A 72089-nucleotide genomic window follows, 5' to 3' on the forward strand; every position below is an offset into this window, starting at 1 on the left:
TTCTAAAATGGAAGTGGAATTTTAAGGTTTAGGACTACTCCTTGAAAATTCTTTGTTCCTATGTTTGACCCCAGAAATCAGTATCAATATAGCCAAAGTGGTCACAAATTCCTGTTAGTGAGGCATTTCCAAAAGGAGCTATTTATAGGGCAAAACAAGAATATATTCCCATGATCTACTAAAGGCTGAATATTTCCAGCTGACAGATGTAAGCTCTTCAAATAACTTCTACAGTAGGCAGGAAAAATTTGTTTGGGTGTGTAGAACTACTATCTGTGTGGAAATAGCTGATTCTAGCCTCCAAACAAAGGCCAAATTTATTGGCTTCTTGGTGTTCTGAATCCACTGGAAACAAAAAATCCCTTTACTGCAATCTTGCTTCCAACCAACTATGACAAAGCAGATAGCTGCAATTCCTTTCAGCAGACGTATCTCCTTGTGAAATGTGCAGGGAAGATGAGGAACTTTTAACAAGTATTTTGAACTATTATTTTTTCCTACTCACACAGGTGGAAAAGGAACATTTCAGGAATTCTTCCTGAAATTCCTTCCATTCCTTCAGGAGTACATAGCAGCATATTACATACATCAGCTACAATTAATTTCTTGTGGTCACTGATGAACATTCTGGTTTGCTTTTTCTCCTTTTCTGTCAAGAAACACCATATTTCAAGGAAAACTTTTCTTTGTAAAGATGTGTACAGATGGTACAGAAGGCTCATGAGTAAACTAGGCTCCTGGTCAGGATATGACTGTCTACATCTGCCTCTTCCACAAGTCTAACATTCTTCAAATCACTACTTACTATCTGAGCACCTGACATATCAGGTGACATTGCAGTCCTGTCAAATCACAAGATTACAAAATTATGGATGGAAAGTTGTAAGGCTGGAAGATTGTTTTGTAAGATGAGATACATTTGCAAATGAATTTTGTGCAGTTATCACTCTCCAACAGATCTGCAACAGCTGCACATCCACAGCATCTGAATCCCTGAACATTTGCCATGTGTGAACAACTGGTTATTTGAAAACTAAGCCCATTTGTTTCTTCCCTTCAAAAGCCACTCTGCAGGTGTTGCAGTAATGGGGAAGAGGGGATGGGACGAAAAGAGCAGCTTTAGTAGAATCTGTAAAAGAAACACATCACATTTCGTGGGCAGCACGGGACAGCATGAAGATAGAGGCAGGCACAGATTCCCAGGGAGAAGGTAAACTCATGAGCTCCTTGCTGCAACAGGCCAATACATGCCCTCATGGTGTGTTTACATCGTTTGAAGCCAAACCTCAAAGAAACCACCTCTGCCTTACCCCTGGCTGCTGCAGGTCTGGCTTCTTCTCCCTACCATGTTTTCCTATGCCAAAAAATGTGAAAGAAATACATGAGGATTTTATCTCAGGTCTTCTTGAACACAAAATTACAGAAACACAGAATGACAGAATATGCTGAGTTGGAAGAGACCCATCAGAATCATCAAGTCTGACTCTTTGTCCTGTGCAGGACCATCCCCAAGAGTCACACCATGTGCCTGAGAGCATTGTCCAAACGCTTCTTGAATTCCTCAGGCTTGGGGCTGTGACCACTTCCATGAGGAGCCCTTTCCAGTGCCCCACCACCCCCTTTGGCTGAAGAACCTTTTTCTAATATCCAGCCTAACCCTCCCTTGACACAACTTCAGGCCATTCCCTCAGTCCTGTCACTGGGCACCACAGAGATGAGATCAGTGTCTGCCCTTCCTCTTCCACTCACAAGGAAGTTGTAACTGCAGTGAGGTCTCCCCTCAGTCTCCCTTTCTCCAGTCTGAACAGACCAAGCTGTGTAGGTAATACCTGTTAAGAGTTATTGTTTAGATAGACTGGGAGCCAAAATACATAAATAAAAGATCCACTCATCTTCTTAGGGATCACACTAATGATTGCCATAGTTCATGGTAAAAGGAAAAAGCTCCAGATGTTATTCTTAGCACTGTGGACTATGACACACTTCAAGCTAGGACTTTTGTATTCCTCCACAGACCTGTCTGATGTTCTCAGAAAATCTCCTGTATGAGTTATTTTCAAATGTCTTAAATAGTAATCTTGATATCCACTGATCAAAGCAGACTGAAGTATAAAGAGGCTGAGTTACACAAAAGAAAAGCATTCATTAAACTAACAATCATCCTTTCCTAATATGTCCTTAGGCAAATACTTTAATGTCTGAATACTTCCCATCAATAAAACTAAGGATAGTTGAGTCCTTTCACCCTCCCTTAGTCTGTTCTATTTATTTAGCTTGCCAACCACTAACAGCAGTCCTTATATCTTAAACTAAATGCCTAAGATAATAGGTTACTCGTCTTTGTTTTAAATTAGACTTACTGCTTCCACACTGATTGTGAGTAAATTGTATTAAAAATAAAATAAAGATCATGTTATTAATAAATTGCATTCCTCTTATAGAGATTAAACTAACTTAAAACTGTTCTTCCAAACCGAAGCTTTTGGTGCAGCTATCCTGCTGCTCTGCAGGGTTTGGAGAAAGCTCAGCTAATTAGGACTGGTTTCCCTACAGTCTCCATAACAAGCAGAACTAAAGCTCCAGATCCAAAATCTTTCAACCCAGATCTTAGAACTGTTCATTTTGTCTATGTTTCCACCATGGAAACAGGATGAGGGTGTTAAGAGATGCTCCCCTGCTAGGTAAGGCAGCCAAAGATAATTTTTAGGCTACGGAGGCAATATAATACAGATAGGGTTAACATTTAGTATGCAGATTCATTCATTCTTATTAATATCCCAGAGGGGTAAGTGCCTAAAATAATGGCTACTTACATAATATTTATGTTTAAATATGTAATGAATTCATAAATATCAGTTCTGTTACTATCCTACATTTGAGATTCCTGTCAGGATCTCTGAGTTCAGCTTATTTTCATAAAAATATTTCATGCACTTTTTTTCTCATATATTTCTGCTGTAAGTCATGAGTTTACCGTAAATAATACAGTATTCAATAATGTAAAATGTTTCAAAACCATTGTTTGTGGAAGATGGGATGAGATTTGTTAGAATGGTTGAGGCTTATGCTCACCAGAAGGCCCAGTGTAAAGGCCCAGCTGCGGGTGGACGGGTGGAAGTCGGGTGAGGGGCGAGAGGCAGTCGCGAGCGAGGAGAGAGTCGGGTGAGTGACAGTCGGCAGTGAGACTGTGATTGGCTGGAGGATCGCCCAATCAGCATACGAGCAGGGAGCTGATTGGGCGACAGGACGCACGGACAGCAGCACCGCAGCTGTGCCAGCCAATGGGTGCCCTTCTGCTGTTAAATTCCGTTTGGTTCGGTTGTGTTCGGTTGAGATTAACGGTGTAAAGAGGGGGCGACTTTTGGCGATAAACTGATCTTCTTTGGACGTATAAGGAGGTTTGTTGTCTTTGTTCCCCGTTGCTACAATTGATGTCTTTCTTGGAGTATCTGTGATTAAGAATAGCTTTAAATCTTTTTACTTAGCTTTTTAAATACAGTCCAGTAAATTCCAAAACAAACATAAAAAACTCTCGAGCAGCTGCTTTAATGCAAAGGAAAAACTTTTTAGCAAAAAAACACCTAGACACCATAAAATTTAAAAGAAATTTAAAAAACCTTATGAGGTCCACAGATGTTGTGATCTCTGTGGAGGAGAGAGTATCTTGGCATTTTGGACCATTGAAAAAGCAAGTCAATACATCTAGGTGAGGGTTTTTCCTTTGATGCATCATGTTTATAAACATGAAGACTGTTTCTATTGCAAGCTGCAGATGGAGACAGAGGGATCAAAGCTCTTCAAAAACTGATTATTATTTTCAGGTATTTTTCCCTTTCTTGTTCTGTTTGATTAACTTGTTTGTTATTAGTGTTTCCTTTCTTAGTTTGTTGGTTTGTTATTCTGGGGCACAAGTTGTTTGCTACTAATGCAAATTTGTTTAGGTTTGTCATTTAAAAGTTTGTTTCTTTTAAAATTTTTTACTTTTCCTAGGCACGTTTGACTCTGAGACCGAAGATGAATATGGCTGAGTTACAAAGAGAATGGAAGGACTCGAGAACAACTGTAGACCTCATACCTATATTATAACTACAAAAGCAATGCCTCAGAGACAGAAAGAAACTGACACTAATCAGCTGAAAGAACATGATTCATAGAAAGATAAGAGAAGGAGGCAGGAAAAATTGAAGAGCAGAAGACGGAAATGAGGAAAAGGCAGGAGATTCCAAGAGGGGAAGCAACAAAGGAAAGAAACAGTCATTAATATCTCATTGGAAAAGAGAAACAGAACTGCAACTTAACATTTACTATGTTTTTTGTTTCCCGGCGAGTTAGTAAATGTTTTTCATTTTAAAACAGACAAAGTAACCTCCTTCATGTTTTTTTTTCTCCAATATACAAAGAAATTTTTCACTAACAAGCTGAAAAATAGGAAAAATGAATTCTGAGGGTTATATGTATTTATCATCTTGTTAATCTGGGGATTGCATTTCAGTCATCCACAGTGCCCAGGAACTGGCTCACATGCTGCTTAATTCTGGAGAGAGTCAACAGCAACAAGTGAAAGCTGGCCAGGGCTCCTTTGTCTCCTGGCAGCCTATGTCCAGCTTGTCGGTAGAGAAGCCTCTTGTGCTTCCCTGACATTACCCTTAGGTAGGCACTTCCAGACACTATACAGATGTCATAGTAATGGTCCATTTAGACACTGGGAAGATTTTAGGCTTAATTATCAAATAAGAAGTAGAGAAGACAGTAACATAGTAAGAATATTCAGCTGTTTGGGAACAGAAAAATTGCATTTATTTGGACAGGAGAAATGGATTACAGAAAGATCTGATTAAATTTTATTTAACAAGTATTTAAAGTATTTAATAACACACTAATTCATTCTGAAAATTTTCAATAGAAAATTCAAGATAGAAAAAGACTTGGAAAATTCTCTATGATTAACTGAATGTAACTATTATACTCAAATAGATTCCATCTGGAATGAGACATGTTTTGAGCTCCCTTGCCTCCAGTCTATTTTGTGCCTGTCACAAAACATCAAATGAAATTTACTCTTGGATGTAGATTTGCCACCTGACCCACAGAAACGTCACGGTTTCCAGGTATGGCCACGACAAAACATCCCTTTCATCAACCACTGGTAGCAAAGATCTCCATTGAAACCTTTTCCACTGAGGAAAAAAAGATGAGTGAGGCAGATGGGAATCATCAGTGCACTCCAAGTTTGGTCAATGTAAGGGAAAGAACAGTAGGGAAAAGCATATAAAGCAAGGTTTAGGAAGCAATGAAAAGACTGCTTTACTTTTCCATGTGAACAGCAGAATCCTATAACTCTTTCCCTTGTACAAAGTAATCAAGTGAATGTTGCAAAATGTATAGGCAAAAATTCCCACTGCCTGATTACGTCAGTTTCAGATCTTTATGAAAGTCCAGCTGATGGCAGTTCTGATTCAGTACAGTAGGTACACAAGTATAAAATTGCACATGCAAACCATTTTTATTATGCTCATTAGCTGAACACATGCCCTCCAAAGAGTATGGAAATGTACAGGGATAAAACCAGGGAGTTTCTATGGAAATTATACAGGAAATCTGTACATTCACTACTTTAATTCATAGAAATGTTGGTTGTAATCACCTCTATAGACTCTAACCTCCATAGCCCAACAGTGTGGGGGGCTAATCTGGTGAGATAATGCAAATTCCCCATGAGAAATAGCAATGCACCTTTTAATTTATTACTTTCTATACTTTCTCATTTATTTTCTTAAGAAGCAGTGCCAAACTTTTTGATTTCCTCATACAGAAGTATTTCCAGCCACTAATAATTTTCATCACCATTCCCTTAATTCCTGCAATTTCCCTTGCCAGATGGAATAAAACATGGACACAGCACACAGTGGCAGGATAAATCTGTTAATGGAGTGAGGACATAAACTATACCCAAATTCTTATCCATAGCTGTAACATCTAAGTAAACTAGAAAAATATTTCTGCTAATGAACCTCACAGTCCAAGCTGCAGATGAAAACACTTTGATAACCATTATTAACCGCAAAGATTGTATTACTTAAAGTTAACCTCTGCCAATTGTATAAACCAGCTACATAAAATGCCATTAATATGGATTGGAAAAGCGGGGATGAGCTAAACAGTCAGCATTTGTTGTTGTGAACAGGGGTAATGGAATTCAATTAATCTTTTAATGGAAGAAAATCATAATTACTAAAGTTGCAATATCCTGTCACGGTATTGACTGTTGTCTAAACCTTTGGGAATCTTGCTATCCTTTTGTAATCCTCTTGAGACCGTTCAGCAGCAGGTTTTTAACACTTCTTCTGTGAAAGATGGCATAATATAAGGTAAGAAAGAGCTGGAAGAAGCTGGAATCACCACCTATCCACAGTGCCCTTGGCTTGTCACTGTGTATATCCATTCTTACAATGAATATTCTATTACCAAAATTTAGTGCTATTGAAGTTCGCAAACCAGCAATGTTTAAATTTTTCTTTTTTATTGTTTTTAGGTACTGGTTCTTCTCTTTGTTAATATCACCAAGCAATACACTGTCCCCCCACCAGCCATTTGACAATGTGTTAATATATTGCATTCTGTGTAATTATGTACTTGTATCCAAATTCTGTGAAGTTTGTCTTTAAGCAAACACTGTTTTATCCAAGAGATTTTTTTTGTAAAAAAAATAGTGTGTTTTGCACTACATGGAGAAGGCTAGAAAATGCATGCCATGATTGGTACACGTAGGACTGTTAGTGACCTGATACAGAGAATGCATTTTGCAAACAGGAGTCATATAACATGGGCCACGTACATCTTTGGTTTGTACTTCTGCTAACTTTTTTGCATATCATTACCATGCACAGGATGCCACCGGCAAACTGCACAACCAATATAATTTGTATTCCCAGAGAAATTGCTCAAGCAGGCTCACAAACAGTGACAAACACTAAGAACAAATATCATTATTCAGCATTCTGGTCCCAAATGGAGCTCATAGATCTTGAAGTGGCAGGTTTTTACTGTACAAGTCAAGAATCCCATGACAAAGAAAGTCTAAACATCAGGATTATTAAAATAATTGCTGACACTATGCAGTCATAAACAAAACACAGCAATCAATATTCATACTTAAAATCCTTTTGGCTTGTACAGACAAGTTTTGCAGATTCTTTCTGCAATTATGTACAGTGACCTCATATATATTTACTGCATCTTAAAGGCACATATGAAGCAAGTATATGCTTCCAAATGTGAAATATATTGTTCATACTCTTAAACCTCACTGCCCCAGAGCAAGGATATTTATTTCACAAACTTTGAGATGGTTGATAGGAGTTAATGTACCCCTAAACTTTTGTCTCTGGTAGCAGATGTACTTTTCCAAAAAATTATTTAAAGAGATTACCTATGGGCTTCCTGCTTTACACCAGGAACAAAAGTAACTCTAATAGCTAAGCAGGGACCCTGGATCCAGGAATTTCTAATAAATGTCTAAAATCTCTTCTGATTAAGTCTAAAGAACCTTTGCTAAGATAACTGCCATATCTTCCTGGCAGCCAACTCACATAGGCCAGAGTGGGGCATTGGCAACCCTTGATTTGCATGACATCAGAGCTATTATCCATGCCTGCATGTTGACACTACTAGCTGTTAAATGTGCTCACATCTCCAAACCAAATATCAGCATCTGCATTTGGCCACACTGGAATTGTCTATAGACAAATAGTCAGCTCTTGCGGGACATAGTTTGCAAGTTAAGAAGTTTAATCAGATGTCAGGGAAATACAGATCTTGTTTAGAAGTCAGAGAAAAGTAACTGGAATATGTGGAAGAGGTATTCATGGCCTTTACCTGTTACTGATTGTCCTTACCCCACTTGGACTCAAAAGTAACTAAGCAGGTCCCAGCATTCAATTAACATGACTGACATCCCAGCCCCCCCTCAGACTACAGGCTGGATTAGAGCTTGAATATGTAACGTAAGAGTTCTAAAATACTATTATTTTTAAGCACACCATCATTTTCTAAGAACTCTAAACTTTTCAATTACACTTATATAAGCACAACGATGTCCAAGTTGTTCACTGAAGGGAGGCTACACATTCTGAAAAAAAAAATCTAAATTGCTATCTGTGTGCAACTGGGCCAAAAATGTAAATTTGCACATTTCTCACATACTGAACAAGAAGCAAAACTTTGAGTCTCATTGAAACCTTCATTGACCTTCCCTTTCATAATATTTTGACTGTTGTTTGTTTGCTTTGTTTTTTTCTCCTTGAACTGTTTCGTCTTGGCTTGATTTTTTCTTTTTGGCCTGTCCAGGGAGCTGGCGGGACCACCCCAAACCCGAGACCTCAGAGGAGCTGAACCAACACGAGAAAATACATTAAAATCCATCAACTTCGGCTGCTGCAAGGAGAAAACCCACACCAGAAATCCAACAGGTTCCCAGCTGCTGTGAACTCTTTTCTCCCCACTTCTCAGAGGCAAAGATGGGAAGTCACCATCTGGGCCTCTCAGCCACGCAGTGAGGTGGGGGCAGGGTGTAAGGTTCAAATTGGTTTTTTTTTCATTTCTTTTTCTGTGCCTTGAGGGCACCCTTATTTTTTTGTTAATTAACAGTTTTACGTTTTTTTCACTTTCATCCCCTAGTATCCATTTCCCTCATTGGCAGAAGAGAGGGAGTTATTGAAGCCCTCTCTCTTTAAAGGAAAAATACTCATTTTAGAGCATTTTCTCCTAGAATTTGTCTCCAAACCAAGACACTTGCAATGAGAATGACCTTTGACTGAATGGAAATCTATTTTAATGCTTTGCATCTGATGTCAGTAAAAGCACTCAATATCTCGAGAACCTGCGACACTGACCCCAGAATCTAAATGTGCACAGCATCATTACATAAATACAAGAAACTTCTGTGAGACCTGCAACTGAGGATCTATAACCAATAGTGCCCCTGTTTTCTTGGCCTTAGAAACTAAAGCCAATCCACATCCTGGGCCTTAATCAAAAGTTACCCCCCTACAGCAAACCACCGGTACCTCTGTGTTCACGTTAAGCACTTCTGGCAGACAGACTCTCACATGAAATTACTGTTTGCTATTTTCTACAGTTGCTGAAACCCCAGGAGAATATATGGAATGGGTGGGATGGGGGGAGGAGGGGAGGCCTTCTGTAAATCCAGGATGGCAGATAGTGGGATTCCATCCCTCTGCTTAGGGAATTTTATGTAAGGGTCAAGTTCAGGCTCAGGATCAGGCTCAGGTTGAGGATTAGGATTAGGGTTGGAGTTGGGGTTAAGTTTAGGGTGAGGGTTAGGGTTGGGTTAGTGTTAGGGTAAGGATTATGGTGTTAGGGTTAGGCTAAGCATTATGTTTAGGGTTAGGGTTAGGCTTTGGGATGGGGTAAAATTTGGGATTAGGGTTAGGGTTAGGGTTAGTGTTGGTTAAGGGTTAGGGTTAGGATTAGGGTAGGGCTAGCATTTGGGAAAGGGTTTGGACAACGGCTAGGTTTAGGGTTGGGTCAGGGTTAGTGTTAGGGTTATGGTTAGGGTAAGGGTTACATTTAGCGTTCGGTTTAGGGGTACGCTTCGGGTTAGCGTTAGGGTTAGGGTTTAGGTTTAGGATTAGGGTTAGGGTTAAATTCAGGTTTATGGGTTGTTGTTAGGCTTAGGTTTAGTTTTGGGTTAGGGTTTTGGTTAGGGCTAGGGTTAAGTTTAGGGCAAGGTTTAGGTTTAGGGTTATGATCATTGGTAGGGTTCAGTGTCTCGGTTTTTGAGACAATGTTTTAGGATTAAACCCTATTTAATGAGCACCTTCTCCAAAGGGAAAGGGCCTCTTCCTTTCTTCTGCCCATAAGAGAAAATAACAACAGCAAATGAAATTAAAAAAAAACAAACTGTGTATTAACACAAAATAAAATTGGATATAAAAAGGAAATTTTTGGGGCTGGGTTGTCTGGAAGGAACCGAAAAGGACTGAGTCAAACAGTGAGATGTTAACCCCAGCAAATTTATTCCCACATACTTACACAGCCACCCACAGTAGGACTGAAAAACGTAAAAACACAATAAATGCCCAGAGAAGGAAAATACAAATATTGGCAAGTGGTGCCCCCTGTCTCCAAGGAGGGGAAGGGGAGTCCACACTACAGCCTGGAGAATATAGATTGAGGAAAAAACCTGTTGATTCTCGGGTCCAGGTGCTCCTTCTCACAGCAGGCGAAACTGGAGAACTGATGGAAAAACCTATTGCTTCTCCAGTTCCAGACCTCGTCCTCCTCGCAGCAGGCAAAGCTGGTGGAGTTCTGTGTCCTTCTGCTCACTGGGTTGGCCTTCCTCGGGGCTCGGGCCAGCTGGGGCCACCCCACGGGCTCCCTGGGCTGGAGATAAGGGAAGGAAGGTAGGGAGGACAGGGAGAGGAAATAAAAAAAACAAACCTTTTCCAAGCTAGAGGAAACAAAAAGTCACCAAAGGAGCAGTGCAGTGTTCCCAGTGCACTCTCTCCAGAGCATGGTGGAGCACAATTGAGACAGAGTCATTGGACAGACCTGTTGAATTGACCCACACCCAGGCCCATCTTAAAGATACAGCAGCCCTGGGCATTAAGCGGACGGTTGAGGAATAGGGTTAGGGGTAGGGTTAGGGTATGTTTAGGGTTAGAATTGGGTTAGGGTTAGGGTTCAGGATAGGGCTACGTTTAGGGGTTTTGGTTCAGTTTCGGGTTAGGCTTAAGGTTAGGTTTAGGTTTAGGGTTTAGGGTTAGGGTTAGGTTTAAGGTTAGGGTTAGGGTTAGAGTTAGGGTTTGATTTATGGTTAGGTTTAGGGCTGGGGTTTGGTCCGTGTTAGGGTTGGCTTTAGTGTTAAGGCTGGTGTTAGGATATGTATAGGTTTCATGTTATGGTTAGGGTTTGAGTCAGGTTTTGGTTTAGTGTTTGGGTTAGTTTTAGCCTTAGTTTTAGGTATTTTTGTTAGGGTTATGATTTTGTTTTGGAGTATATTTAGGGTTTGGTTTAGTTTTACGGGGTTTTTTAGCTTTAGGGTTTGATTTAGTTTTAGGATTAGGATTAGTTTTTGGGTTTCTTTTTGTATATTTTACGCCTACTCCAAATGGTTTTGAGCAAACCAGTCTCTTAAGCTCTTCATTTTTACCATGGATATGTTATAGTGTTAGGGTTATTATTAGGGTTATCTTTGGGCTGGGGCTAGGCCGTTTCCGGAATTATGGTTCAGGGCTAGTGTTAGGGTTTGATTTAGGTTTAATGTTTGGTTTTGGGTTTCCATTTTTTGGGGTTAGGTTTAAAGGTTAGGTTTATTTTCATGCTTATGGTTTCGGTTGGGTTTGTGGTTAGGTTTGGGTTTAGCATTAGGGTTTGGTTTTGGGTTAGGCTTAGGTTTAGGTTTTGGGTTACGGTAAGGGTTAGGCTCAGAGTTAGGGTTAGGTTTAGTGTTAGCATTAGGTTTATATTTGGTGTATTTAAAGCCTACATCAAGTGATATAGAGCAACCTACTGTCTTAAGGTCTTCATTTTTACCATGAAAAGAATATAGGATTAGTGTTAGGGTAAGGTTTAATCTTAGGGTTAGGGTTAGGTTCAGTTTTAGGTTTAGGCTTAGGTGTTAGGGTTTAGGTTTAGTGTTAGGGATAGGGTTAGGGTTATGGTTGGGTTAGGGTTAGGTTTTAGCGTTAGGTTTTAATATTAGCATTATTGTTGGGGTTGTGTTTCAAATCAGGGTCAGGGTTTGTGTAAGGCTTAGGCTTAGAGATAGGGCTTGGTTTGGGGTTAGGTTTTGGGTTAAGTTTAGGGTTAGTTTTGGTTTTGGGTTAGGGTTTGTGTTTGAGTTTGGATTATAGTTAGGGTTGGGTTTAGGTTTATTATTAGGGTTTTTGTGGGGGTTAGGCTTATCCCTAGGCTTAGGTTTATGCTTACACTTAGGGTTAGGCTTAGTGTTATGTTTACAGTTACATGTGGTTTTTTTGAATCCTACTGCAATTGGAATAGAGCAAACCACTCTCTTAAGCTCTTTATTTTTGCCATGAATAGAATATATTACTGATTCAATGGCCTGACCTCCTGAAAATACTTCAACATAACTTTGTGTGTGGCCATTTTCTGGGTTTGGTGAGTGTTTTATTTCTTTGTTTGTTTGTGGTATGTCTTTTTAAATACGTTTTTTCTAGCTAGCTGATGTAGTGATGTACTCTGCCTGGATGGGATGGTGTTAGCTCATTGCATAGCAGCCCATATGTTGCTTGTTTTGGACTTGTGAATAAAAGTGCTCGTGTCATACAAATATTTTCGCTATTGCTAAACAGTGCTTACACAAGGACAAATCTTTCTCTAAGTTTTTCACTACAATCCTTCAGTGAGTAGGCAGGAAGTGGACAAGAATTTTGGAAGGGACAACTAGACGCCAGAATAGCTGACCCTAACTGACAAAAGGGGTACTCACTACCATGTCATGCTATGCTCAGCAACAGAAGCTTTGGATGTATTTTGTCCATAGCAGTCATTGCTCAGACGCATCTGGGCACTGGTCTTGCTTGTGGGGCATGATAAATGATTGCCTTTTCATCACTCTTCTTCTTTCTTTAATGAATTTAACTGTCTCTATCTCAACCTGTGAGTAGTTCCTCACTTTTGGTCATATTTTCTTCCCCACCCCACTGGAGAAGGGAGAGAACAAACAGTTGGGTGACTGCCAAGTTTCTGACCAGGGTAAACACACCACAAGTGATATTCAAGGAATGTCAGTGGTTTTGACAAGACATTAATTACTTCTGTAACAGAGAGGTCAGTACATTATGTTTCTCTCTGGTTCCTTATATATAGGTTGCCAACAGTAGGCAAGTCTTAGCCTAAGGACTCCTTGGAAGAAAAAACATTTTCTTGCTTCTATAGAACTGTACACAATGACGTTTGAAATTTTAACTGGCCTTTAGAAAACATTGCTCAAGAAGGCTCTGTGGGAGTGTGTTAGCTTAGTTCAGTCCGGGTCCCCCCCCATGTTCTGTAAGTTTGGTGTACCCCAGTTGGCACCCCCCCTGTTTTATTTAAATCACCCTGTCTGTCATTATTATCTCCTCCCAGGACCCTGTCTGTCACTCCGCCACCCCTCCCAGGCTTCTGGAAAGTTCTAGCCAGGGGGCCAGGTGATTAGTCCTGGGAAAGGAGTCCCTCCCTTCCCCTGTTATAGTTGGTTCCCTTATGTGTCCCTCGTTCTGTATGCCGCACCCTTCCCTTCCCTGCTTGGTTGTTCTGTACACCCCCCCCATGCCCCCCCCGCCATAAAATGCCCCGGTGCGCGATCTGCAGGTGCTCTGGGTTGGGCACCCCTGGTGGTTGAGGTCCTCCCGTTCGGAGGACCAATAAACTTTCTGGATTTAACCCAACTCTGAGCCTGCTCCCTTTCCTCCGCCGTCTGCCTTTATCGCTGCGGTCCCTTGGAAGGACCCACGAGCCAGACCTCCGATCACTACGATATCAGAGGCTGGCCCCCGTTGCCTGCTGTGTCCTGAGCTGACCGGGCTGAGTGGGAACTATTCCCAGAGGACACAACGGCAAAGGCTCCTTTCCTTAACAGAGGTGTTATGAGTTAGAAATCTGTGGATGTTCCTCCCCAGCACTGGACATCTTCACGTGGTTCTCACAGGGACCCCTTCCTTCTAAAGCACAAGTTCAAATTTTCAAATATTTCACCTCCAGAAATTAACTGATTGTGATGTGCTTAGAAGTCTTCTGATTACTGTGCAAGAGAGCAGGACAATGAGTTCCATTTCAATGTGTATATTACTCTTCCTAGTACAACTATATAAAACTATCTGTGATATGATCAAAAACCCTACTATGAAAGCTTCTCCCTGAATTTAGCTTAAAATGGGACAATGAGAACCTGAAAGCCATAGTGAATAGAATTCAAATAGTGTCGCAGTGATCGCTGCTGCCCACTGTCCAGGCTAGCTCCAGCGGTGTGAGGCCGGAGTGGGGAGCAGCCGGAGGCACGGAGCTTTAAAGCTGCTCCTCTGAAGCCTCTGCTCTACCCTGCAGAGCACCGGCTCCAGACAACGTAGCAGTCAGCAGCCCTCCACCAAGGGAGAGATAAAAGTAGCAGGGAGGCTTGCCACGGGAGGGAATCCAGGTTTATTGAAGGGTCTCCTCTGAGGACAAGCAACAGTTGTAACGTGACCATGCCTTATGAAGGAGGGCTCAACAAGGGGCATAAACCAACTAGGGACCAATAAGGATCTTTAGGGGAGGGATGTGGACAGGGATGGACATTCACATGGGCCAATAGTCTTGAGGGGTGGAGGGGAAGGGGTCACATGCCCCAATGGGGCATCGAGGTTTAGGGGATTTCCAGAGGGGAGGTATCAGAAGGGGCAGGATCTCAGGGGATTGACACGGACCATATTAGGATAAACAGGGAGGGCTCAGGTGATAGATACTGAATCTTTGGGAATAATGGGAGGGGTTTGGATGATTGATAGGGAAGGAGCCAGAACAAAGGGGAGGGGATCACCATATTGGGAGCACCGGGGGAGCGGCTTGGATCTGGGGCGAACCAACTGGGAGTAGGAGTGGGGAAAGTAGGGATGAGCCATTGGGGTACAAAGAACATATGAAAATACAATAAAAACATCGCATCACCACAAAACAGCAACAAAATGATGGTAAATAAATGGGAACAGCTGCCACTATTTAAAACTCTAAGAGCACATTTATGGCAAACAAGATTGCTTTTTAAAACTGTCAATTTTAGCAGGGTAGAAAGTAGTGTTTGTTCTAGTTCATTTCAGAGTTTTTCATAACTAATAAATGTCTTGGCCATAAAAATTACTATTGGAACTGAACAGCTAACAGCCTGACTATCGAACAATAAGGCTACTTAAAAAGTTATTTATCAACATAAATGATTTTGCATAATCGAGACATTTTTATGCAGAAAATGATGAAGTAATATGCCACTGATTTTTATAGTGTAATACCCTGTAACTAATGTTTTTTTTTGAAAAATCATTTCACATTTCTAACAATTTTAGGAGGGAGCTAATGATTTTATATGACAAATAGTTATGCAAAATAGAATGATTTTGTGCAGTTAATGGCTTCATACAACTAATGAGTGAATACCACTCCTACAATTTTAGTGCACATTACTTTCATAGTGGTCATTCATCCTAAAGATATTTTATGCCTTTTGTAAAATTTATTGTATCCTAGTCCTTTGAAGGATGTATTTCCATATGCTTCTCTTGGTTTTCTGCATACTAATGAATTTCCAATATGGTTATCACATATTAAAGAGTATACCATGAAAGGCATTATAAAACCACTTTCTTTTTATGTTGATTTGATATTGATAGTCCTCTTAATTCACCTTACTGAGCTCTGTTAAAATAATTTAAGGTTCTGATCTAGCCCTCTGCTTGTAATTTCTTTAGTATGTAATTTTCCATTCATTTAAGTTTTGCTAAGTTAATTTTTTATTTAGAATAAAAGTTATAAAATCTCCTTCTCTAGCTTCAAAGAATACTAATATAATGCTTCATGACATCCAAGTATGTGCCAAGGTGCAAACAGTTTTCTGTAGCTAACCAGACTGGCTATATATTCCTTTAGTGTTTGGAAAACAGTAAATATGCTCCAAAATCTCATAACTACATTGAGAAGAAATTTTGCAAGATATTTTCCAGTTAAACACATGAGCAACAAGTGCAAAGGGATGTCACTTTAACATCACGGAAAAAAATCCAAAGAAAATGTGTGATTCCACCCACGACTACTTGGTAGGCTCCTTAGTTTAACCAGCCAGCAAGAAGGAGATATAATACTCCTACACTGTTACCAGAAAGGAGCTGAAAGGAGCTAGCTCCTCTATGACAGCTGTCAGCAAACTTCCTCTGAGACCTCACAAGCCACTGCAATATTGGTGACCTTTTATCACCCTTGTGATGAAGAGACAAAGGATCAGGCTTGAATGACCTTAGCACCAGTCCAGGTTTTGACTAAATCCTCTGCTAAGCAAGTAAATCTGGAGCCTTTTCTCCATGACACTGACTTTCTGACTGTCTTGCCATGGTCTCTTCTTGTCTCTGTCTTCAGTTTCCCCTGCACTTTAATAAAGATTTGATTGAACTGACCAGTATTGTATCTCCTGCAGCTTTCCTGTCAAAACATGTGCCAAATGAAGACAACAGCTTAAATAACTTTGCTGAGCACAGGTTTGCCCCATTTCAGACTGAATGAAAAGTCATGCTTTGCACCTGTGACACCTCAACAGTAAGATCTGGAAAAAGTCACTGTGAAAGATAGAAGCTGTTTTTTCATCTTTTTAGCTGCCTTCTAAAACTGTTTTTACACTCGCCTTCTTTCTTCAGGAAAATGAAGTTCTGTTAAAGTTAGTCAGATGTAAAAACAAGAGACTCTTCTAGCCCTCTAGAACGATTCTTTTTTGTTTTCTTCCAAAAAGGATAGCCATTGCCATCATTAAAACACTTTGAAATGGTAAAAGAAAAATGAGAGGATTCCCTGTAAAAATTTTGGTAGTTACAGAGGATGGATAAGTGATATTTTTAAAATAAAGGCCTTTAAAGATTTCCTTTCTTACCTCTTTTGCCATTTTTGCCTGTCTGAGACCTTTGCTTTAACTGAAGTATTTTACACTGGTTTCCATGGTGTCCTCAAAATCTGGCACTAGCTAACATAGATCAACCTATGTTTCTGATAAATATAGTCTCCACCTATCTTTGCAATATCTGCAGTACTTTCATATTCTTTTCTTGCAATGTAAAGATATTTTTCTGGTCAAGACCTGGGAAACAGCCAGATTTGTGCAATTTGAAAGCACTTTCACTGAGCTGTGAGCTGCTGTAGCTATTCAGCTTCTAACACCACCCTAACTAGACCCAAGCAAACACTTCCCACCATACTGCAGCATCCAGCATAGAAATAACTTTCTTCATAAAGCTCTAGACAACAGCATAGATATAACTCATAGAAGTAGACATTGTTTTCCACCAAGCCTATTTATTAATTTAATTGGGCAACTTTTTTTAGTATTGAAAACACTGTAAATAAAATTAGAAAAAAATACTTAACAGAAGATGTTTATTCAGTTGCTGCATATCTCCCTGCTCCCCCCAAGATAATTTGACCTTGAATCATCTCTACTCAGCTATAAGTATTCACCCAGGTTTATCTCCTGATAGCTAGGGAAGGAAAAGGATGAACTAAAGAGGAAGCTAACAGTGTTCAACAGGAGAACAACAACTTACAAATTTGAACTGCTTAGTGCTTCATCTCCCTTTCCAATAGAAAATCTGAACACTTATTGAGCCAAATATGAGAACTAACATTTTTTGTTGTTAAAGCAAAGCAAAAAAAGCAAAGCAAAGCAAACCAAATATCTGCATTTGAGCTTTACTCATTACTCATACTTGCAGTAAAATTAGGATTGTATGAGGTGTATTTTATCAGTAGTTACAAGTCCATCCTTAAATGTGCACAAGTGAAAATATTTTTCTCTGATTTGTAATAAGTATTTTGCAATTTTAGTTTTCTCACTAAATATCATGAGAAACAATTAACTCAGTCTACTGCTTTCAATGCCTTTGACATTTGCCTAGCCAGACGTCAGCCACTGTTAGCACCCCTGTTAGATTTAATTACCAGCATGATGCAATCCTGGGTATTCCCTTAGAGGAAAATTATGAGATAAGCATAAAGAGAAGTTTCCAGTTTTAGTTAGGTGTTGGTTTTCATAGATATTAGTATTTTAATATGCCTAATAAAGTGTGCTCATTCAACAATGCAGATAGATGAAAACTATTCATTGCAGAAAAACAATTTGTTGTGGAATTTTCTTCTCTGGGAAAAGCTTTTCCCTCTAAAGGCCTCCTTTGGTATAATTCCACATGAGATGCCTATGTAAGACTGATACATACAGCCCAGAGGAGATACATAGAACACTGCAGGATCAAAGGAGGAGGCTTTGCCTATGAGAATCCTTCTTTTCATTTGCTCATGTTATATCCCTTTGCACATTCATGTGCCTTTATTTATGCACCCTGAACCAAAATAAACTGGTAGATGTGAATATATAAATCTTTGGTGGTCTACTCTCCTGAAAGCTCTCAACAGCATATTTTAATAATTACATATTATTTATTACTCTATCTAGTACCAGTGGAAACTGAAGGAAAAATATTGAGGCATCTGATCAAATTTGTCAGTCTTGTTTTAATGTAAATTAGCTTTAGCAACTCAAGTATGCTTTTTAAACAATTTACACATTTCATATCAGTGGAAGCCTCATTTTCATTGAATTAATAATGAACTTATTATCATAGAATCATAGAACAGTTTGGGTTGGAAGGGACCGACCTTAAAAATCATCTACTTCCAACCTCTCTGCCATGGGAGGGCTGCCACTCACTAAATTCAAGTTGCTCAGGGTTCCATCCAGTCTGGCCTGGAAGACTTCCAGAAATGGGGCATCCACAACTTCTGTGGGCAACTTGGTATAGTGCCATATATTAAATGCTGTTGTTGCCTCATCCTGCACAAAGAATTGTAAAGATCTGTTGCTTACAGTAAGATAAATTCCATAAAGGATGAAAATCTTAATTTCAATTTTGGAATCTGTAGCAGAAAGCACTTGCACATGATACACATATAACATACCGATTTATAGGTTACAGTTTGCTTGGCCTTTAAAATTTTGGTGGACCTATCATTCCAGCAGAGTGAAATCAATATTCTTATTAGAAAAATATGCCATTGACATCAATTTCCAGTCATTAATTCTTTTGAGATACTCTATATTTATTATTGACAGAGTTGATTTGTTTAGACCCACAACCCAATTCCTGCAAAGGCAAATCTACAGATGCCATTAAGAAAACATTTAAGGACGAATCAAGCACAGCTGGGCAGAGAAGTGAAAAGGCAAGGCAGAACATTCTCTTTTACTCCAGTGCATGAATTAATTCCTGGAAAATAGCTTAAAAATAAAGCAAGAGCTGCAGGGCACAGAGAGTGAGCCTCTAAGTGCTGCTATCACAGGACCAGCTGACCTTGAGTGAGGCGCATGTCACATGCCAATTTTGAAAATGTCGAGTGCTTTTACTGGCTTTAATTGCTTCAGCATATGCTGTTTCTCAAATAGGATTTTATGATGACTAATAATACATTGTCAATATTTTAAATCCTACCTAAACTGCAGCAGGACAAAACAGTTGCTGAATCCTTTCTTTTGGAGTGAATCCCTTCTTTTTTTTTATCTCTCTTAGACTCTAACATAACAAATAGAGGGAAGTCTGACACAGAAGAGAGAATATATCTGGCAAATTCAATGCTGAACTGCTGAAATGGCTGCAAGTCTCTCAGTCTGCAGTGCTAGCCATAGATATGCATGAATGCATGGCTGTTTTCTTGGTCTGTTTCTCAGAACTCACTTTCCACACAGCCTTCTCCACTCTCCTGTGCTCACTCTGAGCCAGCCAATCAAAGACCCTAAATACCATCCTAAACCGGAAAAGGGAAAAAAACGCTGGCGTGCTGGAAGAGGAGGACAAAAGGTAGGCTTTGCTATCACTGAAACTCTTTTCTATTAATCCCGTCATTCTAAAACAACCAGTGATTAACCATCTTGCAGGCAGCTCTTCAGACTGCCACACAAGAGTCTCTGTATTTTGCAGAAGTACAATTATATGCAAATGTTGTCAGAGCTGCTGGAGATAAAGACATGCAGCAAGCTCCTTTGTAGGTTTTATTTTTGTTCTTCCTGGCAGTTTTCATTAGCCTACAAGTCATTAGGCTACAGTCAGAATATAAGGAAAAACAATAATTAAAATGGAAAATGTTATGCAAAATTAGTTGTCAAATACATCTTGGAACAAACCCTGTATAAAGGTTTCTTTATGAACAACTGTACACATAATTTATTCTTACTGTCACAAATACGTTTTACCATATAAATCAGCTCAGGCTGAATCAATTGAATCTCAATACTCAGCTCTTTATTTCACTCATTATTTTATTATCTATAAACGTACTGCCTTCTGCATGTCTCTCATTCCAGAGTTTTTTGCATTGCTATCTGACATTTTTTGTACATCCTTGACTTTTAATACTGTGATATTTTTTATTTTCACAGAATCATAGAATACCAGGTTGAAAGGGACCTCAAGGATCATCTGATCCAACCTTTTTTGGTCTTGGCAAGATGGTCTGGCACCCTGGCTTTCTGGATCCTAAAGGTGTCCAACACTGGGGAATTGACCAGTGGGAAGATTATTCCAACGGGTGATTGCTCTCATTGTGAAAATGTTTTCTCTTGTGTCCAGTTGGAATCTCCCCAGGAGTAACTAGTACCCATTACCCCTCCCCTTTTCTTTTGAATAGGGAGTCTCCGTCTTCTTTGTAGTCACCCTTTAAATACAGGGGCATGGTGAGAATGTCTTATCTAAGCCTTCTTTTCTCAAAGCTGATAAAACCCAGCTCTCTCCGCCTTTCCTCCAGCTTCCTAGTCCTCAGATCATCTTGTGGCCCTTCTCTGGACTCTTTCCAACCTGTGCACAGCTTTTTTGTATAGTGGGGACCAAAACTGAACACACTGTTCCAGCTGTGGCCTGACAAGCACAGAGTAGAGGGTGATAATGACATTTTTGATGGCCATCATCTGCTGGTGATGCTGTTGTTGATGCAGCCCAGCATTCTCTTGGTTCTCTTTGCCACGGCAGCCTGGTGCTTTCTCATACTGAGTTGCCTGCCTGCCAGGACTTTTATTATGTTTTCCCACGTACATGACCTTAAAATTGTCATTGTTGAACTCCTCAAGGTTCTTGTTAGCCCACTCTTCCAGCCTATCCAGGTACTCCTACAGGGTGGCTCTCACTTCTGAAGTGTCTACTTCCCCACCCAGTTTGGGCCCACTGACAAACTTTGTCAGCATACAACTGATCACACCATCCAACTTGCTTATGAAGATATTGAGCAGCGTTGGGCCTAATATCAACAGCTGAGGAACCCCCCACATGACAGGCTGCCAGTTTGAAAAGGAGCTACTTACCCCTCCACTCTGGGTACTTCCTGTCAGCCTGTTCCCCACCCATTACACAGACGTCTTTTTCTTAATCTTCTTCAGATTCATGGTTACTTGAAAATCCTGCCTACTTACTAAAACATATGTCAAGAGGTTCTTGGCATCTGGATTTTTATTATTTACCCAACAGTCTTATAATTTCATTTCAACTGCACTACCTGAAAAAATGCCAGTCAGTTTTCCCTGATTGTTATATTCTCCAATGGCTTTTATTCATGTATTTGTAGACAGAGATCACTTCATATATCCATATAATTTCATTAACTGTAATCCTTCCTGCAAGCTTCTGACTTATTGTCCTCAAGATACCACACCTCACAGGTCTGTGGGGAGTGCCTTTGGTCCACTGCCAGATGACCAAAAGTTCCGTGTCCATTATCTTTGTAAATATTGAACACAGACTGCACAAACATGGTAATTTTTCTTAGAAATGCAATAATCCTGCAGCAGTTTCCTCTAGAACATCAGAATTAACTATTCTCCATTTTTATGCATGAATGTGTTACAAATCTCTTGAATCTATCTCCATTCACATGAGTACAGATGGTTTGAGAAGTGAGCATGTATTTTCCCAGTTGGGAGTTATGTTTAGAGAGATGTAACTCCTGCTCTAAATGCTACAAACATAAGGGACTCCAAGAATCAGTGGGATATCACTGTGCAAGAAGGGAAGGGACAGCAAACTATTGAGGCGCTACACAGGAGTTCTTTATTCCCTCACAGTTTTTTGTTTCCTGGGTAAGAAATCAACTGCATGCAAAGGTAGGTTAGTGCTTGCCCCATTATTCACGTGTGGACTTCACAGTGTCCATCCAACAGCAAAGACCGCACACCAGTCCCAAATGGCCCTGGAGGCACCTGCCATGAGTGCTCTGGGCAAGTAGGGGCCCTGGCTGAACCAACAGATGGCTGCTTGCAAAAAGCTGGCTTGCTCTGCTACTCAAGACAGTGTTTTTATTTCACTTAAAGGACTAATCACTAGCCGGAACTTAAAATAGCTCTGCCAGCTTAACATACACCTGCAGAGCAGTGACACACGACGTCACCTAAGGTGTAACTCCATTGTAAATCACTGCAGAATACATCATATTAACTCCACGTCTGCTGAAACCAGCAAAGCTCCTGTTAGGTGAGTTTTGACTATCTTCTGTGAAACAGCAGGAGAGGCCACATACTAATATACATTGGTCCTTGACCCTGTCTGAAAGGTACCTTTTTTCCCTATTTTCTTCTTTTCTCCCTTTCCAGCCAGTCTTCCTAAACTATTTGGTTCTATGCAGAACTAATTTATCATGGGCAATCGGAAGCTTTATCATGTTCATTCCACATAGGTGATCTTCAACTCAGTGATTACCTTCTGCTTATTTTAACCTTGAACACTATCTCAGTCAAGACCATGTGATCATCAGACAGACTAAAGGCAAGAAGCACATACTTTACTAAAAGGTCATCCTCCTTCATTTTCAATCCTTTTGGTAAGTTGGTTGTATAGGTCATAAATAATGTTGGAATACCAAGGCCTCCGACTAATTTTATGAAGCCCATTTGTAATTATGCTCTTTCCTGCTTCTGGGCTGCAACTTGTCTAATTTTGTTACTTCACCTTGGACATGCTTAGATTTGATAAGCCTTCCCCTTTGGACATGGATTAAGATTTAACAAGCAATGAAGAGAGCTCAGTAATATTTTTCCAACCAATCTGACAAAAAATCAGTAACATTTTATTTCTTTTCAGTGTTTAACTGTGATTACTCTGACATTTCTGATTCTAACTCCCAGAAATATCTTGAAAACCACATAGCAAACAGAAGGAGGAAACACAGTAAAAAGAGAACTAGAAAGTGAACAGTGGAGTCAAGATCTTGTTTTTAAAACAGCAGTAAGAAATTCACTGTGCATTTTGGCAATTGTTCACAGAGAAGAGAGAAGAAAGATTTCATTTTTTAGAAAAATATCATCTTAAGAAATGAGCACATGCTGACATTGCAAATATATTGAAAAACTATAGAAGGGGATTTGATTTTATGTCTACAGAGAACATACAGAGAAGTAGAAGCATACAGAAATACAGAGTTGTAAAAGAAGTCTACAGAAATACATTCACAGAACATAGGAAAAAAAGTACATTCAGTAGTCAGGTAAGATGTTGCTACATAGAATGAAAAATGGCTGCAGTGTCATTGTCAGCTGGGAAATTTAATTTTGCCTGACCAGTATCACCACCTACACAGTACTAAAAACCACAAGAAGATATAACATCTATGACTGCAAAAAAAAAGTGATAGGTGTGTAGTGGTTGTTAGTAAAACAGCACATGAAAATAGCTATCCCACGCATGGTATTTTGCCTCCTGCAGTTCTTTAGGTTTCAGTTTTTATAGTGAAAATTTTCCATTGCAACTGTGGCCAATGAAGGAGGCTAATTCAAAACATCATCCTTTTAATCAGTAGATAGCATTAAGATCCACATCTGACTCATTTCACTAAAGCAGCTAATGCAGTGGTTTGAAATAATTCTCTGATTGATTATGTCTGGAAGTTCAAAGCCCATTATCAAAAATGACAGAGCAGCAAGTGAAATGACATATATAGAAATCGTTGTAGGTCTGACAGACATGAAAAACACTGAGTAGTATTTGAAACTTTCAAATACTACAAATGAAATGTACCTTAGATCTGACAAGCTGTCATTTTTCCAAGTCCAGTACTTTCTGGAAACATTTGGAGTCATATATGGATTACATATCATGTCTTTCTGTTTAGATTGGTTTAAAAATGTGAAAAATTGAAATATATAGTTAGAATACCCTCTTGCAATAATGTAGTTCTCCTAGATCAAAGACTGTGCACATATAAATGAAAAGTAAGTTATAATGGTAATATATTTCACCAGAGCTGACAGATACTTTACATAATGGAGGCCTTACAAATGTATGCTTAATAACATAGAAGTAAAATATTTTTTCATGGTAATAGCAACTAAAGTGCTACCTGGGAGCTCCTCCCAGGATAAGCATGATTAATATGACTATAATACTACCCCCTCACATTCTTTTTCAATTTTTCTCTCAAATTTTCTTTCTTACTGTTCTTTAACAGGCATTATTATAAAATTAGACTACCACATTATACCACATAAGGAAACAGAGTTGAATACTGTATGGGATATAACTGCTCTGGAAAAGTTTCATGAAAATGTGTTTTTAATTTGAAAACACTGTTTAAGTTTTTGTAGGTTCTTTGAAGTTCAAATTTAATCAATCATCTTTTGGAGAACAGTCTCAAATTTCTTGTCAAGACTCTACCTGACACTTTCAAACAAGAAAGCTCTAATTTTAATTTTTAATAAAACCTGTACACTTCTTCTGTAGAGGAATGATTTCCTTTTTATTAATGGATGTCAACATTTCATTGTAATTCAGCATAGGATTGTTTTTCAAAACTTATTTGATGGACTGAGAATATGCACCATGCCTATCTCAACGTGTAATCTTTGAAGAAAATTTTTTCTCGGGTTAAGCTATATGTCTGCTCTGAGTACCTCCTACAGGAGCAAGGCTTCCAGTAGGTCCCTTTCAGAGACTGTCTCCATGATTTCACAACTTATCTGTCAAAGCAGAAAAGGACCAGGAAACATAAGAGAGACAAAGAAGGGATAATTCTCACAGTCAAAATAAGATTCAAATGGTATGTTGATTTTGGTTGGGGTGGAGTTAACTTTCTTCACAGTGGCTGGTATGGGGCTATGTTTTGGATTTGTGCTGAACACAGGATTGATAATAAAGAGACATTTCTATTATTGCAGAGCAGGGCCTTTTCTGCTTTTTCCTACTGACACACTGACAAGGAAGTTGGGGGTGCCTGGGAGGCTGGGAGGAGACACAGCCAGGACAGGTGACCCAAACTGACCAAAGGGATATTCCAAACCATATGGCACCACGCTCAGAACATAAAGTGGATGGAAGAAGGAGGAAGGGGGGACACATTTGGAGTGATGGTGTTTGTCTTCCCAAGTCACTATGACCTGTGATAGGGCCCTGCTCTCCTGGAGATGGCCGAACAACTGCCTGTCTATGACAAGCAGTGAATTCCTTGTTTTACTTTGCTTGCATGAACAGCTTTTGCTTTTCCTACTAAACTGTCTTTACCTCAACTCATGAGCTTTCCGGCTTTTATCCTTCCTATTCTCTCCCCAGTCCTGCTGGGGAAGTGAGTGACCAGCTGCACGGGGCTTGGCTGCTGGCTGGGGTTAAACCACAACAAATGGGTAAAATGTTATTAAATTGTTGTCCGTGGAGTTAGTCCATCTAACGATGTCCAACATCATATTTATAAGCAGATTAGGAATGTTTAAATGTATGGAACATAGCCTTTGTGTGTCTTTTATAAGTGTAACTCTAAGAAACCAGAAGACTCTATAGGTTTTCCAAATATATTCCCTTAGAACAGCAGATCCCTCAGGAAGGCATTGACAGGGATATCTCAGACTTTAATTTGATTAATCCCCTCGAGTAATGAGAACAAACTGCTTTCTTCAATTGCCTGAAATGAAAGTGTATTTTTCATTACAAAGTATGAATATACCTCCCAAGATAAATACCAGGATGCTATCAGGAAAAAATGGCAAATTAAGTATTTTTGAGGTCAGCAAGTGGACAGTTGCCTTATCATCTTACAGATAACAGATGTACTTCTGCCTACCTCTTTTGTCCCACTATTAATATGGGAGAGTTACAGAGAGTAAGATATGGTCAGAATGATAGACAATGTGAAGCAGCAAAAAATGCTAAAAGACTACCAGAGATGTCACCTGGAAAAACTAAATACAGAAAAACATTAGTTTTACCTGGCTACATGTCTAAAACAGCAGTTGCATTGGCAGATAGTTTGTGTAGGTTGGCTATGAAGACTATAACTGAACAGTTTTGTGAAACTGGGGAACAAGTAACCTTCAAGTTCTGTATGAAAGCATGCAGATCAGATTTGGCTTCTCACAGTCTATCAGAGTGATCTGGGAATTCAGATCTAGAAAACCCTGTGTAGCGGATTGGGTTTGTAACTGAGTGGAAACACCAATTTCGTGTAGTGGTTTGGTCCAAAATACTCATTACTGTTTACCTTCTGTGAGATAAGAATTAGGAGAAACGTAAAGGAGGCACCAACCTTGAAAGAATATGAAGAAGTTTATTAACAGACCTAAAAGAAGGAAAAAAAAATTATATCACACCTTCAGAACACTTCTCCTCCCCCCACCTTCCTCCCTTCTCCCACTGACAATGTAAAAAGACAACCCTTGAGATGTTCAGTCTGTTTACCACTTCCATAATAACCTTGTTCAGTACATTTAGGGAGAGGAGTCTCCCTTGCCCCTGCTATGAAAACATTATCACAACGAGACAGCCGGCCGGGTTGGTTCTCTGCTCGCATGCGAGTCCCTTTCCCCGACTTGCAGCTTTTCCCACAACTGCTTTCGAGGGTCCACTCTTGAAGGTTTTTGGGGTACAATTTTAAGGTTGAGCCGTTCAGAAACAAAAGTTCTCTTCACCCATCTCTGGGAGCATTTCATCTCTAAGAACAGAGGCCCTTCTCCTTCCCTGGGAGCAAAGGGTCTTCCTCATCTTCATCTCTAGGACTGTCTCTGGGAGCATCTCTAGGAACTGAGGTCTTCTCCTTTCCCATTTAGAGCAAAAGTCCCCATCACTTCCATCTCTCCCTGTCCAAACTTCTCATGAAATCACAGCTGCTTCAGCATCTGCCTATCTCAGTGCAGGTGCTTTTGCTCACAAGTTGAACATTCCACCCCCCCGCCTTCATGAAATTACAACGGGATACTCTGATATATCATAGCTTTACAACAGAATTTCAGCTTTACACATCTCCTCTTTCTCTTCCCTCAGGTTTTCAGCTCTTCACAGCACTAAAAGGGTTAATCTCACCTATGCCTTGCAGCTGGAATTTGGCTTATCGCAGAGGAGGGGGGGGGCGGAGCTGAGCCCATGGCTCCAGGCTGGCCGTGGCCCAGCCTGGCCTGGCCTGAGCAGGGCCTGGGCCGGGCCTGCTGGCCCCGACACGGGGCCCGCAGCCACCTGTGCCAGCGCCGGAAACGAGAGAGAGCTTGGGGAGGAATTTGTCTATTCTTAAGTGTGTATCACAGAGGCAGTCACAACTTTAAGTGGTTTAAAGAATTGTCCATATTCAAACTGGCCAGCTGATAGGTTCTGTCAGGTCATGGGGAAAGCTGTAAGCACTCCTTTGCAAGAACATCACTTCCAAGACTATTCTAGCTAACCCATGACACCTTGCAAAACAAAACAAACACAGATGAAAAATTGATTACCTTCCAAGCAGTAGACTCTATGCATATCATGTCTGCTCTTGGTATTTTTTTGATGCAATTCTGCTCCAGGCATGTTAATCCAAAAATTTTAAATCCTAGTCCTGATTTTGATGATTTTCTGATCCAAGTTAAACTTGAGAAATAGAGTGGACCCACTATAAGTTATAGAATCATAGAATTGTTTGGTTTGGAAGTTACTTTAAAGATGGTCGAGTTTCAACCTGTCTGCCATGAGCAGGGACACCTCCCACTAAACCAAGTTGCTCAAGGCCCCATCCAACCTGGCCTTTAAACACTGCCAGGAATGGGGCATCCACAATTTCTCTGGGAAAAATATACCAAAATACTAGTTAATCTTTTGGTATAAAGGTTTTATCAAATGTAAAAACTTAGTTCTAAGTGTTAACTTTTTTGATGAATAAAAGATTTCAAGCAGCTTTCTGTGAAATGCTGCTGAAAATGTCTCTGAAGGAACTCAACAAAAGCTGACTAGCACATCTGGGCTATTTAAATATAGCGTCTGGGCAATAAATGTAGCAAAACTCAACCTTTCTGAGTTTGTATGCTTCCCCATGAAATTCTGATTCTTTATCCAGAATAACCCAGGTTTGAAGAGACCTCTAAAGATCTCATTCATGGGAGTCTAGATGAGATTATCTAGCAACCTCTCTAACGGCATTCTGAAAACCTCTACTAATGGGACCTCTACATCTCTGGGGAGGTTGTTCCAGTGAATTGTTGCTCTCACTGTAAAAATATCTTTCTTATATCAAGATGAAACCTCTCCCAGTACAACTGGAACCCACTGCCACCTGTCCTCTGTGTGGCTCCTTGTGGACAGAGAACCTCCATCCTTTTTGAAGCCATTCTTTAAGTACTGGAATCCTGACATGAGGTTCTGAGCCTTCTCTTCTTATACTGACATGGTTCTTCCCTGCTCTCTCAGATCTGCAACATGATTTAATGACTATTACAATTCTTTACGTATATACATTTGTCGCGATCCCCGGTGCAGCTGGGCGGTGCCGGATAGCAAGGTGTCGCGACCTTCCTAAAAGCGTCTCCAAAGCGAAGCCGCTCGGCAGGACCACCACACACTCACACACGCGTACACGCACACACGCACAGATAGCTCCTTAAAATGGGTCAATGGCAAAGAAGCAAGAAGGGTCTCCATATAGAGTTCCATGGGAGAGGTTTATTGCACCCACACACATGAAGGGTTCCAGGGATGAAGACAAAGAACACAGGAGGGTCCAGGTTTAAGTATGGGAGAGGATCAAGTGTCAGAGACCAATGGTCTGAGGGCACGGGGGCAGTACACAGACGGGGCCAGGGTATGGGAGCCAGTGGGGAACTCTGAGGGAGTGGTGATGGGGCAAGGCCAATGGGCGAACATGGAGTGGAGAAGATTCTAGGGCAGGGACAAATAAGGAACAAGGGGGTGTGGAGGCCAAAGGGCCAACCAGGAAAGCAGAACTGGGGTACATTAACATACCAAAGCAGAGCATTCCGGGGGAAGCCTTTTCTGTTCACCCTAAGCTGGGGAGGATCTTTTGGTACTAGGGAATGTCCCACCAGTGGACTTTCTCTGTGCCTTGTTCCGTAGGCTCACCAGCCACCACATACATTGACTATATATAATATACAGACACAATGTTGTGTACGTATAGTTACTAAAAGAACAGAAAAAAGGTAGCAAGAAAATTCCTTTCAGTAACTTTTCCTTAAAAAAAGTACTAAGTGTGTATTTATTTTCATATTGACATAAATAGGACAGAGAGAGGATTGTAAATAACCCCATGAAACCTCTTTGCCAAAAAATGTCCATTTTGAACTGTGACAGCTTCCATGTTTGGGGGCCATGCATAATTTGGGTGAAATGCACAGGCTGTGTTACACAGCAATTTGGGTTATCATAGCTGTCTCTTAGAGCATTAAGATAAGTGCATCTCAAGTTCTTTCCAGGGTAGCTGTTGCTGTTGCCAGAAATACAGAATATTTTGTATGAAGCTGCTGCACTTTCAACAGATGTATTTATTCAGAGTCAGTTAGTTTCCAAAACCTAGGTGAATTGCTCTGGGTTGTGGGAGGCAACAATTCCCAAGCTTCATTTTCAGCTCTGGGACTGTTTCATATGGCTTGGTTGAGGGCAAATTACTTGAAAATCTCACTTTGAATTTCCCATCTGTGCAAATGCAGATGATAAAACTAGCCTGTCTCTCAGAATGACAGCAGACACAATTAGCTAACATTTGCACAGTCATGTCAAAGCTCTTTCTGTCTAAGTGTGGTTCTTGCCAGCATGTCCAAAGAGATTTTTGAATAACATTGTTCATTATAAAGCAACAGAAACATAGAAGTTTAAAAAGTCCTAAGAGTTTGTAAGAAAGGGGTCAGACATTCTCAAAAGCAAAGATGGGAAAAACATTTTACAGGTAAGGTTGCATTACATAAATGTGAGAATCAATCAGAGAACTCTCACTGAAGCAGTGCACTAAGAGAGATGGATGGGCTTCTAACACATGGGGAGAAAATTGTTTACTGGAAATGCCAATCTAATGAGCAAAAATTTGGTAGAACAACAGTTCTTCAAAATCCTAAATGTAAACAAAAATTAACTGAAAGTATTTCTGTAATACAGTAAAAAGGACCATTAATTCATTATTTATCTAAAGAAAGTTTGGCTAAAAAATACTTCTGTTTGTATCAGGCCACAGCTTAACTTCACAGAAAATGCTTTATAACACTTGAATAATATGGCAAAGCATTAACTGTTAAATGGGACCCCGGTGTGAATTCCAACAGGGAGGACCAAGTGGCAAGTTAATGAAAGGAGTTTTACCTTCAGATGAGATGAGCTGCTGAATATCTCGAGATCAGCAGTTCAAATTACCATCTTGTGTGATAGCAAACAGTATATTAACTTCAGTTTTGAGAGATCAGTTTAATAGTGGCAGTTACAAAACTACAGTGCAGAATACCTATTTCCCAGCTAACCACCACTTAAATTCATGCATAGAATGTCTTAAGGCTTAAGTAAAGGTTTAGTGGCATGCTAACCAGACTGGCTGTGTGGAAAACGATTACTTTCATTCCCAATTCAGGAAATTTATCAGTTCTACACACAAAGAACATTTTAATGACATAGAATCTCATATCTGAAAAGACATATTGGAAAATAAATCAAAAATAATGCAAAACATTTTGGCTTATGTGAGTTCCCTAGCATCACATGGGCAATGAAAAAGCTTGCATCATTACCTTTTTTTCATGGTCCAATTACAAATATTTTAGTGCTTCTGCATCTCAGCACTGCAACAAAACCAGTGTGAAACTCTATCCCTTAGCTCTCCATGAGATAGCTATTCACAAGCTAGGGCATACTTATTTTCATACACTTACTTTCTTCCTTCCCCAGATCAGTGAAGCAGTAAATAGAGAGGGGAAAAAGAGGTTCTCTCCAAACAGCATCAGATCATTGGTGCAGGAAATAGCAAGCAACTCCCTGCAGGAGCATATGCATTCTTAGCAAATTCTACCACAAATGATAATCAGCCAGTTAATTATATTTAATTGCTCTCTGCATCAAAACAATAAATAATGAGAGAGATCAGTGCTGCTCGTTGGAGATTATAACTTGACATAAATGTGAGAAACACAAGGAAATGAATAAATATTAACTGAGTTCTTCAAAAATGAGTTTAAAAATAAATAAATAAAGTCTGGGTGTAAATTGTATCAATATTGGCCAACACATATCTACAGAGCCAGAGATTTCAGTTTAAAAAATCCCAGTTTTTCTGAGAAAATTGCTGCAAATGAATCTGTGTGATGAAGACACTGTGTGTAGAACTTTAGGACATGAATATTTAAGGAAAGGAATAAATTTTGTAAGTTGTGTGGATGCAAGAGAAATGGAGAAGAGAGAAAAACTTAAGCAAAGGAAGGATGTTAATGATGGCAAGTGTTAGGTTTCCAGAAGTTACAGAAGTCCCAGCAGGGATTTGCTTGAAACTATATTAGTCAAAGTGTTAGTAAATAGACTGCAGGGGCAACCCTGAATAGAGAAAGAGTTGGCTCAAGTCATGCACTGTAGCTGGTCTATTCCAGTTTAACAATCAGTAGCAGGCATGCTTGAAGCCCACAGAACATGGATTAATTTATTGCAACATTCTCCTTGGCTTCTTTGAATAAAATTTAGAAGTTAAGTTATTTTTAGTGCTTTTGTTTCAGATTCGATAATGACAGTGAATTCCCATTCTGGTTGCTCTTGCAACTGACAATCAATTCTGCAGCTGCAGAGAATCTTCTGTTTCAAATCAGAGAATTACTTCCATTTGCAAACTCTGTATTGCAAATTTTATATTGTATTCTTATTGTCATCTATGCATATGTGTAGATATTTATACACTTTAAAAGGCAGGTTATTGTTCATTATTTAGTAAAAAATTGCATCTTTGAATGAGGGTCCCTTCAAGGTAAGTCAAAGTCAAGAGAAAAAACAGATAAAATCTCAGAAAACACAACCAGTTATGGTGCTAATATGTAAGAGTGGGAACTGATAGAAGTGTCTATGAAAAGCACTTTTAAAAATCTTATATATTCAAGACTATTTTGAGGAGATAGAAGAAGTAAGAAAAGGCTTTTACTGGATGACTTAAATTTCCCCAAAGCTGACGTAAAACTTCAGCCAAAATTGTTTGACAGAAGAGATTAGGGAGGAAAATGTGACATTTGTAAGAGAAGTTGTGTCAAAAGAATTCATTAGAAAGCTAAAACAACATTCATTTTCAACAAGATTATAAAAGAACAGTTTGTGGATAAAAATCCCATCTTGGTTTTGTGGCAAAATTATTAGCACCAAAAAAAAAAAAAAAAAAAAAGTGGGGAAGGAAGGCAAAATGTGCAACAAAAATTGCACATTGGGAAAAAGAGGTCAGTAATCAATCAGCTAGAATTTTCAATGTGCCTGCAGTTGGCAGAGAAACCTGATGGAATTAGAGGACTTATGGATGGCACAATTAAGAATAAAAAATATTTTAAAAAATAATACGAAAAACAAAGAACAAAAGGCAGCCATGCAGCCTCATTAGAAGATGGAGAGTGTAATGTGATTTCATGTTTTTTCACAACTGCTGCTTTATTTGGAAAGATGTTTGAGGTTGTCCTGCTCTCACAGGTTTGGGTGAAAAGTTTTCAGTATAAAAGCAACCATCTTTATATATCCGGAAGGTTCAAGTAACTTGAATCAATGGACTTTTAAGAGATGACAAAGGAGATGTCCAAGTCACTGATATTAAGTCTGGCAAATCTTCTGGGGTTTTTTTTCCACTGTTCCACCAGCAACACAGAGATTTAATTGGCCAGTTAAGTCACGGGTGTGACAACTCTGTGACATTACATGCAACAGATTACAAGTGTTTTGGCTTAAAAGAGTACTTTGTTCGTAATATGGAAGTACATTTATTTCCTTCACAAATATATAGTGATATATTGATCTTAGTAATTTACTGGAGAAATACAGGATAAAATTCAAGAGATAGAAGCTGAAGCCAGACAATTTCTCATTTTAAACTGGACTTGTATTTTTACCAGCAAAAATGAATGATCAGTGTAATAGAATACCAAGTGCAGGTATGGATTCTCCATCATCTTTGTTCTAATGAAGATCACATACTCTTTAGAAAAAGATGTTTCAGTCAGGCACAAGTCACTGCTGAACTCTGTACAAAGGTAAGAGTACAGGGAATACAAGCTCTGTAATCTAATGCAGATTTTTGGCCCTAAAATACAGGAAACAAGAAAGTTCTGAAAACCAGATTTTATTTCAAAATTTAAAGCAAATTTGAAACAATTTGATTCAAAATAGTTTCAATTTACAGACTGATGTTATTAGTTCAGAAGAGAATAATTTAAAAGCTTCAAAACAGTATCAGAGTTAACATTCTAATTTTACTGAAGCACTAAAATCTCACAGCATGCCAACCCCACAGCAAGGGTACTTGCAATCATGCAAATTCATGCAGTGCTCACAAAGGAGGAGGAACAATGATCCCTGCTTATGGCTTGAGCCTCTCGGTTGAGCTCTGGGCTTCCAGCTGCTGTATCTCAAACAGGCACACGCTGGGGAGCCAGAAAAATCACATCCACATTTTCACTTATGAGAAGGGAGCATACATGCCTCTGTGCACCTGCTCCTCCCTACTAACCCTGACTACAAAAATAGTGGGGGACTATCACTGGCATGGACTTTGCCTGTCTTTGCATCAATTGTGCTGCGAGTGTTCATGAAATAGCAGGGTTAGAGGTGTTGCTTCAACCCTCAAAGGGATAGCATATCAAGTCCAGAATCCAACTTCTGTTTTGCAGTGGTTGCAATTGTTTCTTATCCAGCTCTTTTCATGGGGAATGATCCTTAAATGAAACCAGCAAAAATTAACTACAGAAACTAGGATGTGCAGAAGGAGTGAAGAACTGGTTTTGTTTCAACAAGAAACAAATATGTATACTGCATTGAATAGCTCTGGCTGACTCCTGAATCCCAAGTATGCTCCAGAAACCAGATCTCCAGACTAAAGGTGTGTCTTCTGATCTATTGTGAACCTACATCTTTGGGGAGGACTGTTAGCTGAAGGGCAAATTACTGTGGTGTTTTGAAGGAGAGGGTTCTGTGGAGAAGAACAAGAGCAAAAGGTGAGCATTGCAAATTGCCATAGTAAGTGGCATAAGTGTTTTAGGGCACTAATTGAGGCTGGAAAAAAAGTAAGATCTTAACCAGACTCAGCAAGAGATAAGATGCCACATTTTCCTTTTTGCATTTGAATCACTTTCACAATCTACATGTAGAAGATGTCTTTTTCTCCTTCCCTGCACTGCACTGTATAAAATGAGGATGAATGTGTGAATTGCCTTGTAATCTGATCTACTGGTGTGAGGGTCCAAAAGAAACAGGAAAAGCAATTTTGAAAGGAGTGGGGCAAGAAGGATACCCAAAAACTGGAAAAATTTTTGAGGAGACAGAGTAAGATTTGAAAAGATACTGATGCAACTGTTTGCTACTTTAATTTTTTAATACTTCTTTTTGAATGTATTTACTTCACAGCATTATATAATTACTAAGGAAAATACTATAGATCAGTACGCAGGGTGCTAAATTTACCATCACCCCTTAATTCTATTCTATTTTTATTTGTATCTACATAAGAATAGCCTGCTTTCTTTACAAACTCTAACTAGAATCTAAAATGTTTATTTACTCGAGTTCCTACATTTCTATTAAAGTCCTATATTTGAAACCTGTTATATAATCTTAGATTATGTTTGCAAGTAAACAGCATTGGTACTTTCTATACTGAATATTTTAGCTCTCCCTATTTTAGAGATGCCATTTAGCAAAGGAAAACATTCAGCACACAGCACAACTTCATCTCTAATGACAAGTATATGCAGCATTATTCACAAGCAAAGAATCCACAGTTATGTTGTAAATACACTCCTCACTACCCTTTAAAGCACTAAAAGGACACAGGAATGTATAAAACCAAGCAAGCAATTTTGGTGAATATTGTTAATATTCCTCCAAACTTCCTTAAGGTTTGCAGGGAGAGTACTTTTTTTAGACCTTTACATTTCTGAAAGGGTGTTCAAGCACAATCATTTTGCTGCCTCTACTGGAGATCATTTTATTTGCTGGGAAACCAGAGTCTTGGCTAAGGATCTGGAAGGATGCCTCTGTATAGCAAAACTAGCAAGCTTTTGCTAAAGTTTTTTCACTGTACTCTTTTATCCACAGAATCTACACCAGGGACCAAAATAGAACAGTAATGAGAGGTCCCTTCGGGCACCAGTCCTGGGACATCACACAGTGAAGAAAGAAGGGGAGGAAAAGGACAAGGTATTTTTACTGCCGCCAAACATGTCAGACCTAATCTGGCTCTGTCAGCTCTAACCCCAGACCAAGGAGTGTGGGCAAGAAAGGAGCAGAGACACCCAAGACAGATAGACACAAGCCATTACTGTTCCGTGAGAAATCTAGACATGCTTACCAGGAGCTGTGCCCCAGCTAAGAAGTCTGGCCAGGAACGGGGTAACCAGAGCTTGGTGACTTGCAGACAGTAGTAGGCAAATTCACCTATGAACTGCTCACAGTGCAGGGCTGAGCTGAGGCTTCATTCTGCTTCATGGACCTGGAACAGGATACGAGCACTGTTCATGTCCTTGCAGCCTATTTTTATTACCTCCAGCTCAAGAAACTGGCAACTTAGGTCTTTGTGTGTACTCAAGATCCCTTTAAGTTATAGAAGCTAATGTACCCATAAGCAATCCATTTTACACACCTTTTCATTGTCAGATGGATTGCATAGTGAAACAAATCTGGTTCCTTACCCCACAGCTGCAACAGCCAGTGTATTACAGTATTCTGCATTTTGTCACACTCAGTACCCACATCTCAGTGCTCCCATGTATCTGACTTTTACCATAGCTGTAGAAATGGCCTACACTGAAGTAATTTCTATACAAAAAGTTTCAAGTTCAGTAAAATTTTGAGCAAAACAGGAAAACCCTAAAACACTTATGCCACTTACTATGGCAATTTGCAATGCTCACCTTTTGCTCTTGTTCTTCTCCACAGAACCCTCTCCTTCAAAACACCACAGTAATTTGCCCTTCAGCTAACAGTCCTCCCCAAAGATGTAGGTTCACAATAGATCAGAAGACACACCTTTAGTCTGGAGATCTGGTTTCTGGAGCATACTTGGGATTCAGGAGTCAGCCAGAGCTATTCAATGCAGTATACATATTTGTTTCTTGTTGAAACAAAACCAGTTCTTCACTCCTTCTGCACATCCTAGTTTCTGTAGTTAATTTTTGCTGGTTTCATAAAACTTAAAAAGTCATTAGTCATATCAGTTAGTCATACTTAACACCACTTTTATACTTGTAGTTGCTCAGTAACAATAGTAGTTAATCAATAAAGTTGCATAACAGTACTCAGTTCAGTACACATTATATGCACCTGGTGTTCAAAACTAATTTTCCAAGTCAAGGCAATGAATGAATTTCCTAACATAGTGACATTCATAAAAACAGGTTAGTGAAAGCTGTACCATAAAAGTGTTCAGTGGTGCAAATTTTGATAAATAGAAGACTTAAATCAAGTCCCAGCACAGTGCATAAAAGGACAAGCCCAAATTAATGGGGCAAGTTCTCTCAATAAATGAGGTGTGATTCCATGGCTGATGGGCAGATGTTCAAATATTCCGCCTGCTGCTTTGCCAAAAAAATGAAATACTGATGTAGTAGGGTTTAATATAAATGTCAGTAATGCACAGCAAAGCCAAGATCCTGATGAGAAAACAGTTGCCCAAATCCCAGGGTTTCTATAATTAAACATTCAAAAATCAGAGAAAAAACATTCCTCTCCAAATAGTTAGTTTAAAATAAAAGTTTATGTATGTAGGAAAAGGCACTTCTCATAAACCACAGGCCCATCTTCTTGGCTTACCTTCTTTTTACTGCAAGTCTTAGACCTCATTTTGTTCCCTTGTCTGTACGTATCTAACCACTTATAAAACTGAAAGCAAAGGGTGAGAACTACTACTCAAGTAAATAAATAGTCCATGCAATCACAAAGTCAGAAGATTGTTTTAAATGGCTCAAGCCTTTGGTGGCTAAGCCTGAGAAGCAGAGTTCTGGAAATCATGGAAAAATTCGTGGTAATAATTTCTATTAAAAAATCAGTAAACAACATGGAACCCCTCAACACTTGAAACAATGAGAAATTGATAGAAAAGCAAAAAAAGTCCAGTAGGAATTGCATTTCACCTACTGTCTAAGGTCATAAACATGCAGAAATGTCAATCACAATCTGGAAGGATTGGGGTTTATTTTCAAAGTTTAATGGGTATTTCATTCCCGAGATCAAAGTTGTCCAAATCTCAGACATAAGACAAACACTGGAAACCTATATGCAAATGTGGATGATGCCTCTAGAAGTGAGTGACAGTTGTGAGACAGCTGCTCATTATCAGAAAGACAAAAAAAATTCAAAGCAGCAGAAAATTGATCAAACCTATCAAATGACAGAGAGCTCAACCTCCTAATGCCCACTCGCTTTGCCACTTTGAAAATCAGTGAACAAACGTGAAAACCTTTCATTTATTTCTAGGACTTAGTGAAAACACAGACTGGAACTTCTAGTGGTTTCAAAAGCATCTAAATGTCCAAAACCTTCTTAAATCAGTTCTAAAATATTACATAATTGCATATCACATGTCTTCAGAATAGACTTGTTCATATAGTATCTAGCTGAAGGGCGGCTCCCATATGCTTGGTTGAGACAGCTGCCTAACACTGAAACAATGAAGTTAATTACAATGATGATCGAAGTAACACAATTTGCCTTCTGCCAAAGCTATTCTTCACCTCTCTGCTGGCCTGCCCTATTTAAGCTCACAGGAAGTTTGCAAACTGTGGGACTGCAGTACCTGAATGCCATCAAAGCCAGTGGCAGACTGGTAAGCAAAATACCACAACCTGCTTCTTTGAAGAGAGAACCTTTGGAAATAATCCAACTGAACCTCTCCAGTGAGATTCAGTCTGAACTTTCAGCAGCAGCTTTCTGCTGTTTTTATCCCTTTTTGCCTGTAGGTCTTTTCTTTCATCTTTATTTCCTCTTACATTGAGAACAATGCCCTGGTTCTCAAAGCAGTTTACAAGCTTAAATAAAAGCCCTGCAAAAGGGAGTGAATTCTTAACAGGCATATTGTCTTAAGATTTGCAGGAATCAGACACCAATAATCCTAGTGATTATTGGGAACTGGATCAGAACATTAGAAACACCATAAGGAATTCAGCTTATTGGATGTTATCCCTTACCTTTTCAGCCACTAGTATCTTCAGCCTCTAGTTACCCCCCACCTTTTTAGCTGGTGGTATGTTCAGCCTCTTCATTATTACTGTTATTCTAGATCCCAGTCTTTCAAAATGACATGAATAGTTTTATTTCTTCCTTCAATTAGAATAATTTTCACTCTCTGTGGTCAGAATGGTCTTCATTAACTCAGCAAAGCACTGGTTTTGTATAGGCAATTATTTATTTTCTCTTCTCTGCTCCCTAGCAACTTATTGCAGGCCAACTTTAAAGGTGTTGCAAGCAAAAAGTAGACTGTAAATTAGGAGTTTGCCAGGTCTTATAGACAACCATCATAGCAGGCAAGTAACTGAACAAAGAGCTCTAGCTGTTGTCTCTGGCAGTGTCTCTCATCTCCTCTCTATCTCTGCCTGTTCATTTTAGTCTTGCTTTCAGCAGGAAACAACCCAGCTCTGTGAAGCTTCCTTGTCTTGTGACATATTTGGGCAATGGCAGGTCCTGAATGTAGCAGGGCGGAGTTTCTAAACAGCTATGGCTTCAATATGCTCCAATTCACTTCTTTTTCCTGTTACTTTTACATTAGAAGAGCACATTAATCAAATTCCTTACTCCAGGTGCCTCCGATGCTGCCAGTGACAGCAACTCGACTCCATGGTAATCCAAGGTTTCATCTTTACCTGTTAACATCCATCACACATAAGCCAGTGTATGTACAGCATATTTTCAGGTTCACTGCACCATCCAAAGTATACACATCAACTTCCTTTCATCTCATACAGGAAGCAGCTTAGGGTTAGTTTTCCTATTAATCTTCTTACAGCTGTATTATTCTTTGATGCTCTAATTTATGAGGAAATCAGACAGTCATTACAGTGATATTGATACACACACAAGACCTATACACCTTTACATATGCATTCTTGGGAAGAAACATTTTGCAGAAGTTGTGAAATAGAACATGGATATAGAAAGATGTCGGTTTTGGGATGAAGAGAATCAGACTGAAACTCACGCATTCACTATGGGATTGGAATGTCACTATAAAGCTGCAGAATTAGAGATTTGATTAGATACTGCTGGGCCCCTGTGATAGAATTTAGGCAATCTACAGACGAAGACTCCTGCCTTCTGGCTCAAAGCCCTTTAGATGCTTTGCACTATTAAAAGGAGGTCATTAGGATCTGCACCTAAGTATTAGGAGAGCAGTTTCTTACATGTCAGACTAGTGCCCATCTCACAAGGCTAATAGCTATTTCAGGGTCCCTTTTCTATGGAATTCTGGAGGAAAATAGAAATTCCACACTAATTTTCACTAGAATACAAATTCTGCTGGGTTATATAACCTCAATAACACTTACTTAGCTCAGGAGTAGCTGAAAAGCTACAACACTTCAATATTGTAGCTACAACGCTAAAATATTTTCCATCTGGAAATACAATTGCATTCGAAAGGAAGATGCAATTGGTGCAGATCAATAAAAAACAATCCTTCCCCAAAATATGGCTCAAATTCAAACTAGATCTGTTGCAAGTCATTCTATCTGTTCAATAGCACAAACACTACAGAGGTGCTATGGCTTAAATGCAGAAAAAGAAGGAAAAACACAGAACATTTTTTGAATCTCATCAACATAGAGACATCTCTAAGACAAAGTAGATTATATTATGTTATCCTTAATTATATTTTAATGTTTAAGATGGTTTGTAAAGCTCTAAATTCCTGTAGGTTTAGCATCTAAATTGCTGTAACCTGGCATCAGCCTTAGCAAAGTTGTGCCAGCCTTTACAGCTGAAAATCAAATTTGCAATTTCCAGGATCCCAAGTAACAGTGCTTTTTGGTTTTGCTTCAAAGGCATTATGGAAGCCTCAGCAACTGGTAAAGTCAGCCACTGTGTTATGTGTGATAGTCACAACTCAGTGTTATTTGTGCAACAGGGAATGTGAAAGATGAGGTCAAAGAGTTCCCAGCACACTTGTCAAGAGAGAAAGTAAAATTTTCTGAAGGAAAGGGCAGCTAGTGCACTCCATTGCACCAAGATTTTCTCCTAAATAGCAAGCCCTGTGAGGAAAAGGAGCTTAAAACTGCACTTGACAGAGGAATATCAACAGCAGTATGAGGCTTTCCTATACAGACCACACAAAGCTGTGAGAAAAAATCAGAAGTCAAAACATGTTGAAAAAATGTTGTGTGTTTTCTCTGTGCTTCAGGACACAGGTTTTTGTTTACATTAGATTTGACCTTATGAATGTTTTCAGTTAGCTGAGAGCAAAAATAGCCATGTTTACTTGAGCAGACAAACCATGAATAAGATTATGTGGAAATGAAAAATTCACTCAATAGCTAGCTCCTTGGCAGTAACAACTCTGATCTAACTTGCTGCTAGCAATAAAACCTAAACAAGGTAAAAATATTACTTCACTGAAGTACATTTTAAAAGTTGCTAAAGTTGTCCCACATACCTTGTGCAGGTGTGATCAGATATGACCAGTGAACCCCAAAGCGGGAATAAATCTCTTCTAGGTTTTGTAGGTGCTAGTGAGAATAAAAGATTTGCATAGAAACAAAACAAGCAAACAACTATTAAAATAATCCATATCTAACCTTTTCTGCTTTCAGAGACTAAGTACTACTGTGGTTGCCTGACACAAATAAGAGTCAGTAAGCCAAGCTAAGAAGAATGAGGAGTGACTTGCCAAGTTTCTTTATCAAATTGCACGAAGCAGCAGAAAGATAAAACTATACGCTTGTCAACGCTTACAGTTTTATCTTTAATCTTGAGATGTATTACTGGAGCAGAACAAGACAGATCCACTAACTTGGCTGCTTTCAGGAAACCCTGGCACTGGACTACTGGCACTGTGGGATGTAGCATGAGTGGGAGCCAGGTCTCTTCTCTTGTGTATGATCTTCTGGTTCACAGTCTCACAACTGATATGCTAGAAGGCAGCTTTGACAAGTTACTGAATATACTTTTAGAATAAAATGTTAGCAGAAAATATACAAATCACTTAAAGAAATCTAGACTTTGATGTTCCACTGTCTATGGTTTTTTTTTCACCAAGCTTTTAGGAAAAAAACTGTGCATACAGGGAAAACCATTGTTTGTCTCCACAGACCCCAGTTCACCTAAGTTTCTGTACATTTTTGCACAACAATACTTCTCCTTTTACCCATTCCTGCTTTTATCCTTCCAGAACTTCTTGTCTTCACTAAGTTCTCCAAATTTCAGTCATCTGCAGATATATTAGAGCAGATCTATAGCCTGATCTGATGTGTGGACAGCCTCTCTAACAGTGCCACTGCCCAGATTTATTTCATCAAGTATTTTAACTCTCATCCATACCATACAAAATACTGTTGATAAAGACATCTGCCAATTACTTGTTTCTTACCTCATCCTATAACTTTAGAAAGAACTGGGTAGAAAAGTGCAAAAGAACAGGCAAATTGAGTAAGTCATGCAAATTTCCCTGCAAAATACAGAAATTTCCAACTATATTGAAAATTACAATACAGTGCCACTACAGTAGTGCCACTTTAGCTGAATCCTTCAGACATAATTTTTAAGTAACAAAATTTAACATAGAGCATTCAGTAACGTTAAAAATGTAATTCATATGTATTATAAGACCTCAAAAAGAGCTCTTGACCTTTTCTCTTTAAAAAAAGTACCAGAACTAACATTTGTACTCTTATTTAAGCTAGTCTAACATTTATTTTCTAGTTTATGAGTTTTTTAATATTTAAGGTTAACAACAGGAATAATTTTCCATTTATTACAGACTAATATATTGGCTATTAGCACAAGGAAGGGTAAGCTTTCCCACTTAATACAGGCATACCTCTAACCTTTCATACAGGCATATCCAAACCTGACCCTGCTAAGAGGAAATCATAAAAACTTCACTTTTGTCGGTGTAGTAAAAGCGGTGTGCAACTGCTAAAAAGCAATCGGAGTCCTGAAGCTGGCAGTCAGCAAGAAGAAAATGGTCTCCAGAATGGAACGAAATGCAGTGAGTACTCAGTATATACATTGCAATTGTAAAGACAGCTGTTAATAATTGTGTATTGAGGATATATTTAACTATAAATATAGTTATATATAAGTATATATACAGGCAGGTATGTCCTGCACAGATTTACTAGGCTCTGCAGTAAGGGAAAGACTTCCCTTAAATTTCTTTTTACTCCTTCTTCTTTCTCAGGCTTTCCATGTTCCTGAAATAGTGCTGGAAGCTGTGTTTTCCACATCACTGGCTCTTTCCCAATTCTTTCCTCTTTGGAACAGAATCAACAGCCAAAGAATGGCTTCCAGGCTACTGAATGTATGGGACAGGACTGTCCCTACTTGTGAACTTGCGTGTGTCACATGACCTTTGACTGGGACATGTCCATGATACACATATTGGGACAAGGCAAATTTTCCCCATTATATGACCCCACTAGGAGACAAGGAGGTGCCTTGGACTCCTAAAATCCAGGCCTTAGACTTGCAAGAGTTCTGCATCTGTACTGAAAGCATCAGAAAGTCCTTCACAGCAATCTCACAAGAACAGGCTTTGGCACTCCACTGCTAAATCCATTCTGGCCAAAATTCTTTCCAACTGGTGCTACAGACTTTGAAATGGGTTCCCACTGAAAATAATTATAATAAGATTTTTTTCAAAGACAGAGCCAGTTTCCCTGCTGGGGATTTTTAATTTATGGAAGTCGTGTCTGTAGTTAGGAGCCACAAAAATAAGATGCCTTTATAACCAATTTTGAAGTAGTATATGTCGGAAAAAAATGGAAATTTGGAAAGGGTGATCCAGCATTTTAAAAGATTCACTTTTGCTAAACTAAGTAATATGTACGCCCATTCTAGACATATAAATTGCTATATATAAATATGTATGGATCAACTCTTAATGTAATTTAGAGGTCTATGAATTTACCTGCTGAGTGTGTAATTCTAGATGCTGAAAGGGTTAAAACTGGGGTATTAGTCAACTTGTTCCAAGTAAATTTCCTTCTTAAAAAGCATATCTTTCATTATGAAGCAGGAAAAAATATAAATTAACCACATGGAGATTAAAATTTTCACTTTGCATTTGATAAAGAGCCTGAAAATGGCTTATAATAAAGGCCTAAGTGATTTTGGAAGTAAACATTGTGGCCAAGAAAGCACAAGCCATGAGGTTAACTAGTCACTGTCTTTACAGTACGATAAACAAACCATTATCAAAGTAGCTATAAGTGTGTTTGGTCAGTACTTTAACTTGCAGGGTTTAGTAGACCTGCATGTTCTGCTCAATATTTTGTCACATTTTTCTTTTAAAAATAATTAGCTATGTCTTTACTATATTTGTTGAGTGTGTTTTTAAGTACCACCTGAATGGAATTCAAGCTCTGGAGCTTTTGGCTTATCAGTAGTTTTAAAAATCAGAATCTAACTTATCTGCCTTAAAAATCTGGATATCTAATCTTTGCTTTTAAAAACCCAGATATGGAGCTGCATGTTTAGGTAGCACTTCAACATGAGCACCAAGGGGAAAAGTTTAGACTCTCTCCCGATTTCAGTACTACCCAGAGTACACAAAAACTATCTCAGCCTTGTGATTTATATAATGACAAAAAAAAAATAATGAAAGCATCTCAGACTCCCATTCCTCTTTCTAATACAATTTCCTAATTCCTAGTTTTTCATGACTTCCAGGCTACATCTTGACAAGATCTAGCTGACTCACACTCACATATAATTTGTAGTCCCCAGAATCAAACATGAGTTAATACACCACATCACAATGACACACAGAGACATTTGAGCCTTTCTCCTTTTTTCCTAGCCTATTTCTGTTTAATGGTCAAACTTCCATGCATAAGACAGCTGGCCACACAAAAAAACCCACAAGGCACAATCAGGACCAGGGCCTGGGCTCAGTTTCATCAAACACCTCTTGAATATCCCATACTATCTCTGTTCAGAAATATTTAAGTCAAATAGAACAGCAACATTTTGCAGATCTCATGCAGCAAAATGTTACATTAGACCCTCTGGAGCTCAGTATTTGGAGCATAAGGACACTGCACAGCCTTCTGTTTGTCTACCTTTGTCCATAATGGACATGTCTTCTTTTTATTAGCTAGTTTTCCGGAGGCCTAACACATACTGCTCTATACATCTTGCTCACATTGTTTGATTTAATGGCATCATTGTATAAAGCAAATGCAGGTCTTAACTAGTAACTCTGGAGCTGTCTCCAGGGTAACTATTTTTTATTGTAAATGAACCATTGACACCCTTTTCACTGAATGAATTCTTCAGAAGAAACCTTTCTTATTTGGCACCTGTATTTTGCTATCAGCAATAAGAGGGAGTCACTTAATTCATGAAAGCACTTAAGAAATGAATCTATAGGTCTTTCCAACTCTAGCTTTCAAAGGGCTACACAACTGAGCACCAGTTGGAAAACTGTTCACAAAGGTCTGTGATGTATTTCCCAATACCATTACTTATAGAAGGTCAACAAGGCAGTTTTATAGGAATTTTCCAGCCTAACATCATTCTTAAGTGACAAAGAAGGAGGTTTCTACGTAAGAAATTAGATTTGCATTTAAATCTTACTTAAACAAGTATTATTAATACTAAGCTTCTGGTGGTTGATAGGAACTTTAGATGAGTCTATAATCTCCCAATCACAATTCAGGTTTTTGATCTGCAATTGTAAAAGATAAAGATGTAACAAAATTTGAAACAGAGAGAAAGAAATAAACTGCTTTGGAAGTTCAAAACAGGAAAAGGCAGATCAAGCATGTAATCAGCATAGAAACAGGATAGAACAACTCATGCATTCAGTTCCTCATTCTGCTTTTGGCTGCATCTATCATTTCAACTCTTTTGAATAGAGTTTACCCTCCAGCCTTTGGTTTTCTTGTTTATAACAGTTGAGAGATCTAAAGGGAAAGGATACTCAGCTGGTAATGGAAGAAACTGTCAGTTTGTGGAGCTACCATGAGCCTGGCTCAGGCTGGACTTGAAGCAGCAAGATTCCTCACAGCTATTTGAGGAAGGGCCCCAGATTATCTCATCTGCCTGATGCAAGCCACATGGCTTTTCCCCAAAGGTGAGGCAATGCCCAGAAGTGAAATCATCTTCCCCAGCATAAAACAGCTGAACCACAGCAAACACTACACTTGGCTTTAACTCTTCTCTTAACGGGCACTATACCTGCCTAGATACTAAAGCAACAGGACTATTTTCTATTCATAATCCTGATTTATTATAATAGTATTATGAAATAATATGAATCAAAGGAATCACTCACTTTTCTTTAGAAAAGACTGGAAATCAACAGGAATATATCTGTATCAAGACCCATTACCAACTTCATCTAGCAGCAATAAACCAGTAAACTGGTAATTCTCTAGAAAACTGTGATTCAGTTAGCCCTTGTTTTATGCTTTCATGAAGCTAAGGTAAAATTAATAATATGGAGTTGCAAAAACTTTCTACAAGACCTACTGAAATTCCAGTAAAGCTTACATGAAATAAAAATAAAGTGGCAGTTCAGATTTTAAATTAAATAGCATACAATTCACTAAACTCCAACATGTTATAATCTCATCTATTGTGATAGCTCTGAAGATCTCTCACCCTAACAGATTGACTCTCTGTATAATCTGAGATAAGTCTTTGGACTTCACATTATAATTCGCATACCATGATTACATTCCTGAGAACAGTTCATCAAAATATTTTCTCTTATAAACCCCTAGGTTCCCAAATTATATTACATAAAACTTAAATAACATTTGCAAATCAACATCAAAAATCAAAGTCAAGAATCACAACTCTTACTGTTCTGTCCCTCTGGAGGTGTATGCACACATTGTTTCTAAACCAAGAACAAGTATGAAACACATGAAAGACCAGAAAGAATGAAAATATTGATACTGTGTTAAACGGTAAAAGAAATTTTTTAAATGAGTTATGATTCTTTGCAGTAGTCAAAAAAATGTAGTCTTGGCATGGATTAGAAGCCTCAGTAAGTTTGTGGTTTATATATTCTTTGCAATGACACATTATTCCCCCAATAAACTGATACTCTTTTCATTTCACCATTTCTCCTACCTGATTTAGTTAGAATGTATATGTCTTGCATGCTCAAAAAGTTCATTTCAGAGGGTGCTAAATGACCACAGGTGGAGCAGCAAAACCCATTTTGGGGTCCATTTTTCTGCACTCTTTTCAGAGTCAGCACTGTTTCTTACACAGGTGCAAAGATTCAATTCATCTTGCCTCCACTGATAAGGAGCATCCTGATTCCTCAGTAACCAGTAGGATATTTTCATCTTGGAAAGTTTCCTTTTAGGAGCAGCCCACAGGCTGCCAAAGTGTGTCTAATTCTGTTACAGCTGCAAATACCAAATGTGCACAGTGGGCAGCACCTCCCTAAGCTGTAACCATATTTCTTGCCATAAATAACAGTCCTTTTATACTATTTAAAGGAATTGTGATAACATTTACCAGGCACAGTGGTACTTTTTGCTAATTTAGATCTTTCCTGTGTCTATATTTTGCCATGCTTATATCACACCCTAAATGGAGAGGGTAATAGAGCTTCTGGAGATAAATATTTATTGTCCTTATAGCTTTTAGGTGGTGAACTTAGGGAGGCTGGGAGATGGACTAGATGTCATCCCACACTCTGAAGCCAGGTCTACATTGCAGGGCTAAAAGGAAGTCCAGGTTTGCTTTTGTCCACATTTCTGGCATCAGCTCAGTTGTTGCTGTCCTGTTGTTATGGTATGTAATGACTGTAGCTTAACAAGTTTTATAAACCATTTAATTCACTCACTATTTTATTTATTTCCCCCCTTTTTATTCCTAGAAATCATAAGCTATTAATTAGAGTTCCAAGCAAGAGTTTAATTCTATGTGAACACAATAGGTGGAATTGAACAGTATCAACAAATTGAGAAAACTGTTTATTGAATAAGAAATACTTCACTGTAGGTTGAAAAGGAATATAAAGGCAATATCACGCTGTGAGGATAAAAAAATTATGTTGCCAAGCATTTTGAGAGTCAGATGAGAACAGAAGCTATTGAAAGGGACATGTCTTGCTAGAGGTACTTCAAAGTGAAAGGAAGCAAGCCTCTGAGGGCAAAGAAAGATCACTCTGTAAAATGACGTTTTCACAATTAAAGGTTGGCAGCAAGGAGGGTGCATTCAGCAACTTTATCCATTTACAAAGCAAAAATAGAAGAATAATTCTCTGCCATTGAAGAATATCACCCTCTGCACCAAATATTGCAAAACATGCATGTGAAGGATAAGTTTTAATTTACTGCAGAAATACAGAAGCTGGGTCAGAGATGACCAAACAAATTTCCTACCTGTCATGATGACACTTAACTTCTACAAATGCCCAGCTGTCACTGCTCAGGGCATCATCTCTTGAATCACTGACCGCTTCAAAGAATATCTCCTTGCATCTTATTCTGCCTTTAGGATTTTCTTGAGTTCATGATGTTCAAGACTGTTTTCTCAAATAACATCCTCTTCTGTCAATAAATCCTTGGGTAAAGGTTTATAAAAATACTTTAGGTTTTGAGGGGTTTTTTCTTGCTAGCAATATCCTCTTACTAATTAATTTTATCCATTCCCCTTCAGGCAGAGAATAGAGCTGGAAAATGTTAGATTATCTACTTGAAGTTTTCAGAAATCTAATGCTGCAAAATTGAGGCAATCAGAAAAGACAGTCTAATATATATGTTCTAACAAAAAAATTCCTGATACAAACTTTTCTAACCATTTAATCAGGTTATTCGCCACTGACAACTCATTTAGGGACCAACACCAATATTTAAACAAATGTTAACTCATATTTCCAGTGAGTGCCTAACCTATTTTGGAGACAGAAGTAAGGAGAAGATTCAGCGTAATCTATAACTGGCTGCTTCATTATGCAAAGTATAGTTGAACTGAAATGATTTACACAGAATTTCTTTTCCCTGGAAGTTAAGCACCCTTTCCTTATTTTACAGTATGTTCAATGCAATCACTGAAATGGTATCTTTCTAATATTTGCCCTGAACCATTAAATCTGATTTCAAGCTGTGTTTTATACAGCTGAGCTGTGACATATAGTTCAAGAGAGGAGCTCATCATGGTGGCTGTTCAGCTTCACCAATCATCTCAGCTAACTTCACAAATCACAACACAGCACATCTCCCATTATCACCATGTTTTCTGATGTATAATGCAACTCATGTTGTGCTCTTACCCTCTTCTCCTTGTAAATATTAAAATATAATCTGGATTAAGTGTCATGGATTAACTTGTCACAGATACTGTCAGTCAGGTGAATTAGCCATGTTTGCTACTATATCTGTGTTACGATCTGATTACAAGAGATGCCTCTGCCCAAATCAAGGAGAAAATGAGACTATATGCAGGCTCTTGTGTATTTCAGAAACCTTATTTTTCTAATCTGAAGCCAGATGAAACAGTTATGGTAATAGATCTTGGTTTTGTTTAGCTAGAAAATCTTTCCAATGGGCTTTCATGTCAATCTAGTTCAGTTTTTCCCCCCTCTGGTTTGTTTTTTTAAAACAAGTGAAAGTCATATTTATGTCAAAAAATATTTAATCCCTTATTCATCTCTGCTCTCTGCTCTTATTCCAGTTATAACCTGTTCTTTATCTTAAGAAGTGATCATTAAACCAATCAGGATGCTGACTCATGATCTAAAGAGAGAGGCATGGTCCTGTTCTAGAGCCCTGAAGTGGAACTTACTATAATTGGTTTCCATCAATCTTTTGTAATACACTATGTATCTATATCATATCTGTAATTGCAGGAGAAAGTACTAAAACATTTCTGAAGGGCAGTAGTTTTTTATGTGTTTGCTACACTACAAAAATGTTACTACCAGTACTCATGTAAAGAAATAATATATTCCTATCTCTTTGGGTTATCTTAAAATAATATTTGCAATTCTCAGATTTTGCTGGTGATAAACACCACATAGCTCCATGCAATGGCATTCAAGGTCATGATATTTCCTACTGACATTTCTTCTCCATAGGAGTGTTCCTGGGCCATCTTTGGAGACCAGGCTTTCACATCTCTGATGCTTGAATCACACCCTCCAATATACTGGGACCTGTGCAGTGAAAAGGTCTCAGAGGATCATTTATTCCTCCTGCCCTATCAGTGGAAAAGCTTCCGGAGCCAAATAGCTGGCAGAGATCCTGATATCTTCCTTAGAATGGCAGGCAGCCTCATTCCAAACTTAGGTGGCCAAGAGATATGCAGGAGTTAGGACAAAGGTTCCAAGGCTCCCTAGTGTTCAAGTGTTCTTAGAAAAATATGTATTAAATAATTTCTTTATGATGTTGTGACTCAAGATATACTGAATGTCTTTCTACCCTCTCTTCACCTTTTCTCCATGGTAATATAGGAGAAAAATCAGAGACAAAGTTGTCAAAACATTTGTCAGCACCAGTGGTAGACCCACAAAGCGGCAAAATTCATTGGCAGTTTGTCATTAAACTTTATTTCCAGAAAATAAATCAAGTTATATGGTTATATTTATTGAAAATTTTGCAAGTGCAAAAGTTGGTCATTGCTCCAGGACTTATCTGCTGACTGGAAAGTTCCTGCCTAGGGTAAAGATATATACACACAGAAAAAACCCAGGGTTGATAATAAAAACACTGACCCATCCTTAGCTATTGCACTGTGCATCACACTGCCATCATCATCGCAGTGCTTTTCACTGATATTTGACAACAAAAACTCAGCGACAGCTGTTTTATTATTGTCTTTAATGGCCATAAAGCAGAAAATATTGCATAATGCAGAGGAAACATCCTGACAGTTCTGGCTCTGTGTGAGTATGTCAATTTAATAGCACTGTTTGGCTTCTGAGGGATTTCTTGACTAACAGGTGCATCATTATACACATCAGCAATTCACTAAGTAGAACAATAATACAGTGCACATTATGATGCTATAACTGACACCAAAAATGAACTCTCTTAAGAAGTACAATAGATTGTCACTGTGCTTGTACAAGTGCTGTTTGAATCAACACAGTCTTTGGGGTTAGAAATTGTTTTGTATGTTACTGCAAAGATCTGTGGTTTGCCCTGATGAATTGGATAAAAGAAAGAGAAAGAACTGACGCTCCTCATTAAGAAGAACCACCAAATGATGAATGTCTGATACTTGTCCAAGTTGGTCTCTGTTTTAATTTACTTTATACTTTCATATGCTTCATCAGGAAATATCAGGGGGTTTCAATTTCAGATAAAACAAAGATACTTTAACATGTTCATGCCTTTCCAATTCCATTACTCTCTTCCAAGTAACAAGCTAGTCACATTTCCAGTAGGGAAAAGTAATCAGACAAGTTTGTAAAGGAATACTGCCTCTCCACAAGGAACTCAGTCTCTATGCCTAAACACAAGCAAAAAATCTCTTAAACTCTGTAAAATTAAACCTATATTTTGGTAAGATTCTAGCACTTCAGATGAGCAGCATTTGTCTACAGCTCCTCCCAAGAACTATTTTTTTTTTTTTTCATAAAAACAGAAACAATTTGCTTTCATTTTCTTTGGATAAAAATCTAGATGTATCAGAGAGTTGGAAAAGAGCTGCCCATTCAAATTCATCCAACTACTAAACTAAAAATTAAGTGCAAACCAGATCATATAGAATGAGTCGGTATGTATAAGGTGATTCCCCAATTCAAAATAATATTAAAGGCAGCCTTTGTGGTTTTGGGAAGTTCCTGTTAGTTTCCTTGTATGTTTTTAATTTATTAAATCTTCTTCAGAAGGATCTGTCTTGATAAAAAAAATCCACACAAAGCCTCCAGCTCAATTTAATTAACCCAGAAATTTGGTTTAGATTCAAATTAACCATCAATCATCACTGGCATTTCCAGTCCTAGTATTCAAATGATTGTCCAGATCTTCCATATCCCTTGTTCAAACTGCCTTTCAGATGCCTGCTCAGCCTAGAATGTGCTTGAGTAGCAACCCATTGTTCAATAATCCAGTAATTGTGTATGTGTTCATTTCACAGATGTGCAAGGCATCTAAGGGTCGTAAGGTCACAAATAACACTCATATGTTCAGAGCATTCCACCTGAACCCTTGTTCTGACCACACTCACAGTGATAAAATAATTTTTATTAAATCCTAGTGAAACTTTGATAAAAGTGATAAAGAAAGGGACAGTTTATAGCCTATTTGAAAAAAAAAGTTAGGTCATGTTGGGTGTACTTAGAAATGGGAATGGTAAAGTGTTACAGTGCGGAATACTGAAACACACGTATCAATCAATGAGGCCCGTGGAAAAGAAATATCTATGGACCGATTCTTGCTAGATGTTTCAGAGATGTTTATTTCCCCAGCCGCATGGCCGGGGCTCTGCCGAGGAACTGCAGCAATCACGGGACCCGAGGGTCCCTCCCCACACAGGGAAGCACAAAACAACCCATGGGGAACGAGGCTGACCAGGGGCAGGGAAACCCCGTGCCTCCCCCCCCAGGGCCCCTCTCTCAGGGCTGCATGGCAGGGGGGGAGGGCCCCAACATTTCACCTGTTTATTTTTAACAAAAAGAGATTTAAAACTTAACATTGAAAACAACTGGATAAACATGAGATAACAAGGACAGTTTCAAAACAAAACAAGCCACCCTCCTGAGTCTTTAAATGTCCAAACAGATTCTCTGGAACATCTTAAGGCTGACAGAAGGGAGACAGGACTCTCTGGGCATGCTTGTGGGGAAACTGAGGCAGGAGAGGGTTTCTTCCATTTGTACCTGTTGGAACTCTAAACAACAATAGTTAATTTCTTCCCTCCCCCTCTTCATCCCCCCTTGGCATCGGAGAGGAGTTGTAGGGAAAGGGAATTGTATAGGGAAGCCATGGGGTAAAAAATGGATTAGGGATAAATTGGGGATGGGGTAAACTTAGGAAGGGGTTCATATTGGGTATAGGGTAAAAGGGGAAAGTAGGTTGTGGGTAGGGAAGTTGCTGGGATGGATATTGTTTATATTTTGTGCATAACATCTGCCTTTGACTGGAATACCCCAGGCCCAGTAACATTCGCTGCTTGTAAACCCTTCATTCCTTGCACTATATCAAATTGCACAACTTCCCCATCTCCTACACCTTGCAGGTAATTTTTAGGGTTATTCCTTTTAATGGCAGTTCTGTGGATGAATAAATCTTCCCCTGTATCATCTCGTGTTATAAATCCATAGTTGTTTTTTCCATTGTACCATTTCACAGTTCCTGTGATTTTCATTGCTATAACTTCTCCTATCACATGCTTGCATGTTCGTCGTAGCTGCTGGTCCCACGTGGCTGCTGCCTCGCCAACTCCAACGTCTCAGCTGGGCCCCCGCGTTGCGGCTGCTCCGCGCCCTCCGAACGGCGCTGCTCCGGCGCGTGTCTGGGCTCTGTGCTGCCCCACGTTGCCATCACTGCCAGCCCTGCGCCCTGCGAGCGGTTCCGCTCCGCCAACTCCACGCTGCTTTGAGAGCGGCCCTGTTTCATCTCGGCACTGCGCGGCTTCTCGTGTCGTTATGGAAACCGCCGCTTCTCGCTCTACAAGGTTCTCCAAGCCGTGTGCTCAGAGCGGGCTTCCACGCTGACCCCCAGTTCCTGGCTGCTCGCGGGGGCTGCCTCTCTGCTGCACGTGGCCCACGGCACCTGCGGCGCCTGCAGCGTCACTCCCTCGCTCGCGGTCGCGTGGCCGGGGACCCCGAAACAGGGATGGGGTCTGCGATAAGGCGCACGCTCCCGAGGGAGCCGGGCGCATCCAGCACAGGCACCTCCACTGGCATGGCTCCAGTCACGTGCTCCTGGGATGGCGGCCACGTGGTCTCGGCCATGGGATTATGGCCATCCTCTGCTTTAGGGAAAATGGGACCATACAAATGCTCCTCAAGAGCTTCGCTGATTACAAGGGATGCACGGAGAGGTTCTATCACTAGTGCTTGTTCTGTTTGATCCTTTATCTCACACAAGATCTCATACCAAAAACACCCGTGAATAGTTCCAGGAGGATCAACACCAAAAAGTAAGTCTCAAGAAATATAAAAGAAATTTTTGAAAAGCCAGTTAAAAAATGTTCTAGATCCCCCCCGAACAAATACTTTCCTGTTTTGTTGTTCAAAGATTCCTTTAACTTCTAGATACATTTCTTTCTGTGGCTCAGAGAGCCACATTTCCCACGATTCTTCCATAGTCCAGAGAGAATATCCAAACCAAGGCAAGAAGAGAGAGATCTAGGGTGGGTTTTACTCACGAATTTTCTGTCCTTAGGGATCGGTGTATTGCCAGCATTTTATCTCCATTTGTTACAGTGCGGAATACTGAAACACACGTATCAATCAATGAGGCCCGTGGAAAAGAAATATCTATGGACCGATTCTTGCTAGATGTTTCAGAGATGTTTATTTCCCCAGCCGCATGGCCGGGGCTCTGCCGAGGAACTGCTACAGTCACGGGACCCGAGGGTCCCTCCCCGAGCAGGGAACACAAAACAACCAATGGGGAACGAGGCTGACCAGGGGCAGGGAAACCCCCTGCCTCCCCCCCAGGGCCCCTCTCCCAGGACCACATGGCAGGGTGGGGAGACCCCAACAGTAAAGCCGTAGCCATAATGGAATTTTCAGAAGTTTACTAGAAACCTGACAATTATTTTCTAGTAGTTCTTGTTTCTGAGAAGTTCAGCCAATAATGAACACTCCTTTGTACTAGACCCCACAGCAACACACAACTGAGGCAGTTTTGTTCCCATAACTTTTAGGATCTAAATATGACACAAGAACCAACAGATGAATACAGGCAGGCAACCAGGAATAAAAGGACACAAGAAAATGAGCATCAGTGGCTGCTTCTGTACATCTGTAGACTGTTGAATTTGAGGAACACCCTGAAATTCCCAGTATCCTCATATGAACATTTCTTTACACAAGCTCCAGCTGTCCTTGCAGACAATCTCTGTACCCGTTAGTTACATGACATTTCATGATGTAAGGAACCAAAAAAGCAGTATTGTGTTGGAACTATCAACATTATCAAACCTTTCTGGCTGCTGAAATGAAGAAGCTGCTAACTAGCTGTGCCTAGGAATGCAAAGTATGTGAACAATGATGAAGAGGATGAAAAACCTTCCTATCACGTGAAAGCACCAAGACTGGAGGTGCAGCCTTTATGGAAAACTGCCAAATAAAAAGTGTAGTTTGAGACACAGCCAAGAAAATGTTTCTTTCAGAAGTTGTCAACCTCTACAAAAGACTTGCTACTTTCTTCAAGGACACAAAGAGCTATCCTTCACAATGGAAAAAAGGATTTAGGTTGTGGGGGATTTAACAGAAAAAGGGAGCTCTTGTTGAGCCTCAATAAAGAATATAGCACTAATGATAAATTTGAAATACCTGTGCCTGTTTCTCTTTTATCTAATAGCACACTTTGATCTTTCAGTGAAAGAGTAGAAAAATTAAGGTATAAAAAGCCCCTGGTTTTAAGGATTAAGCGAGTAGGCAAGACTAACGTATTTGTTCAATATTCATGCCCCTAGGAGACCATTACCTTGAAATCATTACCTTTATTTATTCTCTGGTTTCATGGATCTTGTAAACTTTTAATGAAATAATACATAAAAGTGGGTTCCATTCTGCTACAAATGCTCATTAATTGTTTGCTAATGCAACACATTTTTTTTTTCTATTTGCTCTCCTGGCATTATTATAATGAAGAGCAATTGCTTTATAAAGAAACTTGTGCAAATAGTGTAAATCATGGCTTCTTTACCATTCTGCTAACTTGCCCTCTGGTGGACTTTTTTTTGTTAATTAACTTTCTATTGTTTGTCATTCCAATTAAATAGAGTAGAGCTAACACTTAAGGTGTTACATGAAGGGCTGATAAAAGCTAAAAAGAAACAAACAAAAAAAAACCCGAAACAACCCCAAGAAAACAAAAAAAATTTATAAAAGAAAAAAGTCTTTAAAAGAAATAAAGCAAAAAAAAACCCTTAAATTCCCTGAAACTTAGTGAAAGCTCCACAAAAGTTAGTAGGAAAAAAAAAAAAAAAGCAGCTGATGCATCATCAGTGTAGCAGTAAATTTAAAAACTCATCTGTTTTGTGTTCATATCAGTCAGAAGGAAGTGAATCAAGTTTAGTATTGTTCACAGTGAAAGTACCTAGGATTTGTTCACCTGAACATATGTCTAATTACAGTACTGATAAAGACCAGCAGAAAAAAACTGGCATGCTGTGGAAATCTCATGACCTCATTCTGTCATTGAAATCCAGACTGACCACAGTCACCCACAGAACTCTTCATTTTTCTGCTGTGCCACTTCTGGTCATTTCATCTCATGTAAACATTAGAATTTTACCTGCAATTCTATGCTACAGTAACTTGCCTTCAATAAATCCTAAGAACAGGGACATACCTAAATTGAAATGACTTAAGGAAATGTAATGTATATTTAAAGGACCACATGCATCTATTTGTGGTCATGACAGGTAACTTCATTATTCTGAAGCTTAAAGTGCTTATCTAATTGCTTATCTAAGCAAAGCAAGGTCTCTTGATCCGTTATTATGGAAAAATAGTTCATTAATTCATGATTCAAAGGAGCACAGCTTTACCAGTCTAACAAGAAAACACCTTATTTATTTCTAATTTTGCCACTTTTGACTTCCAGAGATGCACATGGCTGAATGAGCTCTATTTTCTTCCCAGCTTACCTCTCATTCAGAAGAGAGACAATATTTTTATAGCACTTTGGTGTTGCATTTGTGAAGAAATCCTGTCACAGATTAATTAGGGATTACAGTGCAGACAAGTAAAACAAATATTTTTGACCATCAAATTTATTACACAGTTGCCACACTGTGTCAAGACATACATACAGCAAAGGTACTGAAAAGCTCTCTGGGATCAGTTCAAAGGCTTTTTATCTTTCTTGCTTCCTTCAATAAAGCAGCTCAGAAATTTTGTGGTGGGACAAAACACTATCTCTTGAAAATTAATTCTGAATACAGAGTGTGAGCAAAATGGAAAAATCAGAGCATGTCAGTAAGAAAACTCAATACGATTGATTTAACTTTGAAAAATTGTAAATAAGTCTGCCCACAAAAAGTGCAGATGCTTTCACACTTTACTTTGGAATTAGTTTGGAATTTTGACCATAATAACAATTATCATATTTTATTACAATTCATGGGTTTTTTTGTCATGGGTTTTTGTGTTCTTTTTGCAGCTTTTCTATCAGGAACAGCGATAAATTCTTGAAGAATATATGAAGTTCAGAGATGTGATTTTATCGGGAAATCATTGGCATTTAAGCTTACAAAGCATTCTCTGAAAAATGCAAAAGCATTCAGAGAAAATATCAATAGAGATGTTACACAAGAGGATGAGTCACATGAAGAAATATGAGTTTTTGAGTCATGGCGTATTCCTGTACAGAAGTAAAATGTACATCAAATCACTGAATACAATCGAATAAAATTCAGGGAAGTGGAAAGAAACAGATTTTGAAACTAATAGAGATTAATTTCTAACTAATTCCATATCAAGTGACAGGAAGAAAAAAAACAGTAAAGGATGGGTTCAGCTTTACACAAGGCAGGGAAATCCCTGGGTGACAACAAATCTTTTTGCACAGGCCTGACTGCTTTAGTAGGAATATTATCATACTGGATTAAATTTGAATTAAAAAAAGAAAAAAAAAAGAGAAGAGCAATTCTACAAAATGGATCTGCTTGACAAATACTTTTGAGTATTTTTTGGTTTTGTGCATTTTGCACATCATGTTTGTACATACATGGTATGCTCTACTAAGAATTTGAAAAAGAAAATTATTATCTGCTTTCTGTGACTGATCCCAACTCTCTACTTTGCATCAATCTCTTTTTTCTCCAGAAGCAGCTGAAATGTCTTGTTTGCTAGTCCAGATGGAAGGCACATTGAACGTCTATGAAAGTGACCATGCCCCTAGGAACTCCAGGACACCCTCTCCCTCACAGAACAAAAGAAGAACAAATCACACAAAAACACTCAATAAAAAAATTCTAGAAAAAAAAAAAAGGTGGACTTAACATGTATTTCCTAATCAGAGCAGACAGTGATATCACAGCTGCCCAGGTTTTGTGAGCATATTTGAAGGATGTAGCAGCCCATCACCAGCACTTTACCAAATATTTAGGCTACCACAGTGCAGCGTCTATGACATTTTCTCTTTTCAATCAGACATGGATTGAAACTTCCAATGAGATCACCAGAGTCTCCTAAACTTTCAGCATCTGCTTGATTGAAAAGCTTTCCTTGGTATCTAAGGTAACGTTGACGATGTGTTTGCCTCAGACCTGGCCTATCCACTCATGTCCAGAGCCCTTGCCCACGACACCCAATCTGAGTGAGAAGTTCCTCTCCCCTGCTTGTCAACACAAGCTCTTCAGGCTTGTAACATGGTGGGATTTTATACTACCCTTAATAGTATTTACAGACTAATAACTGAAGCAGTCCACCTTGGACTCCTTTTTGTCTTTCACAGCTCTCAGGTAGAGGCAGTAATTCCCCTCAGCAAGGGTTTTTGGTTTTTTTTTTGGTGGCACAGTTAGCTGATGAAGTTCCCACCTCCAGGGCCTGCTCCTGCAATGCTGCAACCCAAGGCAGTCCACTCAGCCCTGCATGGAGCTGTGATGGAAACAGGCACTGGGGAAGGAGCCTCTTGGGCTGGCCTTTGCCAAAGACAAGCTTTGCAACCACATCTTCTGGCACTCCTTTTCCCCAACACTCTTAATGAAGACTTACAAACCCTTCTTTGGAATCATAGGACCAAAGCCGAACTCCTCCACTGAGGTGAAGTAATTTATGACTCAGCACTGTTGAGCTCTGTTAGACATTAATTTAGGCACCTAAAGATATTTTTTAAATAATGCCTTTAAGTCCTTTGCCATAAGCTTTTAGTTAGAATTTTGTTATTAATTTGCCTTCTACAGACAGCACCATAGAAAAAAAATTCTTTACAGGTTTATTCAACTTTTTGTATTTATTACAGCACCTGTATTTAAACTGTTGATGTAGCTCACCATGCACACTGTCTGAGAGAAGAGTGTTGCTATTCTTCGTAGTATATTTACAGTGATATGTATTAGTTTTACTGGTTATGAAAGTGGCTAATCTGACAGCTCCTTGGCACAGCGAGGGCAAGAAAGAGATGGTGGTAATGGAGCCTTCCAAAAATGTGCCATTAACACTTTCCAGTTTGACCCACAGGACCAGACTCTCAAGGAAAAAAAAATTCTATCACTTTGGCTACTCACAGCCTGGTTTTTACAAGATCACCACCAAAATATCACATATGTTTGGTTTGTCGAGGGATTTTCACCCCTCTTTGATTCTGAGGATTTTTACATGTATAAAGCCAAATGCTGACACTTCCAACTCCTGAGTTCTGAAAAATGTTTAGCTAAAGAGCAAAGTTATTCAGGTTATTAATGTCTCTGAAGTAAAGGGAAAAACTGGGCTACCTCAATTAAATAAAGTATAGCAAGCCCAAGCAAACCACAATATCTTTAATGATGATAAATGCGTGGATTTACAGTGGTTTAGTAACCTGCAAAAAATATTATCCTATTTTAGTAATAACAAGAATAAGAATATGCAGCGCCCTTCATTTCTTTAAAATTTTACTTTGATGGAAGTTTTACTTGGTAAAGACTCAGAGGACCTTAGGTCCTGTTGTTCACAGGGAGTACTACATTTTAGTAAGTGCTATTTCTTTTTCATTAATGCAGTGGAAATTTTAGACTCATTCTGATAATCACTTTCTGAAATCTATTATTAAATATGAAAGGGAAAGCCAAGGTGTAATTTTCCCTTCCGTAATATGTCTGAAGATCCCAGAAATAATACTTGCAAGAAAGCTTACACTGGAAGAGGAATTAGTTATTGTTCACTGCCTTATCAGGCACAGAAGATAAGGCTGAAAACATCTATAAAGAGCAGCATCAGATAAAGGTGGATGTACATTTCAGAACTGACAGCATGAAGAAACAGCTGAGGCCCAATTAAAATAAGAGTAGAAAAAGGGACTCAAAGTTTGGAAAACTCAGAGAGAAAGGATAAATGTGGGGCAAAGGATGGAACTAAGACGAAAATGTCAGAAGCATTAACAAAAACCTCATATTGTGGGAAAGTGTGGGTTACTAACAAACAAGAAGTATTTTTCAACAGTTCAGCTACCATTCTAAGTCCTTAAATAAACACCCTTGTGATGTGGATACTAGTCACTTGACTTTAACAAGAGATAAACCTCAGTTTACTCTGTTCCAAGGAGAAGTGAATCTTACCAGCACTGAACTGTGAGAGCAAAGAAGTTACATGAGAAATATAAATCTAGTCTGTGGTAGAAATTTTGGGGGTTGTGATACTATGTAAACAGGGAAAACAGAACATTCAATCAATAACTGTTAGCCCTAAAAGTTACACAGTGAATTAACCTCATACCTCAAGCTTTCTCTAATGTCCAAGGAAGAACAAAAAAGGGACATTTACTTCTTTTAATGCCTATTTTATCTCTGGATTACTGCTGATCTGCATAGCTTTTCATTTTCTACCAGTGTGAATGAATGCCAGAGGACATTATGCTTACTGGTAGGCCCAGTAACTTTAAATTCTTGGAAACAAAGTTGAGATTTTTTTACTCAGGTATGACTTTAAAATAACATCACTCAGCATCTGGCAGAAATATTTCACTCATGTGACTTATTAAATACTCTAAAATAAAATATAGCCTGCTCCCTTGGGTCCTCTGGGGTTTTCTATAAAGAAATAGCTTCCAGGGAACCAAAATACTTTCTGTGAGGACTCTCTGGTTTCTTCCTGACACTTACAATACTTGTGGCTTGGGGCAGGGTGATAGTAAAGTCAAAAGTTTATGGGAAAGTCTTGGGCTTTTTGAAATATCCATAAATCCATTCTAGCTGGACATTTTTTGTGCCTCTTGCTATAGTAAAGGACTTAAGTAAATGGTGCAGAGCCTTCCAGGCCTTCAGCATCCTTAGACCAACCTTTCATTAAAACAGGGATTGTAATTCAAGAGGAAAAAATATGAGTATTTTATTCAACAGAAGTATTTTATTAGGAATTAAGAGAAATGACATATCTCAACCAACAAGTCTGTTTGGAAGTTACAGAAGATTAATAGACCATTCCTTAACTAAACTAGTTTTCTTACAATAGTTATTTTCTTATACTATGGAAATAATGAAATATAAATAAATTATTTCGGAAATAAGAAAATATTTCACCTAAGCAGTGAAAATCTCTGTCCTTCCTCTGAGATCCCCAAACCAAATCCCTTGAAACTGTTTCTGTTTCATTACAAGATTCCCTTCCACTAAATATACTTAGTATGGTAAAAGGAAACATAATTTTCAGAGCTTGAAGGTCTGGCTTAAAAAGGCTTTTGGACCTAAAAGCCTGATACAAAACCCAGAAGAGTAAGTAAGAAATTACTGCTGACTCTGTCAGGCAAAACTCTTAGTGTACATACATATATACAAACTAAAAGAACAGAGATGTAATGAAAAGAACAGGCATAACAAGGGGGGAAAAAAACAGACAGATAACATCATCATTATTTCAGCTTTAAGAAAATTCCCAGAAAATAGAACCTGCTAAATCAGGAAGTGGACAGATGTCAATCTATTAAGATTACTCACATCATAACACAAAAAATTCCAGTGAACTTTTATTTTTAATGAAAAGTCCTATTCGTACAGACTAAATGAGTCCAGACAATTTTCAAACAGATTGTCTGAAATTCAGATGTTCTTCCAATGGCTGTTTGCTACACTGGCAGAAATCATGTCTAAAGGACATATTTCTGCCTTTTCTACAATGGAGTCACTTTCATTACAAATCTAAAGTAAAGGGGCAAAACTTGTACTTCAGTAGAGCAATATCATTTTCTGAAATAAATTGTAGACAGTTCTAGAGCTGATAGGACAAGGGGTAATGGTTTTAAACTTCAAGAGGATAAGTTTAGATTAGATATGAGGACTAAGTTCTTTATGTCAGGGTGGTGAGGCATGGGTTGCTCAGAGAAGTGGATGCCGCATCCCTGGCAGTGTTCAAGGCCAGGTTGGAGCAACCTTGCCTCGTGCAAGGTGTCCCTGATCGTGGCAGCAGAGTTGGAAACAAATGATCTTTAAGGTCCCTTCCAACTGCAAACTGTTCTGTGATTCTATGATTTTGAAATGTTATTTGCATTAAGAAAGTGTCTTATAACTTTCTCTATAATTTTAAAATAAATTTGTCCAAACCTACTTCTGAAACTTTTTTGAACTGAAACTATAAAAGCAAAGATTTTCTTATTAAAATAACTCATGTGTTCTGCTCAGGAGAAGCCACCAACTTTGGACTACTGGAAAAATATTTTTTGGCCCATATTCACGTCAGTCACCGAGGCCATTCCTTTCATCTGAACTCTGTACCAAAATATGAAATAAAAGCATGTGAGAGCAAAGAAGTGCCAAAAATAATGAAAGAAGAGCTGAAAAAAGTAAATGCACAAAGAGTGGAAAACAATTCTCCGTATTTGAAATCTGTGCATAAATATTGGATTACAGAAGACACCAGTCTTCCATTTTATTCTATTCATTTTAAATTGTTACTTGCAAGTTATGCTTTCTTGCTTCTATTTTTCACTGTGTGAAATGCATCAATAAAGTCTTTACAAGACTATAAAACAAGCACCAAATCTTCAGCTATATGTCTTCAAGAATACTGAAACATATCTAAGTTCTTAAAATAGTAGCAAAAGATAAAGAAAGACTTTTAACAACTTCTTTTATTCTTCTTGCTTGGAAAGACTATACAAAGCTTTGCAAAACTATCCAAAGACCATAAAGTCCCTCATGAACTGATCACTGCCTATCTTGAGTAACTGCTAGACACTTGACAGACAAGTGTTAGTATTGTTTATTGCAGTATATTTTGTCTAACAGAACAAGAACATTAATAACAAAAGTGAAAACAAAGGGTATATTATCCAGTGTATTAGTATCCGGGAACTTATTGATATTTAAAATAGAATCACAGGAAAACAGCTTGGAAGAAACTGCTGAAGTCTCAAATCCAACTTCCTGCACATAGCAGGGTCAACTATGAGATTAGACCATGTTATTCAAGGCTTTATTCAGTTTGGCCCTGAAAACCTCCAAGGATGGGGAGAATACAGTGTCTCTGGGAAGTTTCTTTCACTGTGTCACTTTCTTTATGTTGAAAAATAATTTCTTTATATCCAGACATAATGTCCCTTGTTTCAATGTATGCACTGAAATCTTATCCTCCCATGGTGTGCTGTCTCTCATCACCTACCAAGCTGTGCAGCTTGCTGTCTACCCACATTCCCAGATCCTTTTCAGCTGCTCCTCAGCCAGTCAGTCTCTAGACTGCATTGGTGCAAGTGATTATTTCTTCCCAGATACAGGCTTTATCTTCAACCTTGATGAATTTCCCAAGGTCCTGACAGCCCATTCTTCCAGCCTGTCTGGCTCTGTATGAATGACAGGCCTGACCTCTAGAATACAGAATACAGTCACCGGTAGCAGTTACAGAAGGAGTACACTCAGGATTTATTACACAAGTGCTATCCAAAATGTATGAAAGTACGTCAATTAGGCAAAAAAGGACAAAAACCCACAAAAAAAGGAATGACACGTTGCCAATGATCCATTTATTTTGTGGAATGCTCCTTCACAGCTCACAAAGGGACAAAACATTGCTCCATTTGTCTCTGACTTCATTAGAAGAGGATTTGTAAAACTTTTGCCCCCCGCTTTTTGTTTTTTCTTTTTTTTTTTTTTTTTTTTGAAGGTTCTAGTAATGTTCTGGAAGCATGTACAGTATGTTCAGTAACTCCTTGGGAATTGTAGCTATCCCTTATTGAAAACAACGTCAAAGACAATCCTTCATATACTGTAAGAGAGACAGCATACTTTCCTCCAAAGCATATATCTTACATGACACAAAGCTATATTCCTCTTTTCCAATAGCCCCTTTTCTAACTAAAAAAAAAAAAAAAAAAAAAAATCATGAGTGAAGACAGACACAAGAGTAAAATCATTCATCTCCTTGAGCATTTTTTGCTTTGAAATGATTTTTTTTGGTAAACTTAACAGACCTTTCAAAAATTCCTGTAATGCACTGTTCCACACAATCTGCTAGTCATGGACAACCCTACAGCAACAACCTGGCATGGCCAGTTTGATGTTGACAGTAATGTAGCAGTACAAAGAAATAAAGACAACTTTTTAAAAAAAAAAATAGAAATTTTTAATTTTTAACTAGGTGGGGCTTTTTTTTTTCCTTAAAAGAAGTGAGGTAAGACAGGTTTTTTTCCAAAATTATGAAAAATCCACAGATGGTGTTCATTTCACTCTGCTTGCAGACACCTCAGATGGGTGAGACTCGTGATAAAAGACAAACCCCTCAAAACTCATCATTAATAAAGAAGAGAAATATAAAGGTGGGGCAGGAGGGGAGAGGGGGAGTATGCCTGTCCTGGTTGTGTGACAAATGGAGAAGATTGTTTTGGGTAATATTAGCATATAGAGAATTGTAGCCCAAATGAAGGACAACCTTGCGTCCCAAGACTCTTTGACAGATATGCATTTAGTTCAGTTCTTCATTGATGCATAATTTCAGAACATAAAATCACATAATTTTTACAATTACAGTAGTGCTTGCGTCAGCCAGTGGCTGCCAAAGGATGATCAATAGTCAAAACACAGGGGTGGGTGCAACCATGTCAATAGATACTAAATCTTTCCAGAGCAGAACAGGGTCAGAAGCTCAACTAATTAGTCATTCTGCCTACCACAAGCTCTATTAAGCCCATATTTAATGCCTGGAGGCAGTGAAACATAAACAGGGGTTATACAAGAATCATGGATCACAGCACAATTCTCTTGGGAAAAAGGAAAGTCGATCTCATTTACATTGCTCTGATAAGTGACTAATATATTTCTTAACCTATTTAACAGTAGGTTTAGATAAATATGTGTTACGATCCCGTTTAAACCCAGAAATGCAAAGAAAGCTAAGTCTCTGTGCATAAACCGGGAAGAACTCAGAGGGTTCAAAATATTCCCAGAAACAAGGTTAAAACCACAAGGTTAGATGTTGATGCCAAAAAATTGATGTATTTTATTTAATAGTAAAAGAGGCAAAGAGAAGGGAAGAGAAAAGAGAGAAAGAAATAGAAGTGTGCATGGGAGGTTGGGGGGACAGGGAGAGGTGACAGGGGTTAGGTGGAAGCAGATCACCCATCCGAGGGTCCCAGTGATGTCTCGTTGCTCCCCTCCATCTGCTCTGCTGGTGGTGAGGGTCCCCCATCGCCGCCGTGGCCACGCCGCCACACCACACGCCACCACACGCCAAGGAGTGCCGAATCCTGTGGATTAACAGACACTTTGGGCCAGGTGGGAACACCCACGTGTCTCCCCTTGCAGGGGCTGGCTTGACACTGTCCCTTGCAACACTGAGGGTCTGTTTCATCATCTCTGGTGCTCTGGTGCAGGGACTGGGACCCCTTTGAGGGGGCCCCTGTGATGGGCCGTGTCACCCCTTCTGCTGTGGATATGCTGGGCTCCTCTGCACAGTGGAGGATGGGCAGTCACTGCACCTCTGACCAGATCTTTCCCAGGTACCCAAAGCCTCTCCTCCCTCCACCCCTTGGTGCAAGGGTCTGTGTGAGCCTGGCAGCTGATAGCCCTGGGGCTGTGGTCTCCACCTTGGAGGTGTTAAGCTTTATGAATGTCCCCAGCCCTGAGTTGTCACTTTATCTTATCTTCATCAGTGAGCAGCGTCAGGCCTCAGTCAGGGCCCCATTCAGGGTGCGGTAGTCTTCTCTGCAGCTTTTGTAATATACTTTTAAAAGTCCTTCAAGAAAATGTTTAAGTCATAAATTACAATATTTCAGTCTCTGACAATATGTTATTTCTCTCTTTCCCTTAAGGGATCTTAAATTATTAAAAAGTTGCAGAAAAATATAGATAGAAAAATATATCCTGTAACACATCTTACTTCTTAAACACATTTCTTTCTGTTCCAAATGTAAAATTATACTCCCTAGGTTTACGCACTTTTTGCATGTCCTAGAGACTAATCTTTGCAAATTAGAATCAGGCAAGGATTTTTTATTAATACTACAGACCACAGTAGAATGTCAAGGATTTGTAACACAGCTTGTCTTAAAAGGTGCAAGTAGTCACAGTATGGTTCAATGAGATTCTATGACTTTCATTATCCTAACTCATTGCTCACTCTTATGTTAAATTGCCTTGGATTTCACAAACCTACTGATTTTTGAGAAATTCCTTTTTCCCTTTCCACTTCAGAGCTGTTTAATTAAATCTTTCAAGGTTATCCTCAAAGAGCAAGATGACTTGGATGATATTTGTCCTTTGACTCCAGAAAAGGCAGAGGTTTTCTTACCTCTCCAGGGAGTAAGAAAGGTGCAGATTCAGTGACACTGGCTGCCCTGGCATATAGCTGTGCAAGGGATACACCTACATTCCTAACTCACAAAAGTTGCTACAAGAAAAAAGTTCCTATGCGTTGGGTATGGAAAGACATTACAGAGATCTGACCATCAGGTCAGATTCTAGATAACACGCTGCAAATTCTAAAATGAAAGAGAATTTCTGGTCTTTGTTAAAAGAGCTCATAACACACGGGAGATACAAGAGCAGAAAGTAGAAAAAGTCTGGCAAAACAGTTGCCACTTAGTTTCCCTGAGGCTTGTGATACATCTAACAGACCTGTATCCATTTCACTTATAGCATCTTACCAAAATAGAGTTGTTTAAAGCAGGGCACACACCCTTTCATCTTCACAGTTCCCAAATACTCACAAAAAATACAGGGAGTGGGGAGGGGGAAATACAATCTCCTTCTCTGTGTGGTGAACACATTTAAGATATTTCTATATAATCACAAGTTTTGGGGAACTTTAGAAGTTCTGCCACTTGTGAATAGGTTAAATAGGGCTCCAATCTGCACCTGCTCTAGAGCAACTCCAGAGCAGGCTACCCAAGTGAGAAGGACAGTCCTCTCTTTCCAGACATTAAAGCCACTGTGTTTAAAATGATACTAGACTGTACATTTGTCTTTCCTAGCCAATTATTGAACCACAGAATCATATAGGTTGTAATAGACTTTCACAATCATCAGTCCAACCTTTGACCAACCACCACCCTATTAAGTAAATCATAAAACTAAGCACCAAATTCAGTTGTTTCTTGGGTTACCACACATTCAAAAATGTGCCCACATACAGATGGTAGGGCAAAGATGGATAATTGCAATGATATTCACAAGTCAGCAGCTGAAATTATTCCATTATTATGAATAATCATAACTCTTACATTAAATTTTAATAGGGTATGGATTGTTGTCTTCCTCTTCTTTTCTGGGTTTTTTTTTGGATTAAACTGACAAAAAGTTTAGTAAGAAAATCAGCTCTAGAGAGATATAATTTGCTGAGAAGTCATCATAGCTTTTTTCCCCACAGAGCAAAAATAGATATAATTTAGTAATTTAACTTTTTCATGAGAGTGTTAGACTTTCAAGACATGATATTTTATTTTACTCTGCTGGGAGTAGAGGCGAGAGAATGTGAAAAGAAACATTATCATTTGCTCTCCATTTCTTCATAAAATTTCAGAATAATAGTCAACAATATTGAAAAACCAATTTGCTTCTCTTACTTTTTCATCCCATAGATTAAAAGAGGCAGAACATAAGAGAAGTGATATGTTATCCTATTCCATTGAGAAAATAACGACAATTCAACAAGAATGGTTAGGCAAGACTGAATACTAAACCAATCCAACCAAACCATTTGAATTAGATTTTCTATTTTCATTTTATGACCTGACTTCTGACAATAAAGATTTGATAGTCCTATTATACAAGTGCATGTTTCAAAAAGTTTACTTCTTTTTCTCATATTTAGTTCAGACTTTACTCTCAGTATTTGATCATGAGAAACATAATGCCAGTCTTTTGACAATATAATCAGTCCTCTGCTATTGGCTCATGGTGTCAGCAACACAACTTTAGTATTCTAACATCAAATTTGTCTATTTGAATTATCTGGATTACATAAAATGAAGCCACAGAGACATCTTTTATGAATTGTCCTTAGTATTCTATATATAGAAAAAAATGACATTTTACTTAGAGGGCGGGATGAGATTCAAGAAGTAACATGAAAAAGCTGTAGACTATTCGCTAGAAAAAGCTGTAAACCATGAAGACATCCAATTCCTAAAATTAGAGTGTAAAGAAAACCCATGTTAATTCCTGTATAAAACTTTAAATCTTCTAGTGCCAGCCTGCATAGTACAATATGTCTAGAGGCATCACTGGTTTATTATACAAGGTCAACATTCAACAGCTAAGCCATGTGTAGACCTTGATCTCTAAGGGTGGTTTATTATTAAACAGAGCTGGTTCCTGTAGAAAGCCAGGCTCTATGGAGTGCTTTGCCAAACCAAGTGACAGACTAAATGCTGGTGTCAGGCAGAAGTGAGCAGTAGGCACATGAAGTAACCCTTTAGCTAGAATCATCACATCATGTGAAACCAGCTTCACAGAAAACTTTGCATGAAAAGCTCACATGAAAACATTTCCTCAAACAATTCAGGCGATGCTCTGGTGATAATCATTTCGTACTTCTGTACAAAAGTGTGTATTTCCTTACAGGCAGATTTAAGAACAAGAGCTCCAAAGAGTGGCAAGACTAAGTAGAATAAAAACACGGTTTGGATTGGAAGGAGCATCTAGTTCCAGTCCCCTGGCCATGGGCAAAGACACTACAGCAGGGTGCTCAAAGCCTCCTCCAACCTGACCTGGAACACTTCCAGAGATGGGGCATCCACAACTTCTCTAATCAACCTTTTCCAGTGTCTCACCACCCTTGCAGTAAAGAATTTCTTATTTATTGATTTATTTATTTAGTAGTAGCACAACTTACTGATTTATTGCACAGACTTATTTTTACTGACATACTACATAAAATAATTTGTATTAAGTGTTCTATTGGCCCTTTCCACTCGGTGTACTGTAACATACAGCATATCTGAAATCAGGCAAAAGCTTTGTGCCAATATTTATGAGTACTTGTATAAGCCATATCTCTGTATAAGCCAATTAATATCAAGACATCACAACTTGTGAATGACTTCCAGGGGGAGGAAGGAGATCTATCTTACAAGGTAGACAGCAATTTGCTGAAAGCGTACTCAAAACCGAGAGAGTGAGTCATAAGGATTTGTCAAAGGCCAAGGTAAAAGGATCAACAGAATTCCTGTCTGGAATTCAGAATTAAGGCTTATGTCTGAATGAAACTCACTTATATTTATGGTATGACTTGTGCCAATATACTTCTCCCAATAAAAACGCATCTTGTGTAAATGCATCCTGAGTACCAACATGCTTCTCAGAGATTAACAGAGCAGAAGGAGCTCTAACTTCTGAAAAAGGGTGTGTACTTCTTTTCTGGTACATGTCTAACATTGTTGCTTGCTTCCCAGTTTCATAAACAAACCCCTAGCATTCTTTGTGGCAGGGAACATTTCAGGGTAATCAGTACAGAAATATGCAACCCCTACAGCTGTAGAAACCCTTTAGAGCAGGATGCTCTTATAAGATTTCAAAAAATTGTAGGATGCACCCTCACACAGGTGCACAGACCTGCACTTTATCAGATACATAAAAGAAGTACCTTCTCTTGACCACTGTCAATCAGATAAGCCCTCCTGCAGCAGCCCATTGTTGCATACAATTGAAGAGTGCTCAAAATGTCTAGAACCATAAGGGTGTTATACTGACTCTAACCTTTGGTGCCTCTCTCCATGCATCCTGTAGGGAGCAACGCCCAAAGTCAAAGTTTTGATCCCATTAGGCACCCATTAGTCAAAGTAAAATCCTTTGGTTTTTATAACACATTTTATTTTCTACTCTTTTGTGGGATTCTCACACTGCCTTTACACAAGCTCAAAGAATTGAAATATTTCTGTTTGCCTTAGAAGATCAATTTCTTCACTTCTAAAGGTGTCCAAGTTTTGCTTCTGATCGTACATATAATAGTAATAATAGTAATATTCTTGAGAATGCAGTTTCTACCACTTACAGAACACCTGTACTCTTGGAGAAAGCAACATCTAAATTCATACTACATGAAGTTATAAATTCAAGTCTCAGAAGAGTTTCCTAGGGGTTCAGGTATAAGTTTCACCAAGTAATGCATATAAAACATTGAGCTAGCGCAATACAAGACTGGACAATTTTACAGTTCTCCAAATCCATTCCAAAAATATATATGGTGTTCTCCTGATTGACCAGAGTACTGATGTATAAGGCTGAAGCCTCAACACTCTTCCTCAGCATTCACTCAAGGAAGAGTCTAATAAGAACTAGTAAGCCTAAATTAGGTAATATAAGTATAGGAATTATTTTTCTAATGAAAAAAAAACACAGCACACTTCAAGTCCAGGTTATCATTATACAATAATTTGGCCTTCCAGGATGTGGAAATACACACTCGCCATCAGAGTGCCTAGAAACTCACATGAAGGACCTCCATTCACTAGCTGCTCTACAATGGAACCAGGAGACATCCATCTCTGTCACGATAGAGATGAATTTTAAAAGTATAAGTGGAAACTATGAGAAACACAAAAGTGCTCCTGACAGTTTATGGGATGTCATTTTCAAAAGCTCCCAAAGGGTTAACTCCAGATGCTGAGGAAAGAACCCATACTTGAGTGACTTGCTCAACATCACATACAGCACTCAACAGCTTTGAGAGGTGAAACCAGACCTCCAAAAAACCCTTTGCTGGATCTTTAACATCAAGAACATCCCTTCTCTCCATTAATGTTCCAAGCTGTCATTTCTTACACTTGGGTTACCCCACATTTTCAGCAAAGTATGCCTCAAAACACTTTTTCACTAGATTATTATTCAACACGTGTCTTACAAATACTGTAGATGTTAGGCTATGAAAATAGAGGAAAAAGGTAGTAAGATCTATCAAATACATCAAGATGAATGTTTCCTTCCCCCTCCCTCCCACAGAGACATTCTTTCATTTCCATGAAATGAAACTGACCTGATGTACTTATCCACAGGTTCATCAGTTTCTATGCAATTTTAAGACACACGTCATTATTCCTTTGAGTCACTTGGCTGCCCTCTTGAAAACTGTCTGTGGTATTTGAATATTAATTCCATTTCCAAGAGTTCTACCCATGTTTTCTTCTCCCTTGTGTCTGCTTGGGCAGATCATTAATTAATGAATCACTACAGATAACAGGTTTATATTTAAGTACTCAGTGATGCAGATGCCTGAATCTATTCAGGAGGAAAGCCTACATTTTGCCTTTTTGCCTAGTGACTTTCACTAGGAAAGTCACTGAGTAAGCACAAAATAGATCAGGGTTGATTTTATTGCTTTTAATTTATTTCCATTCAGACTGAAGAAGTGTGAGACATCTGGTTAAACAAGAGGCACATGGAACAAAGGTGTAATTACAAGCCTCAAAAGACTTTTTACAGTAAAATTCATAATTTGACAAGTAGTAAATAAAGCTTTAAGCACGGCAGAAGATACTTTATCCTGAAGGAACACTCCAAGTCTCTACTGCGGAAATACCATTAGATTTAACTCTCCTACTGCTCACACAATGAGCAGAATCAAACCCTATATCTCAGAAGTAGGCCAGTCAACCCAAAGTCTTATTTGCATCTTACTACATTTCATTTTACAAAGTCCTTGAATAGCAGCTTCTCTCAAAATATCAGTTATTCAGAACTTCAAAGGAAGTGAAATACTTAAAGTTTCAGATTATTGATATTATTTCTCTGTCCATGACAGGAGCAGCAAAGCTGAAAAAGAAGCTGGAAAATTCAAGGCCAATTAAAAAAAAAAAAAAAAACACACAAAAAAAACCACAAAAAAACCAAAACATAAGAACTAGGGCATGTTTGGAACTCCATTTGAACAATTCCAAGGTAGTAAAGTCTTATATCACTTAGAGGTTGCAGAAGAAGCTGATTAGATATTCAAATTACAGACTGGATACTGAAAAACAGAACAATTAATACTTCATTTTCTCTTTACTAAGTGCAGTCATGGCCTGCCAATCTTAATTTCAAGCCCAAATGCTCTTAGAACCATAACAAGAGAGTCTGTAATGGGTTTGATTTGTTTATATTTAACAGTTAAATGGGGGGTTTATTATTATTTTCAACAGATTACTTGAAATTATTTTGCTGATATATTGACAAGGGTGAAGAAATATTTAGAGTAACAAGATGTCCAAGCAAAGAAAAGTCAATTCCGTTTCCTCATACTTTATGCAAACAAATAGGTAAAACTTCCAGGATTTTTCTCTATGACAGTGGAACCAATGGATTAATAACACATGATATTAAAAACAGTCAACACATACTGAGCAGTAACTCAGAAACTGTGGAAATCTCTTTGGCATTTTGCTGTTTAAAGCAGATTTCCCCCAGATGCAGGGTGCAACTAGTACTGCATAGTGATGTACGGGTCCCAAAGTAGTTCTAAGTCCTCTGGGCTCTCTGATCAGAGGGCAGAGAGCAGTAATGTATTCAAAGATTCTGGTTCAGCTC

At 38.8% G+C, this 72089-nt stretch overlaps 1 long non-coding RNA gene across 1 annotated transcript; it reads right to left on the reverse strand.

The window, feature by feature from the left end:
• Nucleotides 1-10336: 10336 nt before the first annotated feature.
• Nucleotides 10337-36214, reverse strand: LOC138112039 (uncharacterized). The gene is made up of 3 exons (XR_011151534.1): nucleotides 36189-36214; nucleotides 35512-35652; nucleotides 10337-10404 (listed from the first exon to the last, which is right to left on the reverse strand). It is a non-coding gene; the product is annotated as an uncharacterized lncRNA (long non-coding RNA).
• Nucleotides 36215-72089: the final 35875 nt, after the last annotated feature.

Source organism: Aphelocoma coerulescens, chromosome 5, assembly GCF_041296385.1.
Source record: "Aphelocoma coerulescens isolate FSJ_1873_10779 chromosome 5, UR_Acoe_1.0, whole genome shotgun sequence".
In the NCBI taxonomy this organism is placed as follows: Eukaryota; Metazoa; Chordata; class Aves; order Passeriformes; family Corvidae; genus Aphelocoma; species Aphelocoma coerulescens.